The sequence below is a fragment of the Hordeum vulgare genome, chromosome 3H, assembly GCF_904849725.1.
Source record: "Hordeum vulgare subsp. vulgare chromosome 3H, MorexV3_pseudomolecules_assembly, whole genome shotgun sequence".
Classification (NCBI taxonomy): Eukaryota; Viridiplantae; Streptophyta; class Magnoliopsida; order Poales; family Poaceae; genus Hordeum; species Hordeum vulgare.
In genome coordinates this window covers 570822115-570893740 of record NC_058520.1, presented here as the reverse complement: position 1 = coordinate 570893740, position 71626 = coordinate 570822115, and the positions used below count along the sequence as shown (strand labels likewise).

At 42.8% G+C, this 71626-nt stretch overlaps 4 protein-coding genes across 5 annotated transcripts; 1 reads left to right on the top strand and 3 right to left on the bottom strand.

The window, feature by feature from the left end:
• Positions 1 to 28690: 28690 nt before the first annotated feature.
• On the top strand, positions 28691 to 50840 carry LOC123445203 (THO complex subunit 2-like). Of its 2 annotated transcripts, XM_045122160.1 has the most exons (34): positions 28691 to 28975; positions 29059 to 29184; positions 30792 to 30833; positions 30974 to 31033; positions 31149 to 31211; positions 31449 to 31529; positions 32526 to 32600; positions 32690 to 32737; positions 32834 to 32902; positions 33010 to 33143; positions 33805 to 33880; positions 35709 to 35899; positions 36072 to 36152; positions 36423 to 36624; positions 36952 to 37140; positions 37217 to 37297; positions 37391 to 37510; positions 38537 to 38596; positions 38737 to 38864; positions 39656 to 39752; positions 39830 to 39958; positions 40041 to 40144; positions 40518 to 40695; positions 40802 to 40953; positions 41742 to 42348; positions 42451 to 42555; positions 45743 to 45898; positions 45967 to 46047; positions 46152 to 46227; positions 46312 to 46574; positions 47024 to 47257; positions 47369 to 48091; positions 48533 to 48822; positions 50139 to 50840. In XM_045122160.1, exons 1-34 carry the CDS (start codon positions 28832 to 28834, stop codon positions 50206 to 50208), a joined length of 5235 nt encoding a protein of 1744 aa, XP_044978095.1. In that variant the 5' UTR covers positions 28691 to 28831; the 3' UTR covers positions 50209 to 50840. The 2 variants fall into 2 exon arrangements, with proteins under 2 accessions (XP_044978095.1, XP_044978094.1); XM_045122159.1 differs by having other exon boundaries at positions 47024 to 48091.
• A 310-nt stretch (positions 50841 to 51150) lies between these two features.
• Positions 51151 to 52273, bottom strand: LOC123445206 (proline-rich protein 7-like). Its single transcript, XM_045122162.1, has 2 exons — positions 51617 to 52273; positions 51151 to 51507 (listed from the first exon to the last, which is right to left on the bottom strand). The coding sequence occupies exons 1-2, from the start codon at positions 52014 to 52016 to the stop codon at positions 51473 to 51475; spliced, it is 435 nt and encodes a 144-aa protein (XP_044978097.1). The 5' UTR covers positions 52017 to 52273; the 3' UTR covers positions 51151 to 51472.
• Positions 52274 to 53706: 1433 nt separating this feature from the next.
• On the bottom strand, positions 53707 to 55650 carry LOC123445204 (glycine-rich RNA-binding protein 4, mitochondrial-like). Its single transcript, XM_045122161.1, has 5 exons — positions 55583 to 55650; positions 54902 to 55063; positions 54752 to 54820; positions 54413 to 54519; positions 53707 to 54194 (listed from the first exon to the last, which is right to left on the bottom strand). Exons 2-5 carry the CDS (start codon positions 55047 to 55049, stop codon positions 54012 to 54014), a joined length of 507 nt encoding a protein of 168 aa, XP_044978096.1. The 5' UTR covers positions 55050 to 55063; positions 55583 to 55650; the 3' UTR covers positions 53707 to 54011.
• A 5724-nt stretch (positions 55651 to 61374) lies between these two features.
• On the bottom strand, positions 61375 to 62308 carry LOC123442063 (putative peptidyl-tRNA hydrolase PTRHD1). The gene is made up of 4 exons (XM_045118178.1): positions 62217 to 62308; positions 62009 to 62167; positions 61891 to 61912; positions 61375 to 61672 (listed from the first exon to the last, which is right to left on the bottom strand). Exons 1-4 carry the CDS (start codon positions 62306 to 62308, stop codon positions 61490 to 61492), a joined length of 456 nt encoding a protein of 151 aa, XP_044974113.1. The 3' UTR covers positions 61375 to 61489.
• Between the last annotated feature and the right edge of the window lie 9318 nt (positions 62309 to 71626).

Below are 71626 nucleotides of genomic sequence, written 5' to 3'. Positions count from 1 at the left end.
GAGCCGTCCCACGAACCGTCCGATGATCTAGTGCCGAACGGACGGCACCTCCGCGTTCAGCACATGTACAGCTCGACAATGATCTCGGCCTTCTTGATCCAGCAAGAGATACGGAGAGGTAGATGATTTCTCCGGCAGCGTGACGGCGCTCCGGAGGTTGGTGGTGATATAATCTCAACAGGGCTCTGCCCGAGCTCCGCAGAAATGCGATCTAGAGGTAAAACCGTGGAGGTATGTGGTCGGGCCGCCTTGAAAAAGTTGTCTCAAATCAGCCCTAATAGCTCCATATATATAGGAGGAGGGAGGGGAGGCTTGCCTTGAGACTCAAGGAGCCCCAAGGGCTGCGCACCAAGGGGAGGAGTCCTCCTCCTCCAATCCTAGTCCAACTAGGATTGGAAGGTGGAGTCCTTCTCTCCCTTCCCACCTCCTTTTTTTTCTCTTTTCTCTTTGATTTTCTATCTATGGCGCATAGGGCCTTCTTGGGCTGTCCCACCAGCCCACCAAGGGCTGGTGCGCCACCCCCAAGGCCTATGGGCTTCCCCGGGGTGGGCTGCCCCCCCCCCCCCCGGTGAACACCCGGAACCCATTCGTCATTCCCGGTAATTCTGAAAACCTTCCGGTAATCAAATGAGGTCATCCTATATATCAATCTTCGTTTTCGGACCATTCCGGAAACCCTCGTGACGTCCGTGATCTCATCCGGGACTCCGAACAACATTCGGTAACCAACCATATAACTCAAATACGCATAAAACAACGTCGAACCTTAAGTGTGCAGACCCTGCGGGTTCGAGAACTATGTAGACATGACCTGTGTGACTCCTCGGTCAATATCCAATAACGGGACCTGGATGCCCATATTGGATCCCACATATTCTACGAAGATCTTATCGTTTGAACCTCAATGCCAGGGATTCATATAATCCCGTATGTCATTCCCTTTGTCCTTCGGTATGTTACTTGCCCGAGATTCGATCGTCAGTATCCGCATACCTATTTCAATCTCGTTTACCGGCAAGTCTCTTTACTCGTTCCGTAATACAAGATCCCGCAACTTACACTAAGTTACATTGCTTGCAAGGCTTGTGTGTGATGTTGTATTACCGAGTGGGCCCCAAGATACCTCTCCGTCACACGGAGTGACAAATCCCAGTCTCGATCCATACTAACTTAACGAACACCTTCGGAGATACCTGTAGAGCATCTTTATAGTCACCCAGTTACGTTGCGATGTTTGACACACACAAAGCATTCCTCCGGTGTCAGTGAGTTATATGATCTCATGGTCATAGGAACAAATACTTGACACGCAGAAAACAGTAGCAACAAAATAACACGATCAACATGCTACGTCTATTAGTTTGGGTCTAGTCCATCACGTGATTCTCCTAATGACGTGATCCAGTTATCAAGCAACAACACCTTGTACATAGTCATAAGACCCTGACTATCTTTGATCAACTGGCTAGCCAACTAGAGGCTTGCTAGGGACAGTGTTTTGTCTATGTATCCACACATGTATATAAGTCTTCATTCAATACAATTATAACACGGATAATAAATGATTACCTTGATACAGGAATTATAATAATAACTATATTTATTATTGCCTCTAGGGCATAATTCCAACAGTCTCCCACTTGCACTAGAGTCAATAATCTAGCCCTCACATCACCATGTGAATTACATTGTAATAAATCTAACACCCATACAGTTCTGGTGTTGATCATGCTTTGCCCGTGGAAGAGGTTTAGTCAGCGGGTCTGCTACATTCAGATCCGTGTGCATTTTTCATATATTTACGTCCTCCCCTTCGACGTAGTCGCGGATGAGGTTGAAGCGTCGTTTGATGTGTCTGGTCTTCTTGTGAAACCGTGGTTCCTTTGCTAAGGCAATGGCACCCGTGTTGTCACAGAACAAGGTTATTGGATTCAGTGCGCTTGGCACCACTCCAAGATCCGCCATGAACTGCTTCATCCAGACACCCTCCTTAGCCGCCTCCGAGGCAGCCATGTACTCCGCTTCACATGTAGAATCAGCTATGACGCTTTGCTTGGAACTGCACCAGCTTACCGCACCCCCATAAAGAATAAATATGTATCCGATCTGCGACTTAGAGTCGTTCGGATCTGTGTCAAAGCTTGCATCGACGTAACCCTTTACGGCGAGTTCTTCGTCACCTCCACACACGAGAAACATCTCCTTAGTCCTTTTCAGGTACTTCAGGATATTCTTGACCGCCGTCCAGTGATCCACTCCTGGATTACTCTGGAGCCTGCCTGCCATAATTATGGCCAGGCTAACGTCCGGTCTAGTGCACAACATTGCATACATGATAGATCCTATGGCTGAAGCATAGGGGACGGTGCTCATATGCTCTCTATCTTTATCAGTTGCTGGGCACTGAGTCTTACTCAATCTCGTACCTTGTAAAACTGGCAAGAACCCTTTCTTGGACTGTTCCATTTTGAACCTCTTCAAAACTTTATCAAGGTATGTGCTTTGTGAAAGTCCTATCAGGCGTTTCGATCTATCCCTGTAGATCTTAATGCCTAGAATGTAAGCAGCTTCTCCTAGGTCCTTCATAGAGAAACTTTTATTCAAGTAATCCTTTACGCTCTCCAAAAACTCTACGTTGTTTCCAATCAGCAATATGTCATCCACATATAATATTAGAAACGCCACAGAGCTCCCACTCACTTTCTTGTAAATACAAGATTCTCCAACCACTTGTATAAACCCAAATGCTTTGATCACCTCATCAAAGCGTTTATTCCAACTCCGAGATGCTTGCACCAGTCCATAAATGGATCGCTGGAGCTTGCATACCTTGTTAGCATTTTTAGGATCGACAAAACCTTCGGGTTGTATCATATACAACTCTTCCTTAAGGAAACCGTTAAGGAACGCCGTTTTGACATCCATCTGCCAGATTTCATAATCGAAAAATGTAGCTATTGCTAACATGATTCTGACGGACTTAAGCATCGCTACGGGTGAGAATGTCTCATCATAGTCAACTCCTTGAACTTGTGAAAAACCCTTTGCCACAAGTCGAGCTTTATAAACGGTCATATTGCCGTCAACGTCCGTCTTCTTCTTAAAGATCCATTTGTTCTGAATAGCCTTGCGGCCCTCAGGTAGTACTTCCAAAGTCCACACTTTGTTTTCATACATGGATCCTATCTCGGACTTCATGGCCTCCAGCCATTTGTTGGAATCTGGGCCCGCCATTGCTTCTTCATAATTTGCAGGTTCATTGTTGTCTAACAACATGATTGACAAAATGGGATTACCGTACCACTCTGGAGCAGCACGTGGTCTCGTCGACCTGCGTGGTTCGATAGGAACTTGAACCGGAGTTTCATGATCATCATCATTAACTTCCTCCTCAACCGGTGTCGCAACAACAGGGGTTTCCCCTTGCCCTGCGCCACCATCCAGAGGGATGAGAGGTTCGACAACCTCATCAAGTTCTATCTTCCTCCCACTCAATTCTCGAGAGAGAAACTCCTTCTCGAGAAAAGCTCCGTTTTTAGCAACAAACACTTTTGCCCTCGGATTTGAGATAGAAGGTGTACCCAACTGTCTCTTTTGGGTAACCTATGAAGATGCACTTTTCCGCTTTGGGTTCCAGCTTTTCAGGCTGAAGCTTTTCGACATAAGCATCACATCCCCAAACTTTAAGAAACGACAACTTTGGCCTTTTGCCATACCACAGTTCGTATCGTGTCGTCTCAAAGGATTTTGATGGTGCCCTATTTAAAGTGAATGCAGCTATGTCTAATGCATAACCCCAAAATGATAACGGCAAATCGGTAAGAGACATCATAGATCGCACCATCTCTAATAAAGTACGATTACGACGTTCGGACACACCATTACACTGTGGTGTTCCAGGCGGTGTCAACTGTGAAACAATTCCACATTGTCTTAAGTGAGCACCAAACTCGAAACTCAGATATTCACCCCCACGATCAGACCGTAGGAACTTGATCTTCTTGTTACGATGATTTTCAACTTCACTCTGAAATTGCTTGAACTTTTCAAATGTTTCAGACTTGTGCTTCATTAAGTAGACATAACCATATCTACTCAAATCGTCAGTGAAGGTGAGAAAATAACAATATCCGCCGCGTGCCTCCACGCTCATCGGACCGCACACATCGGTATGTATGATTTCCAACAAGTCACTGGCACGCTCCATTGTTCCGGAGAACGGAGTTTTAGTCATCTTGCCCATGAGGCATGGTTCGCACGTGTCAAGTGAATCGAAGTCAAGTGACTCCAAAAGTCCATCGGTATGGAGTTTCTTCATGCGCTTTACACCAATATGACCTAAGCGGCAGTGCCGCAAAAACATGGCGCTATCATTGTTAACTCTAACTCTTTTGGTCTCAATGTTATGTATATGTGTATTATCACTATCAAGATTCAATATGAACAATCCTCTTACATTGGGTGCATGACCATAAAAGATGTTACTCATAGAAATAGAACAACCATTATTCTCTGACTTAAAAAGAGTAACCATCTCACAATAAACAAGATCCAGATATAATGTTCATGCTCAATGCATGCACTAAATAACAATTATTCAAGTTCATAACTAATCCTGATGGTAACTGAAGTGAAACTGTGCCGACGGCGATTGCATCAACCTTGGAAGCATTTCCTACGCGCATTGTCACTTCATCTTTCGCCAGCCTTCGCCTATTCCGCAGTTCCTGTTTTGAGTTGCAAATATGAGCAACAGAACCGGTATCGAATACCCAGGCACTACTACGAGAGCCAGTTAAGTACACATCAATAACATGTATATCAAATATACCTGATTTTTCTTTGCCCGCCTTCTTATCAGCCAGATACTTGGGGCAGTTGCGCTTCTAGTGACCCATACCCTTGCAATAGTAGCACTCTGTTTTAGGCTTAGATCCAGCTTTGGGTTTCTTCGTCGGATTGGCAACAGGCTTGCCGCTCTTCTTTGAATTACCCTTCTTCCCTTTGCCGTTTCTCTTGAAACTAGTGGTCTTATTCACCATCAACACTTGATGCTCTTTACGGAGTTCAAACTCTGCGACTTTCAGCATCGCAAACAACTCGCCGGGTGACTTGTTCATCCCTTGCATGTTGTAGTTCAACACAAAGCCCTTATAGCTTGGCGGCAGTGATTGAAGAATTCTGTCAGTGATAGCCTCTTGCAGGAGTTCAATCCCCAGCTCAGCTAGACGGTTTGAGTACCCAGACATTTTGAGCACATGTTCACTGACAGACGAATTCTCCTCCATCTTGCAAGCATAGAATTTATCGGAGGTCTCATACCTCTCGATCCGGGCGTTCTTCTGAAAGATAAACTTCAACTCCTGGAACATCTCATATGCTCCATGACGCTCAAAGCGACGTTGAAGTCCTGGCTCTAAGCCATACAAGACTGCACATTGAACTACTGAGTAGTCCTCCTTACGTGTTAACCAAGCGTTCTTAACATCTTGGTCAGCCGTAGCGGGTGGTTCATCTCCTAGCGTAGCATTAAGGACATAATCCTTCTTCCCAGCTTGTAGGATCAACTTAAGATTACGAGCCCAGTCTACAAAGTTGCTTCCATCATCTTTCAACTTAGCTTTCTCTAGGAACGTATTAAAATTCAGGGTGACTGTCGCGTGAGCCATGATCTACAACACAAATATATTCAAAGTGGACTTAGACTATGTTCAAGATAATTAGAGTTTAACTTAATCAAATTACTTGCTAAACTCCCACTCAAAAAATACATCTCTCTAGCCATTTGAGTGGTTCATGACCCACTTACACTAGCTCAAGTCTGATCATCACGTGAGTTGAGTATAGTTTCAGTGGTAAGCATCCCTATGCTAATCATATCAACTATATGATTCATGATCGACCTTTCGGTCTCATGTGTTCCGAGGCCATGTCTGCACATGCTAGGCTCGTCAAGCTTAACCCGAGTGTTCCGCGTGTGTAACTGTTTTGCACCCATTGTATATGAACGTTGAGTCTATCACACCCGATCATCACGTGGTGTCTCGAAACGACGAACTGTAGCAACGGTGCACAGTCGGGGAGAACACAATTTCGTCTTGAAATTTTAGTGAGAGATCACCTCGTAATGCTACTGTGGTTCTAAGCAAAATAAGGTGCATAAAAGGATTAACATCACATGCAATTCATAAGTGACATGATATGGCCATCATCACGTGCTTCTTGATCTCCATCACCAAAGCACTGGCATGATCTTCTTTGTCACCGGCGCCACACCATGATCTCCATCAACGTGTCGCCATCGGGGTTGTCGTGCTACTCATGCTATTACTACTAAAGCTACATCCTAGCAATATAGTAAACGCATCTGCAAGCACAAACGTTAGTTTAAAGACAACCCTATGGCTCCTGCCGGTTGCCGTACCATCGACGTGCAATTCGATATTATCTATTACAACATGATCATCTCATACATCCAATATATCACATCACATCGTTGGCCATATCACATCACAAGCATACCCTGCAAAAACAAGTTAGACGTCCTCTAATTTGTTGTTGCATGTTTTACGTGGTGACCATGGGTATCTAGTAGTATCACATCTTACTTACGCAAACACCACAACGGAGATATATGAATTGCTATTTAACCTTATCCAAGGACCTCCTCGGTCAAATCCGATTCAACTAAAGTTGGAGAAACCGACACTTGCGAGTCATCTTTGAGCAACAGAGTTATTCGTAGCGATGAAACCAGTCTCTCGTAAGCGTACGAGTAATGTCGGTCCAAGCCGCTTCAATCCAACAATACCGCGGAATCAAGAAAAGACTAAGGAGGGCAGCAAGACGCACATCACCGCCCCCAAAAACTTTTGTGTTCTACTCGAGATTACATCTACACATGAACCTAGCTCTGATACCACTGTTGGGGAACGTCGCATGGGAAACAAAAAATTTCCTACGTGCACGAAGACCTATCATGGTGATGTCCATCTACGAGAGGGGATTTCCGATCTACGTACCCTTGTAGATCGCATAGCAGAAGCGTTAGTGAACGCGGTTGATGTAGTGGAACGTCCTCACGTCCCTCGATCCGCCCCGCGAACCGTCCCGCGATCCGTCCCACGATCTAGTGCCGAACGGACGGCACCTCTGCGTTCAGCACACGTACAGCTCGACGATGATCTCGGCCTTCTTGATCCAGCAAGAGATACGGAGAGGTAGATGAGTTCTCTGGCAGCGTGACGGCGCTCCGGAGGTTGGTGGTGATCTAATCTCAACAGGGCTCCGCCCGAGCTCCGCAGAAACGCGATCTAGAGGTAAAACCGTGGAGGTATGTGGTCGGGCTGCCTTGAAAAAGTTGTCTCAAATCAGCCCTAATAGCTCCATATATATAGGAGGAGGGAGGGGAGGCTTGCCTTGAGGCTCAAGGAGCCCCAAGGGCTGCGCACCAAGGGGAGGAGGAGTCCTCCTCCAATCCTAGTCCAACTAGGATTGGAAGGTGGAGTCCTTCTCTCCCTTCCCACCTCCTTTTTTTTCTCTTTTATCTTTGATTTTCTATCTATGGCGCATAGGGCCTTCTTGGGCTGTCCCACCAGCCCACCAAGGGCTAGTGCGCCACCCCCAACACCCGGAACCCATTCGTCATTCCCGGTACATTCCCGGTAACTCTGAAAACCTTCCAGTAATCAAATGAGGTCATCCTATATATCAATCTTCATTTCCGGACCATTCCAGAAACCCTCGTGACGTCCGTGATCTCATCCGGGACTACGAACAACATTCGGTAACCAACCATATAACTCAAATACGCATAAAACAACGTCGAACCTTAAGTGTGCAGACCCTGCGGGTTCGAGAACTATGTAGACATGACCTGAGTGACTCCTCGGTCAATATCCAATAGCGAGACCTGGATGCCCATATTGGATCCCACATATTCTATGAAGATCTTATCGTTTGAACCTCAGTGCCAGGGATTCATACAATCCCGTATGTCATTCCCTTTGTCCTTCGGTATGTTACTTGCCCGAGATTCGATCGTCAATATCCGCATACCTATTTCAATCTCGTTTACCGGCAAGTCTCTTTACTCATTCCGTAATACAAGATCCCGCAACTTACACTAAGTTACATTGCTTGCAAGGCTTGTGTGTGATGTTGTATTACCGAGTGGGCCCCAAGATACCTCTCCGTCACATGGAGTGACAAATCCCAGTCTCGATCCATACTAACTTAACGAACACCTTCGGAGATACCTGTAGAGCATCTTTATAGTCACCCAGTTACGTTGCGACGTTTGATACACAAAAAGCATTCCTCCGGTGTCAGTGAGTTATATGATCTCATGGTCATAGGAACAAATACTTGACACGCAGAAAACAGTAGCAACAAAATGACACGATCAACATGCTACGTCTATTAGTTTGGGTCTAGTCCATCACGTGATTCTCCTAATGACGTGATCCAGTTATCAAGCAACAACACCTTGTACATAGTCAGAAGACCCTGACTATCTTTGATCAACTGGCTAGCCAACTAGAGGCTTGCTAGGGACAGTGTTTTGTCTATGTATCCACACATGTATATAAGTCTTCATTCAATACAATTATAGCACGGATAATAAACGATTATCTTGATACAGGAATTATAATAATAACTATATTTATTATTGCCTCTAGGGCATAATCCAACACTTACCATGAATAAATTCAAGCTAACCTAGGGGCTAATGTCGGGGATATACCCCGCGGTGTAACCCGGCTTGAAATATGACCCAGTCGAGCTTGGCTACTCACTGGTGACCCGACCGAGCTTGGTGACTCACTAGTGGCCCGGTAGGCAGGTCAGACGAATGACAAGACTGAAGGCCCAAGGCCCGACGTGCACCCCGGCATAAGGCGGCTCATAGAGAGGCCGGGAGGGCCGGCTCACAAGAGAAGTCCCAAGAAGAGGAAAGAATCCTTCACAAAAGAAACAAGACCTGGATTAGAATTCAAGAGAGACTAGTTCTAGTCCTACTCCTAGTAGGACTCTACATGTAAACCTACCCCTTCCACCTATATAAGGAGGGGTAAGGCGCCCCCAGAGGGACAAGTTAGGTTGAGCCATGACAATTTCAAGTCATTAGAGATAGACAAATTAGACATCCTCGAGATTAGAGGTAGCGATTTCGCAACCTTGTAATCGAGATCATCGTATTCATCAATGAAACACAAGCAGGACGTAGGCTTTTACCTCCATCGGAGGGGCCGAATGATGACCCGCAAGTGTAGGGGATCTATCATAGTCCTTTCTATAAGTAAGAGTGTCGAACCCAATGAGGAGCAGAAGGAAATGACAAGCGGTTTTCAGTAAGGTATTCTCTGCAAGCATTGAAATTATCGGTGACAGATAGTTTTGTGATAAGGTAATTCGTAATGGGTAGCAAATAACAAATGTAACAATGGTTCAGTAAGGTGGCCCAATCCTTTCTGTAGCAAAGGACAAACCACAAACTCTTATATAAATAAAAGCACTCCCGAGGACACATGGGAATTTATGTCAAACTAGTTTCATCATGCTCATATGATTCACGTTCGTTACTTTGATAATTTGATATGTGAGTGGACCGGTGCTTGGGTGCTGACCTTACTTGGACAAACATCCCACTTATGATTAACCTCTCTCGCAAGGATCCACAACTACGGAAGAAGAATTAAGATAAATCTAACCATAGCATGAAACATATGGATCCAAATCAGCCCCTCACGAAGCAACACATAAACTAGGGTTTAAGCTTCTGTCACTCTGGCAACCCATCATCTACTTATTACTTTCCAATGCCTTCCTCTAGGCCCAAATAATGGTGAAGTGTCATGTAGTCGACGTTCAAATGACACCACTAGAAGAGAGACAACATATATTTTATCAAAATATCGAACGAATACCAAATTCACATGATTACTTATAACAAGACTTATCCCATGTCCTCAAGAACAAATGTAACTACTCACAAAGCATATTCACGTTCATAATTAGAGGAGTATTAATAATAATTAAGGATCTGAACATATAATCTTTCACCAAATAAACCAACTAGCATCAACTACAAGGAGTAATCAACACTACTAGCAACCCACAGGTACCAATCTGAGGTTTTGAGGCAAAGATCGGATACAAGATATGAACTAGGGTTTGGAGAGGAGATGGTGCTGATGAAGATGTTGATGGAGATTGACCCCCTCTCGATGAGAGGAACGTTTGTGATGACGATGGCTTCAATTTCCCCCTCTAGGAGGGAAGTTTCCCCAGCGAAATAGCTCTACCGGAGCTCTAGATTGGTTCTGTTGAAGTTCCGCCTCGATACGGCGGCGTTGCTCCCAAAAGCTCTGATCTAAATTTTTTTTCCAGATCAAAACTCTTCATATAGTAGAAGATGGGCACGGGAGGCCTGTCAGGGGGCCCACAAGCCTGCAGGGCGCGGTCAGGGGGTAGGTCGCACCCCCTGGCTTGTGACCTCCTCATGGGTCCCCTCCAGTATTTCTTTGGCCCATTATTTTTTATATATTCCAAAACAATTCTGCATAACTTTTCAGGACTTTTGGAGTTGTACAAAATAGGTCTGTCAAATTTGCTCCTTTTCCAGTCCAGAATTCCAGCTCTCGGCATTCTCCCTCTTCACGTAAATCTTGTAAAATAAAAGAGTAAAGGCAGAAGTATTGTACCATAATGTGTATTAAGAGCCCATAATGCAATAAATATTGATATAAAAGCATGATGCAAAATGGACGTATCAACTCCCCAAGCTTAGACCTCGCTTGTCCTCAAGCGAAAGCCGAGATCAATAAATGAGCCCACATGTTTAGAGATAGAGGTGTCGATAAAATAAAATACGGAAATGAAGGCATCATGGTTATCTTTAGAACAACAATACATATTGACATAGAATATCTTATACTAGAGTAACAATTCATTCACAAGGAAAAATATGAATCAAGAACTCTGTTGATAACTAACAAACTATGATTTCAGTAATTGAAGCAATTCCAATTTATCGCAACGTAGGAAAGAGTCAATGTAAGAGCTTGTAAGGCAAATCCACATACTCAATCATCTTATGGTCTTTCATAATTGCTAACACTCACACGGTACCTATGAGGTCAAAGCTTCAATCGGACATACAGAAATATAGGGGCTTATAGTTTTGCCTCCCAACTATTTACCTCAAGGGTAATGTCAACAATAATAACTCATGATCACCCACATCCGAGTGGATATATTTGTCTAGATCATTCCCCAACACAGGACGCTTGCCAAAAGATAAAGGCTAAATAAAGGAATTGGTAAAGATCACCACGACTCTTACAAAAAGGTAAGCACTAGAAAGTAAAGGTAACAGATAGGTCCTTCCAAGAGGGAAGCAGAGGTTGTCATGCACTTTTATAGTTGGATGCACAATCCCTTAATGCAAAAGAACGCCACTTTATATTGCCCCTTGTGATAAAGAACTTTATTATGCAGTCTGTCGCTTTTATTTCTTCTATGTCACAAGTCCGTATAAAGTTTATTTTACTCGCACTAATAAACCACACATATTTAAAGAGCAATTTTTATTGCTTGCACCGATGACAACTTACTTGAAGGATCTTATTCAATCCATAGGTAGGTATGGTGCACTCTCAAGGCAAAACTGGGTTAAAGGTTTTTGGATACATGCATGAGTTTCTGGCTAATATGAGGTGGAAGCAAGCGACACATGTGGAAGAATCTACAACAATATAACTTCTATTCGGAAATAAGCAAACATAACTCATTATATTGTCTTCCTTGTCCAACATCAACCTTTTTGCATATGATATTTTAATGAGTGCTTACAATCACAAAAGATGTCTAAGATAATATAATTATATGTGAACCTCTCTTTCTTTATTACTTCCTTCTAATTGCAACAATGACCAATAGCTTTGTTTGTCAACTCACAATAAATTTCAATCGACATACTTTTTATATGTGAAGCCATTAATCCCCATAAGATCATTATGTATGATTTTTTTGCTTTTATTATCTACTTCTTTCTATTTCTTTTTCTCAATATCATAGCAAGCAAGCAAAGCCCTCGACTCAAAACTATTCTTTATTATATAACTCTCAGACTTGCTTACATAGGGGGGCATAAAGAAAAACTCAAAACTAGATCACACTAAAACTTTATTCTACTAGATCAAGATATAACTAAAAGTATCGAACGAAGAAAACAAAAAAGTAAAAAGGTGTGATGGTGATACGATACCGGGGCACCTCCCCCAAGCTTGGCACAAGCCAAGGGGAGTGCCCATACCCATGTGTTCAGTTGTCTTTCTTCGAAGGTGGTGATGTTGGACATGTGGGTGAGGTTGGAAGTTTTTCCTCTGTCTTCTAAGGCATGGGCTCACCATTATGAAAAGATGAACTAGTCTCCGGAATCCTCAAGCCTGCAGCCAAACTCATTTTCTTAAATTTGTATTCATACTCACAATTTTGGTTTTGCAGGTCATAGATCTGGGCTTGGAGGTGCTCGATTTCTCGTAAATCTTGAAGACGTGATCCCAGAGGTTCTTGGCGTCCATCTTGTGCTTATGGGTAAACTCCGCGATTATCAGGTGATTGGCATTAAGTCCTTGTTCCACCATCCCCTGTCACTTGAAGACTTGTTGCTCCATTACTTCGAGCCTTGCCTCCACGCTTCTGGTCTTCTTTGGTCCCTCAACATCACGGATGTGCGGCACCCCCTCATGCATCTCAATGGTTTGAGGGTGTTGCAACACCTCCCCAAGGTAGGGGTTGATGACCCTCTCAAAGAACTTGTCCTTCGGAGTACTTGAAGACGTCATGTTGATCTAAATCTGTTACAGAAACAACTCAAAACGAAAACAGGAGATATTGTCATGATACGAAGGTCAAAACCTTCGGGAGATTATATAATGATTTTTTGCCGACCCAAGGGAGTATTCCACAATAAACGGAGTTCGAAGGGTGCACGGGTGGCCACAAGCCTGCAGGGCGCGCCCAGGGGGTAGGTCGCACCCTCCTGGCTTGTTGCCTCCTCGTGCACACTTCGGACTGCTTTAAATTTTGCTAATTTTATAAATATTCCAAAACTGGTAAAAATTGCCATTGAAAACGTTTTGGAGTCGGTTTGCTTACCGTAGCACATACCTATTCCTTTTCGGGGTCTGAGACGTTCTGATAGGTCTTCCTAATGTACTCTTCTAGAGTTATGGTATTGATAATATTAGTTTCAACATTTATGGGAGTACCTTAGATATAATGTTTGATTCTTTGCCCATTTACCACCTTCGGATTTGTGTCTTCGGTGTTCTTGTCTTGATGGCACCAGAACAATATACTTCCTCGATAATGTAAGGACCTTCCCATTTAGAGAGAAGTTTTCCTACAAAAAATCTTAAACGAGAGTTGTATAGCAAGACATGATCACCTACATTGAATTCACACTTTTGTATCCTTCTATCATGCCATCTCTTAACCTTTTCTTTAAACAACTTGGCATTCTCATAGGCCTTGGTTCTCCATTCATCAAGTGAGCTAATGTCAAATAATCTCTCTTCACCAGCAAGTTTGAAATCATAGTTAAGCTCTTTAATTGCCCAATAAGCTTTATGTTCTAGCTCTAGAGGTAAGTGACATGCTTTACCATAGACCATTTTATACGGAGACGTGCCCATAGGGTTTTTGTAAGCGGTTCTATAAGCCCATAATGCATCATCAAGTTTCCTAGACCAATTCTTTCTAGATCTATTAACGGTCTTTTGCAAGATCAACTTAATTTCTCTATTGCTCAATTCTACTTGCCCACTAGACCGAGGATGATAAGAAGATGCAACTCTATGATTAACATCATACTTAGCAAGCAATTTACAAAAGCACCATGAATAAAGTGTGAACCACCATCAGTCATTAAATATCTAGGGACTCCAAATCTAGGGAAAATAACCTCTTTCAACATTTTAATAGAAGTGTTATGATCAACACTACTAGTTGGAATAACTTCTACCCACTTAGTAACATAATCAACAACAACTAGAATATGAGTATACCCATTGGACTTTGGAAAAGGTCCCATATAATAAAAAACCCAAACATCAAATGGTTCAATAACTAGAGAGTAGTTCATGGGCATTTCCTGACGTCTACTAATATTACCAATTCTTTGACATTCATCACAAGACAAGACAAACTTACGAGCATCCTTGAAGAGAGTAGGCCAATAAAAACCAGATTGTAATACCTTGTGTGCAGTTTTATCTCTAGCGTGATGTCCTTCGTAGGCCTCGGAGTGACACTTGTATAGGATATGTCCATGTTCATGCTCAGGTACACAACGTCTAATAATACCATATACTCCTTCTTTATAAAGGTGTGGATCGTCCCAAAAGTAATGTCTTAAATCATAAAATAACTTTTTATTTTGTTGGTATGTGAAACTAGGCGGTATAAATTTAGCAGCTATGTAGTTAGCATAGTCAGCATACCAAGGAGCATTGCGTGAAGCATTTATGACAACTAATTGTTCATGAGGGAAGCTATCATCAATATGTAGTGGGTCATCAAGAACATTCTCTAATCTAGACAAGTTATCTGCTACGGGGTTATCAACGCCCTTTCTATAAATAATATGCAAATAAAATTCTTGTAGCAGAAGAACCCATCTAATAAGTATAGGTTTAGCATCTTTCTTTTCCATAAGGTACTTAATAGCAACGTGATCAGTGTGAATAGTTACTTTGGAATCAACAATATAAGGACTAAACTTATCACAAGCAAACACAACTGCTAAAAATTCCTTTTCAGTGGTAGCGTAGTTTCTTTGAGCACTGTCTAGAGTTTTGCTATCGTAATGGATGACATTTAATTTCTTATCAACTCTTTGTCCTAGAACAGCACCAACAACATAATCACTAGCATCACACATAATTTCAAAGGGTATGTTCCAATCAGGTGGTTGAACAACACGTGCGGTGATCAAGGCTCTCTTAAGAATTTCAAATGCTTCTACACAATCATCATCAAAAACGAATGGAACATCCTTTTGCAAAAGATTAGTGAGAGGCTTAGAAATCTTAGAGAAGTCTTTAATAAATCTCCTATAGAAACCAACATGACCAAGGAAACTTCTTATACCTTTGATATCTGTTGGGCACAACATTTTTTCAATAGCATCAACTTTAGCTTTATCAACTTCAATACCTCTTTCGGAGATTTTGTGTCCCAAGACAATGCCTTCATTAACCATAAAGTGGCACTTCTCCCAATTCAAGACAAGATTAGTTTCTTCACATCTCTACAAAACTCAATCAAGGTTTCTCAAGCAATCATCAAAATAAGTTCCGTAAACGGAAAAATCATCCATGAAAACCTCAACAATCTTTTCACAAAAGTCAGAGAATATAGCCATCATACATCTTTGAAAGGTAGCGGGTGCATTGCATAAACCGAAAGGCATACGTCTATAATCAAAGGTACCGAAAGGGCAAGTAAAAGTAGTCTTCTCTTGATCCTCTTTTGATACAGGTATTTGAGAGAAGCCAGAATAACCATCTAGAAAGCAAAAAAATGTGTATGTTTGGATAGTCTTTTAGCATTTGATCAACAAAAGGTAGCGGATAATGATCTTTCCTAGTAGCCTTATTTAATTTCCTGAAATCAATTACCATTCTATATCATGTAACTATTCTTTGCGAGATCAATTCATCTTTATCATTAGGAACAATAGTAATACCTCCACTTTAAGGGACACAATGAACGGGACTAACCCATCTACTATCAGCAATTGGATAAATTACACCTGCCTCCGGAAGCTTTAGTATTTCATTTCTTACCACTTCCTTCATTTTAGGATTTAATTATCGTTGGTGATCAACAACTAGTTTAGCATCACGCTCCATATTGATTTTGTGCTGACATAGAGTGGTACTAATGCCCTTAAGATCATCAAGAGTATATCCAATAGCGGCACGGTGCTTCCTCGGAGTTTTCAATAATCTCTTTTCTTCATGCTCTGAAAGGTTAGCACTAATAATAACATGAGAGTATGAGGTAATTGTTTAAGCTCAAACACGGGATCACCCTTAGGTGGAGGAGGATCCCCAAGTATTTCAACATGCAGGTTGTGTTTCAAAATAGGTTGTTGATCAAAGAAAATCTTATCTATTTCACCCTTTCATTCATATGCATATCATTTTTATGGTCTAACAAATATTGTTCTAAGGGATAGGTAGGAGGCATCGCGATAGAAGTGAGACCAATAATTTCATCTTTACTGGGCAATTCTTTGTCATGGAGTTGTCTGCGAAATTTAGAGAAATTAAACTCATGAGATGCATCCCCAAAACTTACAGTAACCGTTTCTTTTTCACAATCAATCTTAGCATTAACAATATTCAAGAAGGGTCTACCAAATATGATGGGACAAAAATCATCTTGTGGGGAACCAAGAACAAGAAAATCAGTATGATACTTTATTTTCCGTCACAAGACTTCAACATCTCTTACAATCACAATTGGTGAAATAGTATCTCTATTAGCAAGCTTGATGGTAACATCAATTTCCTCTAATTTGGCTTGTGCAATATCATTCATAATTTCTTGGTATAAGGTAAAGGGAATTGCACTCACACTAGCACCCACATCACATAAGCCATGATAACAATGATCTCCTATTTTAACAGAAACAACAGGCACACCAACAATAGGTCTATGTTTACCCTTAGTATACGGTCTAGCAATTCTAGCGGCTTCATCACAGAAGTGAATGACATGCCCATCAATATAATCAACCAAGATATCTTTAATCATAGCAATATTAGGTTCAACTTTAATTTGTTCAGGAGATATAGGTGTTCTAGTACAACTCTTACGAACCATAGTTGAAGCTTTACCATGTTCCTTTATCCTAACACGAAAGGGTGGTTTCTCAATATAAGTAGTAGGAATAATAGGATCAGTATTACAAATAGTAGTTCCTTCTTTAGCTTTAATAGGTTCTACCACTTTAACTTCAATGAGGGATGATATTTAAACCACTTCTCCTTGGGGAGATCAACATGAGTAGCAAAAGGTTCACAAAATGAAGCTACTACCTCAGAGTCAAGTCCATATTTAGTGCTAAAATCACGAAAAGCATTAGTGTCTATAAAGGATTTAACACAATCAAACTTAAGGCTTATACCTAACTCATTACCTTCGTCGAGTTCCCAATCTTCAAAGTTGCGTTTAATTCTTTCCAATAAGTTCCATTTGCATTCAATATCTTACTTCATAAAGGAACCAACACAAGAAGTGTCGAGCATGGATTGATCATTACGAGAGAGCCGAGCATAAAAATTCTGCATAATAATTTCTCATGGGAGCTCATGATTGGGGCATGAATATAACATTGACTTAAGCCTCCCTCAAGCTTGAGCAATTCTTTCTCCTTCACGAGACCAAAAATTATAAATATAATTCCGTTCACGATGAACCAGATGCATAGGATAAAACTTCTCATGAAATTCCAATTTCAATCAGTTGTAGTTCCATGATACAATATCATCACATAGCCTATACCATGTCAACGCCTTTTCCTTCAAAGATAAAGGAAATACCTTCTTCTTGACATCATCCTCGGGCAGACCTGCAAGCTTAAATAATCCACAAACTTCATCCACATAGATTAGGTGCAAATCAGGATGTAGTGTTCCATCTCCTGCATAAGGATTAGCTAGCAGTTTTTCTATCATACCTAAAGGAATTTCATAATAAATATTTTCAGTAGGTGCAGCAGGTTGAGTAGCATCTCTTTGTGCTTCCCGTCGGGGTGAAGATACCCCGAACAAGCCCCTCAAAGGATTATTTTTCATAGTGACAAGTGACAGTAAATTTCAGCACAGTATATAAATTTTTCCTAACCAAGTTCCACTTACCAAAGGCGCTTCACTCCCCGGCAACGGTGCCAAAAAAGAGTCTTGATGACCCACATGTGTAGGGGATCTATCGTAGTCCTTTCGATAAGTGAGAGTGTGAAACCCAACGAGGAGCAGAAGGAAATGACAAGCGGTTTTCAGTAAGGTATTCTCCGGTATTTCTTTCGCCCATTATTTTTTATATATTCCAAAACAATTCTCCGTAAATTTTCAGGACGTTTGAAGCTGTGCAGAATATGTCTCTCATATTTTCTCCTTTTCCAGTCCAGAGTTCCAGTTGCCGACATTCTCCCTCTTCATGTAAATCTTGTAAAATAAGAGAGGAAGACATAAGTATTGTACCATAATGTGTATTAACAGTCCATAATGCAATAAATATTGATATAAAAGCATGATGAAAAATGGACGTATCAACGAAACTGGGTAAACCCGCGTCTCTCGATTCCGACCAACCCCTCTCAAGCCACCACCTAGTTGCGATGGACTCACACCTAAGTCCTTTCACGAGGACATATGCCGTGACAAAACCACGACACCCTCCATAGTTGATCCCCCCTTCGAAAGGGCTCAGAACAGGGCTACAGATGGGATCATGACAGAGCAAAGACTTGCGGAGGCAGAAAAAGTATTTTGGGTGGCTCTCTGGTGTTTTCCCAACATATTAGGATCTATAGGAGTGGAGGTAGGGCAAGAGGCATCGAGAGGTTGCCCCAAGCCATCAATGCACGACCACCCCCCTCGGCGCGCCCTGTTGGCTTGGCATCACATCGTGTGGTCAGGTCTCCCTTTGAAGCTTTCAGGTCTTATTTTTGTCCAAAAAATCATCAAAAAGTTCCATTGCGTTTGGATTTCATTTGGTACCGATTTGCTAAAAAGCCAAAAACACGTAGAAAACAGCAACTAACACTGTGCACTGGGTTAATAGGTTAGTTCTCAAAAATGATATAAAACAACATATAAATGCATATAAAGCACCCAAGATTGATAATAAAATAGCATGGAACAATAAAAATTATATATACGTTGGATACGTATCAGCATCCTCAAGCTTCATTCATGCTCGTCCTTGAGTAGCTAAATGATAAAAACAGAATTTTTGATGTCACATGCTACCTAACATGTAATATTTTTCATGTATGATCATTGAGAAACGATGAACGAATGAACATCAACATAGTAATATCCATAAACATAAGTAACACAATCATCAACTTTTAAAATATACGATCCCCAAAGAATGTTTAATCCCCATTCATTTTATCATATTGGCATGGCATGGCTCCGTCTTCACCACATAAATATAAATGTCAAGCACCTCAGTGTTAAGCTAGGCAATTGGATCATACTTCTTAACGCGCTTAAACATTTTATACCCCACTCAATACATGAGCGTGAACCATGGACATAGCATATATGTAGAATAGAATATGGTTGTAGGTATCAAAGGAGTAAAAGTGGAGACGAAAGTCCTGCGTCAACTAGGAGGACCAACGGGCTATGGAGCTACCCATCAATCGATATCAATGCGATAAGTAGGGATTGTCATGCAACGAATGAATTAGAGCTATAAGTGTATGAAAACTCAACAGAAGTTAAGTGGGTGTGCATCCAACTTGCTTGCTCATGAAGACCTCGGGCATCTAAGAAATCCCATCATCAGAATATACAAGCCAAGTTCTATATTGAAAAAAATCCCACTAGCATATGAAAATGATAAAACATGAGACTCTCTATATGAAAAACATGGTGCTTTCACTAAGCACGAGTGTGGAAAAAGAGGTATTAGCACTGTCCCTTCTCTCTTTTCTCTCATTTATTTCTTCTTCTTTTCTTTCTCTTTTTTCTCTCTCTTTTTTCTTTCTTTCTTTCTCTTTTCATTTTTCCTTTTTCCTTTTATTTTATTTTTATCTTTTTTTCCCGCTTGGAGTCTCATCCCGACTTGTGGGGAATCATTGTCTCCATCATCCTTTCCTCACTGAGACAGTGCTCTAATAATGATAGACATCACACTTCTATCTACATACAACTTGATATGAAAAACTACTAAACAAGATGACTCTATATGAATGCATCTCGCAGTGTACCAGTATATGCAATGATCTAGCATAACATGTAAACAATGATGAATGGTGACTTTGCTACAAATACTCTCTCAGTTATATGATCATGCAAAGCAATATGATGATGAACACACAAGTCATGTGATGTAACGGTGGAAGTTGCATGTCAATAATCTCGGAACGGCTATGTGAATGCCATCATAGGTAGGTATGGTGGCTGTTTTGAGGAAGATATAAGATGGCTTATGTGCAACAAAGCATATCATGTCATGGGGTTTGGATGCACCGGCCAAGTTTGCACCGATCCTCGAGGTCAAAATAGGCAATGCACAGTACATGAGAGGCTAGCAAATATGAAAAGGTGAGTGTGCGTACATCCATGGATTCACATTATTCATAAAAAACTCATATACTTATTGCAAAGCTTTATTAGCTCTCTCGAAGCGAATTACTACTCGCGTGCCCCTAGGGAGGAGGTTGGTAGGAGTTAACCATCACCCCCCTCCGTCCTGAACAGTACCGGGATTTCAACGAGGAATAAGAATGCTCACACATCATCATCATGCCATAACCAATATTCAGTATTACAGCAGGTTAACACCCTTTAACTATCGATATTTCTAATAACCAACAACCATGCACTCACTCCCTTTCATAGTACCACATCAATATCATTAACCCACAATTTCTCTTTTATGTGCTACATGAAAGTTTTTATTATATCAGCCTTGAATACCTATCCATTTTTACTAGCCTTATAACCCATGCAAGTTACCGTTGCACCATATTAGACTCTCAAACAAATATAAGTGAGGAACGGGAGTGCAAGTATTTCTACAAAATATACATGCCACCACGCTCTAAAAGATATAAGTGAAGTACTAGAGCAACTCCTTAGCTCAAAAGATATAAGTAAAGCACATAGAGTATTTTAACAAATCATGGTGAACATGTGTCTCTCTCAAGTAGGTCAGTCCAAAAAACAATGATTGTGGAAAACTAAAACTAAAGCAAACTATAATACATGACTCTACAAGCAAAAAAAACATATCATGTGATGAATAAAAATGTAGCTCCAAGTGACATACCGATGGGATGGAAACGAAAGAGAGGATGCCTTCCAGGGAATCCCCAAGCTTATACACTCGAGTCTTCCTAAGATATTACCTTGGGGTGCCTTGGGCATACCCAAGCTTAGGGTCTTGTCGCTCCTTATTCCTTCATCAATCGTGATCCCACCCAAAACTTGAAAACTTCAGCACACAAAACTCAATAGAAACCTCATGAGATCCGTTAGTACAATAGGCAAACCATAAAGTTTAGGTACCATTATAAATTGTTTTTATATTTAATTATTCCATAAGGTATTGTATTCTAACTTCTTCATGGCTTATACCCCTGATATAATCCATAGCATCATCAAAACAAGCAAACTATGCAAGCAAAAATAGAATCTATCTAAAACAGAAGAGTCTGTAATGATCAGCACTTAAACCATACTTCTATAACTCCAAAAATTCTGACAAAATAGGACAGCCTTAATAATTTATATACCAATACTATCTAAAAATCCATATCAAAAAACATTCGCATAAAATCACATAAATTTTGCACTATACGTAAAAGTTTCTGTTTTTGCACCATATCATTTTTACTTATCATCCAAATCATCTGAAAGGCTTTAATTGTCACAAACACTGATTACAACATAAAAACACAATCATTACAATACCAATAATCATGTTAACTCATACTAACATAAAGTATTGGGTTATCTCCCAACAAACTCTTTCTTTATAGCCATTAAGATAGGCTTGGGATAGTAATGATGCTCACATAAAAGACAAGAATTGAAGCACAAAGAGAGGATCATATAGTATGTGAAAACACATCTAAGGTCTAACATGCTTCCTATGCATAAGAATTTTATAGATAAACAAATTATCAAGACAAGTAATATCTAGCATATGCAAATAGGAAGAATATTGATGTAATCGCCAGAGACGGAGGGAGGGAGAGAGAGAGAGAGGGATATTTTTTTTTACTGAATTTGATTCATGAAACGTGTCCTTTTATTTGCTGAAGTTGTTCAGACTTTTCTTTGAATGTTTATTTTAGTTGCGTAAAAAGGATTATGAGTAATGCTTTTTTCTTTGAGCTGATTATGAGTAATGTTTGGTTCCATGTAGGACCAAGGAAGGAACAAGAAGAAAATTATAATACTTCAGTTCATGGTCTAGGAGCAGGAAAGCACACATTCACCTTTGTGATATTCTCGTATGCATAATACTAACACTACATACATAATCTCTCAAATGTGTAGATGGGTCATCAGCAATGGTCATTATTTCATACTTCTGCATCACCTTTCAGTTAAAGTATTTTTGCCCAAATGAGCATCAAATTACAGGAAATACTTCATAATACTCTGAGTTAACTTTTTCACATTTTTGTTAGATGTAGGTGTGTGTTAATATCTCAGTACATGGATCAGATTTTTGAGGTCTTACCTCTTAATACTCAGTTCAGTTGGTCACCAACTATGTTGAACCACATTTAAATTATATTTGTTTGTCCAAATGATTCCATATACTGCATTTTGTTTGCATAGTCCATCACTGAGCATGTATTTCTTATATCTAAGCACCGCGACGAATCTAATATAGAGATATTTGCCTCACGAGGGTAAGAAACAATAGAATTACTAACATGGTATTAGCATAATCTAGACATCATTTTATGCTATGTTTTGAAGTAAATGGTGGAAATGTCTGTATATTTCTCTCCCAACATGTTATGGTCATCTTGTCCCCCCCGGTAGGGTTCCCCCCGCCGCCGCCGGCCCCTAGCGCAGTCGTCGCCGTGGCCAGAGCCCGCCGTCGCCGCCAGCTCCCTCCCTACCCTCCCTCTCTCCTTCCCTCCCTGTGTCCCCCCTACGTCGCCCCGAGCGGTGGCCGGGGCGGCGCCGCTCGCCCAGCCGCCGGCTCCCTTCCTCCCTGCCGCCGCCGACGGGGGGCCGCTGGGCAAGGCCCGGGCAGTGTCGGCGGCGGCGGGACCTCCCTTCCCCGCTCGTCCTGGCCTCCCGCTCAGGGGAGCGTCCGGATGACGGTGCGCCTCGGCCGACAGGCGGTCCGGCGTTCTCCGGATGGCCTGTCGTGGTGGAGCTTCCCCTTGGCGGCGCGGTGGTGGCCGCCTGTGTGCTCGTCCGGTGCGTTGCCCCGGCCCAGATCTGGGCCCTTGGGCCCCATCTAGGTTTTAGGTGGGCTGGCTCGGTCCTCTGGCGGTGTTACTTTCGGTCGGATGGAGATGTGCTCCTGCTCGGACGTGGATCGGCGGAGCCTTGACGCGCCTGCTGCATCGCGACAGAAGTGGCTTGACGGGCGGGGCCTGGGTGGGGCCTGGGCGGTCCTCTGAACCCGCGGGACTGGTATGCCCCTGCTGCTGCGTCCGGTCGGCTACTACCTCGATGGTGGTGGAGGTCAGTCGCTCCCACGTGTCTACGATACTTTTGGTCGTGGTTTCCGGCATGTGTGCGCCTCCTTCCTTCAGGCCTCGCGTATTTGCTTCGGGGAGACGGTGTGGGAAGCTTCTAGATCGTGTTGGTGCGAGATGGTGGTCGGTATGGTGGTGGACTTCGGCGCGCCCCAGGTGAATGTTGGGATCAGTAGAAATCCCTGTCGGCCCGGTCGACACCGACGCGGTGGCGCCTAAGGGTGCCGCCAGACCTTCCTGGAGGATGTCGGGGCTAGCCTTTCCTTCTCCTCACCGGGTATCGAGGGAAACCCTTGGCAATAACGTCGTCATTGTCGCGTCCCTTCTTGGAGGTGTTGATTGGTACCGGCGGTTCGGAGTCCGGGAGCTTGGTGGGAGATCGTTGGCGGGCGCAGCAGTCGCGAGGCTTCTTCGCTTTTTGGTTGACCCGCCGCTGTCGGCATTTTTTTCCTTTTGTATTTTCTTTTTAGTTTCTTTTGGGCGTGACTGTGCTGTTTTCGTCCGAGCATCTATCGTTGGTTGTATCGGTGTCGGTTGCTTTGAAATACAAAGCGGGGGAAAACCCTTTTTCATCAAATTACATGCCCAATTTCTTAGCTTAGCAAGTGATGGTTGCTCTCCTATCTAACTGTCTAGCTTGTTTGACCAGGTGCTGTAGATATACAAGAAATCATGTGACCATCTCCCGCTGTTCAATATTATATATTTGGCCATTCTGCTATTTATGGGTGCCTACACCATGCAATATATGGTCCTTTTCCTGTTCATCATGGAAGTGAAATTCTAGCTACGACAAGGTATTGTTTTGAGGCCAGGTTATTTTCTATTTGATGTCTGGTGAATAATTCTTCTTCATGTTTACTGTAGCATTTCACTAATTAGACTCATTTGGACGGTTTAAGCAAAATATCTCATTTTTCAATAGCAAACTGCACTAGGACATCTTGGACCTTATCTCCACACCTTTTAGCTAAGTTGAGTTGGACAAAATGTTATCGGGGGAAACCATTTCTTCCTTTCAATCTGTGGGCTAAATTTTTTACCACCATATGTTTAAAATTCTGTGTCGGACCTAAAATTTTGAGGAATTGTTAGATATATTTGTGAACATTCCAGTGGCGATACACAAGGCAGGGCAAGAGAGCACAAGGGAGAATGACGAAGGGGCAAAATAATGGGTGTTCACCGTAATGCTCATCTGGTCCGCAACTACAACATGGATACCAGACCTCCATCGTCTTTTATGGACATCAGAGCAGAGGAGAAGTAATGATGGACATCGGACCAATGGAGGCATCAAGGATGTGGTCCGCAACTACAACATGGATACCAGACCTTCATCGTCTTCTATGGACATCAGAGCAGAGGAGAAGTGATGATGGACATTGGACCAATGGAGGCATCAAGGATGGGTTCCTAGACAATACTTATCATAACATATACTCGGTATATCAAAAAAATATGCCACATATACATTGTGAATTGCAATTATATTTGATCAATTTATGTATTTGTAAAAATATATTCCTTGGCCACACACGGGCATTCAACTATAACCACAAGGGTGATCTTGTGGTTTAGTATTTATTTAAGCAATTGATGGGCAAAATAACAATCTTGGTGTCTAACCAATTGATCAGTCAATGGGATAAGTCTACAACCAACAATAAATGTCGAGATTAAAAATGGTATGTAAGAACTGCATAAATTAATTCCATGACGGGGGATTAGATTAACATCAGGGGGATCAAAACCCCTAGCCACCGCTGCCAATAGAACCAATCTTTCGACGCCGTTTTCCGACGGCTTTCCTCCACCGGCTACCTCTTGGTCGTCAGTCGTGAGGGGTTTCGCCGGATCCCGCGTGTGCGGATCATTTTTGCTTTAGGCTTAGGTTTTGGATCGTCGGACGTCTTGGCTTTGGCGACGATGACGGCGATGCTGAATAAAGAAGCTCTGGATTTTTCTCCGACGAGGCGATCATCTCTACGGTCAGTGATGGATTTGGGAATCAGTCTGTTCAAGCAGGGATATCGTGGCGGCGGCGACATCCTTCTAATGGACTTGTGTCCTCGAGCTACGCCATTGTGATGATGTCTTCTCCAGCGTCGGTGAGAGCTTGGGATGTAGTCCAGGAGCGGATGCAAATTATGGTATGTATCAACCATATCTGGAAGAGAGAACGTGTGTTGGGTTCGTGGTTGATGGATGACAGGTATGGTTTCCTCCATCGGCGTCTTAGTCGTGGTGGGGTGTCAGATCTGGAATTTGATTACGTGTTCGAGGTGTTGCCCCGGTCTGATTCGTTGAATGACAATGGCTTCATCTTTAGTGAGCCACCTTGGTGGTCCGCAAAGCCGCATATCAGCAATGAAGCCACGTCGAGTTCGGGTGAGAAGGTGATTCTTCAGTCTTTTCTTTGGTGGTTGTTGTGGTGGTGCCGAAGATAGGTGACAGACATTGGTGTCAAATTCAGCGATGTTCTTCTATCTTTTCAGTTTTGTCATGTCGTTTTTTACGTGACTTATAATTTGATTTTTATGATATAAATGAGACATGTATTGCCATGCAAAAAGAAACCAACAGATTATTGTCTTCATAAATTGTTCTTTCCCGAGGCAAGACACGGGTAGCCAACGATCATATTGGCAAAGAGACTAAGCTAAATTCTTGAGTAATTCGACGTACGACTTGCAAATAAAACAAAAATAAAATGTGCAAACCAGAAAGGTGTAGCGGTCATACATCTCTAATAGAAGTGTTAAACTTCACTTCCATTATATTATATCATAGCTGAAGATAGAGTGTGTTATGTACTTGTATATACATGTATTGACCAATACTTACTTCAAAATCTTCCAGAAACATATTAGATATACTGATACCTCTTTGTGGCACATGAAAAACTCTATGTAAGATTGGGGGATCAACTCCTCGGGAGCCAACATTCCTTATAAGAACACCATGCAAGTATACATGGACAGTCCATTTTGATTTGGTATCATTTATGGTCTTTTGAGCCGCCTTGATATTGTCATACTGCATGGGAGAAAACATCTTCATCCCTCTAAAAGGGTGCTTGGATCCAAGAGACTAAAACTAGTCTCTTTAAGAGGCTAAAGTTCCAAGCACCCCTGACTAAAGAGAAGCTAAAACTAGTCTTGAGGCTAAAATCTTTTAGTCAGGGTACCCCTACTAAAATGTGCATTAGTCCCCTCTCTCCTCATTTAACTTCTCATGCAAGTTCTGGATTGGAGGGTTTGAAGGATAATAAATGCTCATTAACTTGATTTTAGTCTCTTTAGTACTTGGATCCAAGCATGGATGAGAGGGTGCTTGGATACGTTTTAGTCCCATGTCTAAAAGTAATGAGACTAAAACTTGCTAGCCTCACCCATGCTTGGATCCAAGTACTAAAGAGACTAAAATCAACTTAATGAGCATTTATTATCCTCCAAACCTTCCAATCCAGAACTTGCATGAGGAGTTAAATGAAGAGAGAGAGGGCTAATGCACATTTTAGTAGGGGTACCCCTGACTAAAAGATTTTAGCCTCAAGACTAGTTTTAGCCTCTCTTTAGTCAAGGGTGCTTGGAACTTTAGCCTCTTAAAGAGACTAGTTTTAGTCAGACTAGTTTTAGTCCCTTGCATCCAAGCACCCTCTGAGGCTAGCAAGTTTTAGTCTCATTACTTTTAGTCATGAGACTAAAACGTATCCAAACACCCTCTAAGACCTAAGACGTTGTAGTTGGAAGAGTTCAAAAACCCATCAAGTATATACAAGTTACACTTTAAATAAAATGCATTTTTATTAATTGTAGAATTTTATGTCACCGTCCATTTATGCACGTCAAACTCATCCAGTGTGCTTATATATGGGACAAGAAAACATATATTAGAAGGACCGATATTTATAGCAATACAATCATAAATCGCGTACAACACCCATGTGATGAATACTATCTCTCTGTAAAAAAATTGTTTGGCCCGTGGCAACGCACGGTCATCTTCTATTCTTAAATAGTTGTAATCTATTACCTATTTTTTCTTGTCATGGAATCATGCCACATCATCAAGTCATGCATTTAGTCACAGTACTTATTTTTCCTCATGTAATCATGCCACATCATCAAGTCATGCATGTGGTCATAAGTTATGATGTGTGTGCATTAATCTACACATTGTTTCACTAATTTTGTTATGGGCATAAGCGGTATCTATTTTAGAGCAAACATATGTAGATCATGTTACATTTTTTTAGGCATCTTTTGTTACATGCTTTATATGAGTTATTGTTTTTAAAATACAAAACGAGAGCAATCCTAATATTTTTTAGCAACAGTTTTTTGTTTTTCAGAATGCAATTTAGTACTTAGACCCTGTTTGGTTCCAATAAGTCAGGTGACTTATAAGTCAGGTGACTTAAAACCAGTGACTTATAAGTCATCCTTGTTTGGTTGTCACCTGACTTATAAGTCACCTGACCACACCGGCGACCTCGTCACTGTACAGACCTCGCCGCGCTCTGGACGCCGCCCGGCACGACGGCGCTGTGGTCGTCGTCGACCTCGCCGAAGAACGGCTCGCCGGAGTAGCGGAGCATGCAGGCGTCGAGCCAGACGACGGCGTCCTTCTTGAACGAGCAGAGGCGGTGCTGCAGCCGGCGGGACGGGACGGGGCGCGGCGCGGCGGCCGGCGGGCGGGGCGGGGCGAGGCGCTGCGGCCGGCGGGCGGGGCGGGGCGCGACGGCCGGCGGGGCGGGCGCTGCGGCCGGCGGGGCGAGGCGCTGCGGCCGGCGGGTGGGGCGCGGCGGGCGGCGGGCGGCGGGCGGGGCGAGGCGCGGCGCGGCGGCCGGCGGGCGGGGCGCTGCAGCCGCGGGGCAGACGGGACGGTGGGAAAAAGTGGTGGGACCCACTCAAAAGTAGGTGACTTATAAGTTTTAAGTTGGGGTGGAGCAACTTATGACTTATAAGTTGGGGTGACTTATAAGTTGAACCTGTTTGGCAAAATAAGTCACTTTTTGCACTTTTTAACTTATAAGTTGGTGACTTATTTGGAACCAAACAGGGCCTTACTCCGTATGTTCGAAACCGAGCAGGCGAAAACCAAGGAAAACCGAACCCGAGCAGGCGAAAACCTAGGAAACCGACCGGTGATAAACCGGACAAAACCGAACGCCCAAACCACGCAGCGTATCACATTCGCACACCCTCCCCGTCCGCCTCCCTCGCCGTCTCTCATCCCCGTCTAGCACCGCCGCCACCGCCTCCTCCTTCCTCAGGCCTCGCCACCTCCCATGAAACCCTAGTTCCCTCCAAAACCAACACCGCGCCCGCTGCCATGTCGCCTCCGCTCCAGGCGCCGGACTTCAAGTACGTCACCGAGGAGTGTCTCCGCGAATGGAAGGGCCAGTCCGCCGCCGCCTTCCGCCTCCCCGATCCGGTCCCCATGCCGCGCTTCCTCTACGAGCTGTGCTGGGCGACGGTGAGCTCCCCGACACTCTGTGCTCGGCTCGCTGGACCTGTCCTTGCCGTCTTCTCGCTGATTGCGTGGGTTGGATTGCGCAGGTGCTCGGGGACCTGCCGCCGCACAAGTGCCGGGCGGCGCTGGATTCGGTGGTGTTCGTGGAGGAGGCTTGGCAGGAGGACTCCGACTCGGTACTCGCTGACATCGTCGCCCACCTAGGGCAGGATGTGAGTATTCTCCTCCCCTTTTTCTTTCGCTGCTGTGTGGTCCTCACTGCTTGGTCGGTTTCCAGTGGGCACTGGCTCGATGGAATGTGTCTGATTATTAGTCAATTCGCTATTGAGTGGTCGTAGGGAGTAACACAGTATGCAGTACTTAGCTGGATTGGCCAAAACAAATTTGACTGGGAGAATCAGCCAGTTTGTAGTCTATGTTACTTGTTGTGCCAGCTGAAGTGGCAGACCAGGTTTCAGTGATGAACAATTATCGCACTGGAAGTCATAGCGTGTGGTAGCTCTGGACAAGTTCTAAAGGCTATGTTTGGAAAAAGTATTCTGCTGAAACTGTAGCAGAAAAGAAGGTTTGAATTATGCTCTTACTGATCAACATAGAACTACCATCTTTGGGAATGACAGTAGCAAACCTTATAACGGCCGAGAGCACAAACCTATTCATTGTTATTCGAATTGTAGGGCAGGAGTGTTCAGATTTGCGTGCTTATGAACACGAATATCTCTCTGCAGTGAAGTGCAAGACAATCTTACAGATAAGCGAGGTGATTTATGTACAAAAGCTCATGATGTCCCTTTCCAGTTTCTGGTGAACCAATACAAAGGTCTACCCTGCATGGCTTTAGTTCTCCTGTTCAGTGAAACTGGTCTAAAATTGAACTATTCTGCATCTATACAACAAAACAGTTACCAAGAGCATTGTTGTCTAGGAGTTATCGAGTTGTCGAGTGTCACCTGATCACGGACGCAGGTGACAGGGAGTGTCACACAGAGATTTCTGGTTTGGCTAACGAATCTAGTGGGCCCGGCAGGTTTGGTGGCTTTGAGCTCAAGGACCGAGTGGGGTCCCCAACTCGGGCTAGGAAACAGTGATCCTCCACCTCCTGGCTTCTGTCATAGCTTCTGTTTCCCCATTTACTCGCTGCTGTGGTGAACTGGGTTTATGAGGTGAGGATGAGTGTAGCAGTAGAGGGAAAAGGGCAGTTTGTGTACTCTGCTGCTGTGGTTAGGCAAGACAGGCTATGTGGTGGCTGTAGTGAGGAAAGGGCTCTGGGGACTTAAATTAGGCCAGCAAGTGGCAGATGGCTCACAAATCAAGACATAAATGGTCCTTTTGGCTGTAGAAAAGTTGTAATAACCGTCTGGAACTCCCTTACCATTGGAATTGCACCCATGGGCATTCTCCATGTCATTTAAGTTATAAGTGCCAATTTGGCCAACATGTTGACATTGTCATCCTGAAGCCCGGTTGTTGCTGTGAGCCTGCGAATTTCGCTGGGATGCCATGACAGCCTTTACCTATAGATGCCGCTACGATGTTATTGTTGTTTTCCCAACAACCAGGGTCAATAGAAATGTAAAAACGAAAATATCTTGACACCTTTGTGTCTTGCTTACTCATTATCATAGGACTTCAATCAATAACCTTTTATTTCCCACCTATCAGTGTGGTTCTGCTTTTGATCCAGGGTCGATGCCTAAGTCCAAGGTGCATTTACTTGAATCGTGTAACTTAGATTTACCAGTCCGTTGCTTGTGCTGCCATTTTGTCATAATCATTGAATGCTGCGTTATTTGTCGATCTGACCTGAAGTTATGCACAGATTACAATTTCTGGTGAACATCGCAACTGTCTTGTGAAAATGGTAAAATATCTTTTTGACACTTCAACACCTGTTCATAATTTTAGTATGCAAATAGGTTATCTATCTTCTTGGCCCCTACTTTTTTCTGGTGGGGGATTTAGGCCTCACTTATTTCCTTTAAATACTACTCCTGGCTGCAGACTAAGTCATTTGTGGAGTCTTCACTGATTGCGCCTAGGCTTCTTCAAGAGCGATGTGAAGTGAGTATTCGTTGTTCGTCATACTAGGGCATCACATCTTTGTTGAAACCACCTTTTATGATTCAAGGCAGCTGACATCATGTCATCTCTGTTTCCTGTATGTGCACATTTAAAGGAAGAATTCCTATGGGAGGTTGAACAGAGTAAGTCAAAGGGCCAGGATTTAAAAGCCAAGGAGGTATGTGTCACATACTAATACCATGCACATTGTTAGGACTTAGGATATCATGTAGTGATCATTGATTCCTGATATTTGTGTGTGCTCACATGAATTACAATATACCATGTCACATTGGCGCATATATCTTTTAAACATGGTTTCTGTGCAACAACATTCTCCTTATTTTGCACATCTTATTTTTTACCTGTTTATTGCATCATTTTTTTAACGGCTGCTTGTAATAATTGGCAACAGGTCAGAGTCAACACACGGCTTCTTTATCAGCAAACTAAATTCAACTTGCTAAGAGAGGAAAGTGAGGGCTACGCCAAGTTAGTATGTATATCTGCCTGTGAAACTTCCATCCTTTGTTCTTGTTATATGGTTGTACATTGGTTCATCCATATTTTTAAGAAAATTTTAAGTAATCATTGTTAGTCCCTCCTATCCAAAATAAGTGTCACAGCTTTGAACTAAAGTTGAACTAATAACCTCACTTCAAAGCTGTGACACTTATTTTGGATCGGAGGAAGTATTTCTTTGTGCTATATGGATTGAGTAGCATAACATATCTTTATGTGCTTCTACTTTCGGTATTGATGCTTTGTTGAGTGGTACTGCCCTAAATTACTGCAAACTTATTTGATCCTTATTACTAACGGGATACCTATAGTGCAAGGGGAGTCTATAAAACAGTCAACTAATTATTGATCCTAAAATAACAGAATTGGACACTTGTACTGTAAAATAGTGGAAGCCAAATAACCTGTTTTTCTCAAAGTATTTATTTGAAAAGATGCTATAGAACACTTGTCTTGATTAGCATCTGCCCAGACACCACAAACCCATGTTGTTACCCGAACACACTATGAAGTTGTAGTCATTTGCTGGACACTTTTGCTGCCTGAAAACTCTAGAATAACTGAATAACCATGCTCGTTTGCCATTACACACTTTGGTGTCTAGTAGCAAATGGATATAACTTTATGATGTGTCTAAGTGTCTGGGCTGTGACACAATCAGGTAATGTCAATCAAGTTTAGTTTCCTACAGCCAATTTTGCCTTCCCCCTACCAAATCCAGAGAGCAAACTCAATAATCTAGATACTTCTAGAAACAATTGTAATTGTGGTTGCAGATGTATATATCCACACACGTGTTCAAACTTCTTATACTTCCAGTTTGAAATATATTTGAGAGTAAATTGCAATCGTGTGGGATCCTCAGCTAAGTTCCATTATCATCTTAGTTATCAAGTGATGCGTCTGAAATGGTGTACTGGAGCTTGCTGTATTTCTTTAACCTAGTTGCCTTTGTTTGTCTATGATTCAGGTAACCCTACTGTGTCAAGTCGGTTCAGATTTGGCTTGCCAAAATACTTCTTCAGCTACTATCAGCATTATAAAGGTTGGGTGTTGGAATTTTCTTTCTTACTCCTATGTTATGATTTGGCCATGTAAACAGTATTGTGTAATGACATAATGTTCTTGTGACAGTCATTAATTGGACATTTTGACCTGGACCCAAATCGTGTATTTGACATTGTGAGTTTTCGTTTTTTATCCTCGTATTACCATCTAATGTTGTAAAAGTATGTCATTGCTACAATGTAATTACATTTTTCCTTGTTTGCCTGCTAGGTGTTGGAATGTTTTGAACTCTATCCAGATAACAGTATCTTTTATCAGCTTATACCTCTTTTTCCAAAGGTATTATATTAGTTTTGAATAAGATACTTAGACTGCCTGTAAAGATTATTACCATACTTCACGTAGTACTTTCATTCAGCCCATCTTATGACTTCTGTTTGTTACAGTCCCATGCTGCTAAAATTTTGGGGTTCAAATTCCAATACTATCAACAATTGGATGTAAACATCCCTGTTCCATCTGGTATTTTCCGAATAGCAGCCCTGTTAGTCAAATCTGGTCTTATTGACCTTGATAACCTGTAAGTTTTCTAGTTGTCCTTGTGTTTCCCTTACACTTCTTGAACTCAAACTGTTATTTCGGACGTCCTCCTACAAAATATTTGTTCTAAAAAATTATCTGCAGTAAAAAAAACTTTTGTAAGGCTCACATACATGTTAAATTGGCACTTTTAACATCACATTCCTTTGGCGATGCCCACTTCAATTTCTGCTCTTATTTTGATGGTCATTTCTTGTAACTACATGATGACTTTTATAAGCAGTACTAGATTGTTAGGTCATTTTGCTCAGAAGGTACTGCAATACCGAGAAAAAGTAATCCTATTCGGTATGAATATTATTAATTACTACCTCTGTACTCTAAGATAAGACGTTTTTGCAGTTGCAAACAAGGACTTGCGACAAAGGTTATGGTTAGTTGGTTTGAGTGAAATACTCCCTCTGTACACTAATGTAAGAATTGAACTGGAAAAACGTCTTACATTAGTGTACAGAGGGAGTATTTCACTCAACCAACCAACCATAACCTTTGTCTCAAGTCCTTGTTTGCTTTTATTTTCAGAGTCGTTTATGTGTCAATATGATTTTTTTTTGTGCCGTATCAATTTGTGTAGGAATATCCTTTTCAACTACACCTCAGATGCTTCATAAATCATGACCTGTTTATGCCTTCTGTTTCAGCTATGCTCATTTACTTCCAAATGATGATGAGGCATTTGAGCATTTTGGCTCCTTTGTTTCAAGGAAAATTGACGAGGTTAGTATGTAGTTTTCCAGTTGAATTCATTCTGTTCTAAAAAAAGTTTTGCTGTATTTTGTATGGTTATAATGAGAATTATATGCATGTCGCTGCAATGCACCCAAATAATAAAAATCCCACCACAGATTTTCAATAACCTTGTATTGTATGCTTCGACTCTTAGATGTAACAGAAGACTACCATTTGAAAAAGGAAACAACACCGTGTAAAGTTCTTTTAAGCAATTACCATGATAATTCTTATTGGAACCACATCATGAGGAATAATAGTCAGTTGCCACACTTCGATATTTTTTCATGAATCCATAACTATCACGCTAATCATTCATGCAACTCCCAAACCCCTTGTTTGATGGCAAAACTAACACGTTAGTCATGACGTGATTATTTTGCCAGCGTGACTTTGCCAATGTGGACCGACTGAACTCTTCTTCCGCCCCTGAATCTATATCACCTGCTCCACCGCTGTGCCATCTTCTCATGAATTATCTGTCCTTTGCCGCAGTTAAGCTCACAACAAATTCCCTGACTTCACCGCTGGACTACTCCAGTGTCGTCCTTTGGTCGATGTCCTTGGCTTTGTACTTGGTGCCGGCCCTGAGCAGTGGGAATGCTGCCCTCGGCAGTGGCCAGTCTCAACAGGATGTCCACTGGCTGGATGCTCTGGTTCAGCATTGCTTCCATCTTTCTCCTAGTTGTTCTCCATCATGAGCATCCCCATGTATTTGAGTTACAGCACAGATTGAACTCAGTCACTGTCAGATGTAAGCGCCTAGTAATGGAGATTCAGATCTAATTTAACCACTGGATACATCCCTGCCCTATCCTGCTTGCCATCGATGCCAGCACCCTCGCTATCCTCGCGGCTGAACTTGAATAAGCCCCTCAGGCCCAGCCGCAGACGGTGATTAACGGAGACACGGCGGCCATGAAGCGGGTGGTGTCACCCTCTTGTTTGTTCCCATTGATCCCATCCTGAATCTCTGTAGCAGTACTGTGCAGTGATTGCAAGCTCCAGCGCATCACGCGTATCTCACCCAATGGCTCGGGGCTCGCTGCACTGTCATTTTCATTATCAGTGGCTGCCTTCAACATCTTATCTCTCTTGTTCAGGCTCTCCTCCATCTCTTTGTAAGTCATTGGGAATGATGCTCCCTCTCCCCACTTTACTCAGACAAACTATCACCACTATTGACTCCATCTCGAATTTTGCTTACTCAACATGGTAGTGCAGCTACGGTGTGGCTTTGGATAGTTGCGTCTCCTATCAGCTTGGTTGCAGCTAACGGTGGGTCATTCCTCCGCTCAAACTCCAACTTGGCCAGGAGGCATGCCCTTTTTTTCTGTGAAGGGTGGTCGATGGTTCCAGAACATGGCGGAGGCAGCTCTTGGCTACTGTTCACTGTGAATGCGCCACTACTCTCAACTGTTAGATTTAGGGGCCCACTGGTTAGGATTGATGCTCTGATCTGATTCAAAATTGGTATTACTATATAGTATTATATATATAGAAATTGGAACTAGAGTGGCAAAAATGTAATTCTTTTGATTGTCATCTTGTAGTTTAGGCTTTGAAGGAGTGTCATATTTACAGTTACCTATAACTATAAGAACCTCTCTGTCAACAGTAGAGACACACTAATACAGCCGCACCACTGGTTGTAGGATGGTATAACTGTGTTTTAAGTTACTGGAAATATTTTGAACTGTGCATGTAGATCTGGTCTTACACTTATGCTATGTCTGCATTAATCTTCAGTATACTTCAATAATTATTGACACAGAGGATTCAACTTGGAGTTTACTCATCTCTTTCTTGATCACAGGCTACTAAAATAGGCAAAATAAATCTTGCTGCTACTGGAAAGGATCTTATGGATGACGAGAAGCAAGAAATAATGATCGATTTATACACAGCATTGGAGATGGAAAATGATATAGTTGAGGAGCGAGCCCCTGAGATAGAAAAGAACCAGAAGCTGGGGCTTCTTCTTGGTTTCCTCTCAGTTCATGATTGGTATACCTTGCGTGCCATTGTTCTTGGATGTTTTATTATAATACTGTAAAGTTTCTTTTAATAACGATTCATTGTTATAGTCACCTGGTACAGTTTCACTCCTGCAGTAAACACATCCGTCTTCTTTGACATGTTATTATTTCACTGATGGACTTCTGCTTTTATTTGCCAGGGACCATGCACAGCTACTATTTGAACGCCTTGCACAGCTAAATCCTGTTGAGCACATTGAAATATGTGATGGTTTATTTAGGTTTGTCGACTTCCTCTGTATATTCTACATATTTTATCAGCAGATGTATGCTGTTATGATATTATCTGCACTAATAAGAAATACTCCCTCCGTTCCAAAATAACTGTCTCAACTTTGTACTAGCTCTAGTACAAAATTGTACTAAGCTTAAGACACTTATTTTGGGACGGAGGGAGTATGACGTATTATGGCGTGCCCGAGTATGTCTCATGTAATGCAATGGTTGAGTTTCCCGATTTATGTTGTTCAATTCTACTTCCATTTGTGCAGAATTATTGAGAAGACTATTTCTTCAGCCTACAGTGCATATTGTCAAACGCATCACAAAATCTCCCGTAACACCGACACACACATGATAGATGCATCATCTGTCTCTTTACCAAGTTATTTGGTTCATCCGCCGAAGGTGTTTTTCCAAATGCTTGCTGTTTGTGGACCATACCTTCATCGTGACACACAATTATTTCAGAAGGTACCATTAGATCTTTTAGTGTTGAATTCTTCTCTTATTTGATCTGCTTGATGTCCTGCTGCTCTACTGGATATGACTTGTTCTAGGGATGGGTGCACACAGCACCTGTTCCATATATACTTAGTGTGCTTGATACCAAAGTATACCTTTTTTCATATGGCAAGAAAAGTTTTACTATACTGCATTTGTTTCAAAGCATTTGGAAAGGTCCTATGACTATGGACACCTTTGCTTGCAATTATGCAGTTCCTCCTGGAGTATCTAGTTGCAAAAATTGTTGGATTTTGATTATTTAATGGCGAATGGTGCATTTGTTTTCATTGTCAGGTTTGCAGAGTGCTAAAGGCGTACCATGCCTCCTCGAAAGAATCAGCCCGAACAGCAGGTGTAATGTCTCCAGAATCTCATATTGAAGAAGCACTTGGGTCATGCTTGCTTCCTTCACTGCAACTTATACCTGCCAATCCTGCTGTTGATATGGAGATATGGGGAGTTCTTTCCCTTCTTCCTTATGAGGTTTGCCATGCTTCATGACTGTTGCTTGTTATATTGAACTAAACTTTTTAACCAATCCGGCACTGTTCATGTTTAGGTACGCTATCGTTTGTATGGTGAGTGGGAGAAGGACGCTGAACAAAACCCAGTTGTCCTTGCTGCAAGGCAAACAGCAAAGGTTGTCTGCTTATTCCATGCCTGGGTTTTCTTTCTTTCACCTATCATTTTAGCTTGAGCTTTAGATCACCAGCATGCTTAATTTTTCAATTAGCTGGATACCAGAAGGCTCCTAAAACGGCTGGCCAAGGAAAATCTGAAGCAGCTTGGCCGCATGGTGGCTAAACTTGCTCATGCAAATCCAATGACCGTACTTCGGACAATTGTCCAACAGGTATTTTGAACCAACTATGCGCATACAATTTATTCAAAGCAATACTAGATACTGCAGTCCTGTCTGAAACATGCAGCCCTGCTTCCATTTGGACTAGCAGCTGTGGTATTTGTGGCCTTCTGCAATTAAATTTTTTGGCAAGCTCTTTTTGCGAATAGCTTATTTCCCTTTGTTCTGTTTTAATTCTCTTATGTTGGAGATTACCAATCATTGTTACATCTGTTTTAATTCTCTTATGTTGGCTGTATTTGGCTCTTTTATCTTCTCTGGATCCAGTGGAATGTCTTTGTACCAACCTGGCAGTGTCCAAATCCGTTATACTCCCTCTGTCCGGAATTACTTGTCGCAAAAATGAATAAAATTGGATGTATCTAGAACTAAATACATCTAGATACATCTATCTCCATGACAAGTATTTCCAGACGGAGGGAGTATGTTTTTATCCTAGATGCTGAACTTACTGAGTGCTTGCTATTCTAGTTTACCCTGGCTACATCAGCTCTTTGTGCACTAGATCTGCCATTGGGTATGATCCATGGTGTCCTTATCAACTAAACTGGCAGCAGACCCTTGAATGTTGGTCTGCTGTTTCTACATCCTCTGATGTTATCCCTTCAAGGATCCAGTTGTGGTTAACAGACATAGAGGTTGAGAGTAGTCAAATTGGAACTAATCAATGTTAAGGGGAATGCTAATCTCATATTCTCATTACTGTTAAATTTGTTAATTAATCATAATGGTGCTGACAAAAAAAATTGGGGGACCAAAAGGTAGCAGAGCCTCCAAAGTCCTACTGCTCTATATATTAGTAATATAATGGAATGTGTACATGTGGAAGGAGGATGCTCCTTAGGGCTACACAGCACTTGATGAAACAACAGAGGGGGTCTGGGCAATGATTTCTGAATATATTGTTTATATTGGGTTAATTATGATAATTCGTTGATTCTGGAAATTCACCTTTATAATTGCAATCCTTTGACCTGTTTCAATTATTTACCCCTACAGTACATTCACAATTTTCAGGTCGAAGCATACAGGGACATGATAAATCCAGTTGTGGATGCTTTTAAATACTTGACTCAGGTATTAGCTGTGTATATGATGCATGTTTTATACAGATGCCCATACCCTTTTTAGAGCTGGTTGTAATTGTTTTGCTTGTGTCTTTGAATTATTTTTATAAGTTGAATTTACAGTGTTTTCTAAGTATGCTTCTTTTACAGCTGGAGTATGATATCTTGCAATATATTGTAATAGAACGGTTGGCCCAAGGTGGTCGTGAGAGAGTAAAAGATGACGGTCTTAATCTGTCAGACTGGCTTCAGTGCCTTGCATCATTCTGGGGACACCTGTATGTAGTTTTGACTCCTATCTGTTATTACATTATTTGCACAACACATGATGTGATGTACTGATTAATTTTTAGTTAAACCTGATGATCCAACGATATTTAGTGATTTATGTTCTTGCTTATTGGGCCCTTGTAAGTGCTTTTATCATATGGCTCAAACAATGATCTCCTGCCATTCAAAATTTGCATTGAACGGTTCATATTTTTTTCTATCGTAGTGGGTAGCAGCATACTAACTGAAATGAATACTTGCGTAGAATGCAGTTTTAATACATATCACATTCTTCTCTACTCGTATTCGTACGTGGTAAGCTAAGCATACTACACATTATGTCAAACATGCATGCCTATGATATTAGTATGCTAATGCAACATAAGGTAATTGATTTATAACCTAAATATTTAGAGGTTTACCTTTCGCTTTACAGCTAGGATCTTTGGCTGTTATCTTGTCTAGAATCTTGAGTTGCCCTCTCCCCATTTGTTTGCTCATTCTAGCATCGTGTCTGTAGAAGTTTTGTAGAACGAAGATATCGCCGATTTGCCAAGACTCCAAATTCTTGTTATTGTTTGTTTATCACGTTTGATCCTGAATTTTGATCGATGAATAATTACTGTGTCCAACTCTCAGAATAAGTCTTTAATCTTTATGCTTTTAAAAAAGCAAGCAATACATCTACTAGTGTTGTATATCTCTCTAATATCTGGGGTGCTTGTGTTTCCCTTCCAAGTATTGTTATTATCTTTATAATCTTTATATGCTCCTACTCTGAACCAAGAAATTTTAACAGATGCAAGAAGCATTTTTCCATGGAGCTAAAATGCCTTTTCCAATACATAGTTAATCAACTGAAGAAAGGATTGGGCACTGAGCTTGTTGTACTTGAGGTTTGTTGGCTATGTCGAAACTTTCTTGCTACCTTGGTTTTGTATGAATCTGAAGTTTAAAATTATGTAACATGCAGGAACTCATTCAGCAAATGGCAAATGTACAGTACACTGAGAACATGACTGATGAACAGGTTGATGGTATGGCAGGGAGCGAAACATTGCGGCTTCAATCTTCACTGTTTGGCTCAACACGGAACTATAAGGTTTTATGAGGAACCACCAAGCCTCTTTTCTTTATTTCCTGGTAAGTTCAAAAAACAGTTTTACCAAATCATTCTTTTGTAGGTCCTGAATAAGTCTACTAACAAGCTGCGGGATTCTCTGCTGCCAAAAGATGAACCTAAACTTGCAATTCCCCTACTACTGCTTATTGCCCAGCACAGATCCAAGTAAGATTTTGTCTGAACTGGCAAAATCCTCTCGCTCCCCCCCCCCCCCCCCCCCCCCGGTCCTAATTTTGGCCTGCTCCCTCTGCTTAGTGGACTTTAGTCTTACTGTAGTTATGTAATATGATATTTGTAATATAGATGGCACACTGACGGTTAGCATAGATGTATCCTAATGAATGAAATTCTTGACTATATTTCTGGAATTCTGCATTTATTTATTTACATAATATATGCCAAAGCAAATACTCAGAAGCATTAGCTAAAGCCTTATTATCTGCATTTTGGGGCTCATGTTTTATCTTAGAAGCCTGTGATATTCAGTTTTTTACATTTGCACGTCTATTAAAGTTGATAATGTTGGCATTATTCTCAGGATTATAATAAATGCAGATGCCACATATATCAAGATGGTCAGCGAGCAGTTTGATAGATGCCATGGAATACTACTTCAGTATGCCGAGTTTCTTTCAAGTGCTGTAACTCCATCAACATATGTTCAACTAGTACCTCCGTTGGAAGATCTGGTTTATAAATATCATATCGAGCCAGACGTAATACACTCATACCTTGCACACTATTTTTTTTAATGTGTGGGGGATTTCATTGTGTAATCATGCCTCAGTGAGTTAACATCTTAGCAATTTTACTTCATTCTAGGTTGCTTTTCTTATATACCGTCCTGTAATGAGACTTTTCAAAAGCGCTAGTAGTGGTGAAGCCTGTTGGCCTCTGGATGGCAATGAAGAAGGGGAGTCTGTATCATGTGATGATATGATCTTGCATGGTGATTCATCCCAGAAGTTAATCATGTAAGTCTTCTATGAACATCTGCCATAAGTCTCCCAATCAACTATTCAGTGGTATGGGTCATCACCGGCAACTCCTAGTTGAGCCTGGGCTCCTGGGCTCACCTACACCTGTCTAACGAAATCCACATTGCAAATTATCCTGGAAACATAAATCATGTGTAAATATGGCAACACACACTTGCAGATTTTCGTGCAAACATACGCGTTGTTCATTGCAAAAAAAGGGGGGTTACAAATAGTAGCTAGTTTAGCCCCCACCCTCATCTTTTTTGTGCAGACAACAAACAGACATATTTTTTCATATGACGTAGTCTGATTTCTTTTTGATTTTTATCAGAACTTCAAAACACACTTTTTGTTTTTTGTTCTTAAAAAATGGTACAAATGTTTCCGCGAGCTGGAAATCTGCCTTGGGATTATCACGTCTTGGTTATTCCACTTTTATCTTTTGATTCATGTTGAAATAAATTGAAAAGTAAATTGCAAAGGAAGGTGAGAGAAAATATGCACCGTCAGATCATCTGGTTACAACAATGAGAAATTTGATCCTCTCCTTGTTTGCCACTAGAAGATCAGCAAAGATCTTGTGTCCTTGGAAGCTGGTAGGGTAGCTAGCAACTAATACCTTTGATAATGGCTGCATTCAGAAATTTATAATTAAACTGTTTAAGCCTCGTTTAACTGTGGTTCAAAATTTCTGTTTCTAAATGATATTGGAACTTCATTGACATCTCCATGATATTTTAGGTTTGATTCATGTGCAATTGTCTGTATTCTTTTTTTAACAGGTGGTCAGATCTTCTTAACACAATCCGAACAATTTTGCCAACAAAAGCCTGGAACGGTCTTTCACCTGAATTATATGCTACTTTCTGGGGTTTAACACTCTATGATCTCCATTTCCCAAAAGATCGTTATGATGCAGAAATCAAGAAGTTGCATGACAATCTCAAGCAACTCGAAGATAACTCAGATAACTCTAGCATTGCAATATCACGACGTAAGAAGGACAAGGAGAGAGTCCAAGATTTAGTTGACAAATTGAACAACGAATCTGACAAGCATCAACAACATGTTGCATCAGTTCTCCAAAGGCTAGCCCGTGAAAAGGATAAATGGCTGAGTTCCAGTCCGGACGCACTGAAGATCAACATGGAATTTCTCCAGCATTGTATATATCCACGTTGCGTTTTTAGCATGCAGGATGCTGTGTATTGTGCTACATTTGTCCAGACGATTCATTCACTTGGGACTCCATTTTTTAACACGGTGAATCATATAGATGTTTTCATCTGCAAGACACTACAGCCAATGATCTGTTGTTGTACAGAATATGAAGCTGGCAGGCTTGGACGGTTTCTTAATGAGACACTGAAGATGGCCTACTATTGGAAGGTAGTTTCTTGATTCATGTGCTAGACACTTTTCATCACAACTTTCCTGATGGTTATTACATTGTTTTAATGCTTCTGAGTTTGCATATACAATTTTTTGCAGAGTGAGGAAGCAATATATGAGCGTGAATGTGGAAATAAGCCAGGATTTGCTTTATACTTCAGATTTCCAAACAGTCAGCGTGTACCTTATGCTCAGTTCGTTAAAGTATGCTTTACACACTCCTTGAAGTTATGTGTCGCATAATTAAGTTCTGTATGCTTATCATTTCCTTAAGTGCAGCTTAGACCTCAAATTTTAGAAATAGCGGTCAAAACATAGGTAGCCTGTGTTTTTTTTTTTTTTTTTTGCTTTGATCGCTATTTCTAAAATTTAGGACTAAGAGCATCTCCAGCCGTTCGGCCCCCCAAGGGCCTGAAATAGCGCCGCCTGGGGGTGTGCCGGCGCAAAAAAGGCGTTGGGGGGGGGGGGGGGGCTCGGGCTCCCAGACGCCCACCCAAGGGCGCCCCCCAGCCGCCACTTTCGGGCGCAAAATTGACCCATATTCGGCATACTTCGGCGCAAATTGAACAACAATAGTTTTTTTTATCACATGGTTCATCATAGAAATCAATACAAATCAAAAGGTAGTTTAGCAAGTCAATACAAAACAAAAAATAGTTTAACAAGTCAATACAAATAAAAAATCGAGCTAGGCGTTGCCCTTGAGCCTCCATAGATGCTCCACCAAATCGTGCTGCAGTTGTTGATGCACTTGTGGGTCTCGAATCTCCTGACGCATGATGAGGAAGGCAGTCCAGGTTGCCTGTAGCTGGTGGTTGCCGGTAGCTGGTGATCAACTTGGGCAAGAGGACCTTGCCTGTAATATGGTTCAGTGTCAAATATTGGCTCGTCCTGCTCGCTCTCAATGATCATGTTGTGCAAGACAACACAACAAGTCATGACTTCCCACATTTGATCATTCGACCAGGTCTGAGCGGGGTACCGGACAACAGCAAAACGAGATTGAAGCACACCAAATGCCCGCTCGACATCCTTCCTGCAAGCTTCTTGACGCTTGGCAAAATAGGAGTGCTTGCCTCCAGGTGCAGGATTTGAGATAGTCTTCACAAATGTGGACCATCTCGGATAGATGCCATCTGCTAGGTAGTATCCCTTGTTGTAGTGGTGCCCATTGACCTCGTAGTTAACTGGAGGAGCATGACCTTCAACAAGCTTCGCAAAGACATTCGAGCACTGCAGTACGTTGATGTCATTGTGAGTTCCTGGCATACCAAAGGAGTGCCATATCCAGAGATCATGTGTGGCCAATGCCTTAAGTACCACACTGCTGTTAGGAAAGCAACTTATCTGTATTGAAGGCCCAAGGGGCATATATATATTACACATGACTTGAGGTGCAAGGAAAGTAAACATAGACTAATAAGGACTCCTAGACTAATACTAATAGACTAATAAGGACTCCTAGACTAATACTAATACTTTCTAACAACTGCAACCTCCTTTGGCGCCTTTGTACATCCCTTGCCAAGCAAATGGACAGTTTTTCCATTTTCAATGCATGCAGTCGATACTTCCAAGCATCCCAGGAAATCCTCTTTCTGTATTCTGTGCTAGGATCCGAGCAGTGTCTTCAACATTGGGTGATCGCAGATATTGAGGTCCAAAAACTGCCACCACTGCCATGCAGAACTTGTAGAAACACTCAATGGTGGTGGACTCGGCTATGTGTCCACAATCTTTCAAAATATCACCGGGAGCTCCGTACGCAAGCATCCTCATAGTTGTCGTGCACTTCTGGAGCGAGGTGAATCCAAGTGTGCTGGTGCAATCCTTTTTGCACTTGAAGTAGCTGTCGAATTCCCTGATGGAATTCACACAATCCTGAGGAAGAGCTTCCGGCTCATACGATAACGGCGCCGGAATACTTTATCGCCGTGCAGAGGAGCGTCAGCGAAGTAGTCGGCGTAGAGCAAGCAATAGCCTTCTAGTCGATGCCTTTGCTTTGCCTTCAGTCGGCCCGACGCCGAGCCACCTCGCCGCGGCTTTGCATTGCTCGCGAACAGGCCAGCCAGACCGGCGAGGACCATGAGATGCTCTTCGTCCTGGACGTCGCCATCGGCTTCCTCCTCCCGTAGCGCCGCGAGCGCCTCCTTGTCATCGGAGTCCATCGGCCAGGCAAATCGCCGAACACCTGGCGGGCGTGGCGGGGCGCGCAGCTGCGTACGTGCCTGGTGCGCTGGGAAAGCTTGCCAAGAAGCAGGGGCGGGGGAGGGGGCGAAGCCGCGGCGAACCCTACACCCGTCGATTGGGAGATGGCCTTTGTAGCGGCAGCAGGCAGGTGTGCGGCGTCGGAATCGGCACGGTGGCGAAAAGGTGTGGCGCGCGAGGGGCGGATCCGGAGAAGAAAAAGTCTTTTTTTGCCTGACGGGGGGGCCGACGCGGCGTTTTTTCTTCCGCCGGCGTCCCCTGGCGCCCCCCAGCGCGCTGGGACCGCCGGGGCCAAATTCGGCCCTAACCGGCGAAAAACCAGCTCCTGGGGGTGCGACTGGACCGTTTTTTCCGTCGCCGGCGGAAAAAAATGGCCTGGGGAGGGCCTGTTGGGGGCGCGGCTGGAGATGCTCTAAGTCGACAATTCATAGGAGTTCCTAGGGGTGATCTGTAGTATGAAAGCACAATCTTGTGCACAAGTAAACTTCTTTTAGGCATGGAATCAGCACAGAAAATAAGTCTGTTATGTAGTTTATGTGTAATGTCACCTTCTAAAATTACTTCAAACATAAATCTTTTGCACTAGTATTGTTTGCCAACAGAGGCCCCATAGATGTGCATAAAAACAGTAAGTTCCGTTCTATCTCTGTTCAGAAGTTAATCATGTGAAGAATACTAATACACAAAACCATGTTTAGGTGCCAACTCTAACTCTTTAGTGTGAGCTGTTGGCACACCAGATTTTGATGGACTAGTTTAAGGGAATTACAGTTTTGCAAATGAACTAGTTTACAAATTCGCAAACTATGTTAAGAGGAACCCAGACTCATTCATCTAAATCTGGTGTCTCCAATGCCCCACACAACGGCACATTTTGTGTTGGCATGCTAGTTCCAAGTTATTGATACTTCACCTTAATTCCACAGAAAGAGGACATGAGGCATAAAATATTTGTACTCTGCTTGCTGAGAATGAGTTATTTTGCCACATTTTTGCGAAGGAAAGCTCATTCTTAGTAAGTAGGCCCCATTTGTTATTGTCATTTGCTGCTTTTTCGGTAGATTTTGTTCACGTCACCTGAATTAACAAAAAAGACATGTGAATTCTAGTATCCAAAAAATTATGTTGTCCTGCTATATTCTTCACATGTGTTTTTAACATCTATTTTCTGTGCTTTTGAAAGGTTCATTATAAGTGGAGTACAAGAATTACCAAGGTGCTTAATCAATGTATGGAATCAAAAGAATACATGGAAATCAGAAACGCACTTATTGTGCTCACAAAGATAACTAGTATTTTTCCTGTGATTCGAAAAAGCGGTATCAACATTGAGAAAAGGGTAAGTACATCAGTAGTCACCATTTGTGATATTGCTGTTGGGCTATTACTCACATATATGTCTACCAGGTTGCGAAGCTAAAGGCGGATGCGAGGGAAGATCTGAAAGTACTGGCCACTGGTGTAGCTGCTGCTCTGGCAGCTCGCAAGGTAAGTGTTACATCTTCACTGGTGCCTTTTTTCCTCCCTATCAGGAGACAACCACCTGTGTATGATTATGAGATGTATGTGTGGAATGCCCAATTATTATGCAGAGTTCATGGCTATCTGAAGAAGAGTTTGGTATGGGTCACCTTGATCCGAAGCCAGTGCCTGGCAAACCTATTCCTGGTAAATGAAAGATACAGAAGGCCTTATTTTTTGTTGGACCACTATGATTCGCTGGAGCATAACTGTTCCTTGGATTTCCTACAGGAAATCAGTCTGCAGATCCCTTAACGGCAAAAGATCGCAGCATTCGTGCAAAGTCTACAGAAGGTAGGCATGAAAGGTCAGAAAATGCAATGAGGCCTGATGCTCAACATAAGAAGAATGCCTCGACTGCAAATGGATCTGATAGTCAAATGCCATCTTCCTCTGCACGAAAAGTTTCAGGGCCTGCACGCGGTGCAGATGAACCTCTAAAACTTTTGTCTGATGAGGGAGTTAAAGTTTTGAAGCCGGATGCAGAATCTGAGGTACCTCTCAGTTTATCATGTGAAAAGTAACAATAGCTCGTTTTAATTTATCTTATTTCCTAAAAGGTTGCATATGGCAATAGTATGTGCACCTGTACATCTTTGTGCAAAAATTAGCATTTTTGGTTAAAAAATAACGTCTATCTTAATCTTTCATCCTTGTCTTTTTTTCTCCAGACGACAAATAAATGTACTTCACAAATATTTGCAAGTAGATAAGTGTATTTCCACGTGTAAATTTTTTGTTTTCTTTTTAAATTAACGCCTCTTTTTTTTCCTTCTTTCTTTCTTTCGACACAACGGATTCAGGTGTTTCTTGTTAGAACACAATCCAAGTCTTCAGTTTGTAGTCCTTAATTATTTCATGGTGCATAGCAGTGACCAGTGAACAATTTTGTGCTAGATAGTTTGCAACTTTGCATTGTTTCTAATAGTTTCTGTGACAACAGACAAGAGCACCACAAAAGCGTGATGCACACAATGCTGCAAAGGTTTCTAAGCATGATTTGATGAAGGAAGATGCAAAACCTGGGAAACCTGCCAGCAGGGTTCTTAATCAAGAAGCCTCTACTATTCCTGCTGGCAGAGAAGTATTGTCTCAGCCAGCTGATGGTGGGCTGGATACTAATCCCACTAGTTTGTTGGTTGGCACCAACGGTAATGTACATCCCGCGCCACAGAAGGTACCGGCATCCTCCCAAAGATCAACGGTGTTGGCTGCACATAGTGATGCAACAGCTAATTCCATCGGTGAAGGTGAATCAACTGACTTGGTTGATTCTACCGTGAAACAGCAAAAAAGATCTGTTCCCGTTGAACAACAAGAGAGGACAGGTAAACGAAGGAAAGGAGAAATTGAAGGGCGGAATGATGACTTAACAGAACATCATACGGACAAAGAGAAAAAGATGGACTTGCAATCAGTAGATAAATTCCACTCTGTGGATCATGAGAGAGGTAATAATGAGGAACAAAACCTAATTCGGACAGATAAATTAAAAGAAAGGGTCAATGAAAAATACGACAGAGATCATAGAGAGAAAACAGATCGGACTGATAGGCGCCGTGGAGAAGACGTGGTTGAGAGACCAACAGACAGATTATTGGAAAGGAGAGAACATTCTATTGAAAGGATGCAATACAGAGGGACGGACAGGGTTCCTGAAAAAGGAAGAGAAGACAGGACTAAGGAGAGAAGCAAAGTTAAGCATGCTGAACCCTCCATAGACCAGGCACATACTTCTGATGAACGGTTCCGAGGGCAAAGCTTGCCACCACCTCCACCTCTTCCAACTAGTTTTGTACCCCAATCAGTCGCTGCTAACCGAAGAGATGAAGATAGTGACCAAAGGGGTGGAAGCACCAGGCATACTCAGCGGTTGTCTCCCAGGCATGATGAGAAAGAAAGGTGGCACGTGGAGGAGAATGCTTCGCTGCCGCGGAATGATGGAAAGCACAGAAGAGAGGAAGATCTCCGGGATAGAAAGCGTGAAGATAGGGATGTTTCATCAAGCAAGGTAAATATGCCTTCACTCCCTAATACTCTTCTGTGATTTATGATCAATTTTTGCTCACTAGTTCAGTTATATCGATATATGTCTTCCCTCCCTAATACTCCCTCCGTCCGGAAATACTTGTCCTAGAAATGTACAAAATGGATGTATCTATAACTAAAATAAGTCTAGATACATCTATTTCTAGGACAAGTATTTCCGGACGGAGGGAGTACTCTTCTGTGATTTGTGATCATTTTTTGCTCACTAGTTCAGTTATATCAATATATGTCTTCACTCTCGAATACTCTCTCTGATTTTGATCATTTTTTGCTCACTAGTTCAGTTATATCGACAAAAGTCATGCGTGTCTTGTGCTCAGACTTGGCATGCAATACTCTTGGGATCTTGCATTATGTAACCGAACATTCTTGCTTGATCTCTAATGCTTTGTTATTTTTATAGGTAGATGACATGGATAGGGACAAGGGTAATACTGTGAAGGAAGATAGTGACCCTAATAGTGCATCCAAACGGCGAAAAAATAAGAAAGATCAGTCTGCTTTAGAAGCTGGGGAATATGCACCTTCTGCTCCACAGCCTCCGAGCCTTGGAGCTGGTAACTCGCAATTTGAAATACGAGAGAGAGAAAGAAAGGGTGCTATTTCACAGCATCGGCCATCACATGCTGATGACCTCCCTAGGATGCATGCCAAGGATTCAACAAGCAAGACAAGTCGTAGAGAGGCTGACCAGTAAGTTTGGAAATGATGATCTCATTGAACTAAGCATGCACACTTTCCTACAATTTATAACATTTTTCACTTTGCAATGTGGTCTACTTCAGCTGTCATCTGGAACACACAATCTCTTTTACAGCAACGATCAATATCTTGTGCAAATTGTAGCCCATTTTTTCCTTGACCTCTTTTAGCATGCACCTGACCCGCCTCTTTCTAAATTGAAGAAATATTTAGTCAAATAAAATAATGATCCCATTTTTTCCTTGACCTCTTTTAGCATGCACCTGACCCGCCTCTTTCTAAATTGAAGAAATATTTAGTCAAATAAAATAATGATTGTATTCCCAGGTTACTAGTCATTATGCAGGTAAAGAATGTTGAAAATTCACCATCTCACCTTCCTAAATTGTACTTCCTCCGTCCCAAAATTCTTGTCTTAGATTTGTTTAGAAATGAGTGTATCTAAATACTAAAATGTGACTAGATACATTCATATCTAGACAAATCTAAGACAATAATTTTGGGACGGAGGGAGTAGATAAGATGGTGTCATGCACTTAAGGCATGTTATGGCTGGCAACTGACCACTTAAGCTAGTGATATTGCATAAGCTGCTTGAAGATGGTTAAACAATTGAAAAGTATAAATACTCGTGTACAATAATGAATTATAGAGAAACACGCAACTAAAACTGTCGTTTTATTAGACTATACCAGTAGCTACATGACACATACATTTTGATGGAGTAATGTATTACCAAGAATGGATATTATCCAAATTATTTGTTTCCATTGGTTGAGAATTATGATATTTATCACCTATAGTCGTCATGGGTGACACTGTTAAATCCTAGGTACCAAAACCAAGATCAATGGATGGTGTATGCAAAATTGTCATCACTCTTTTTTTTCTTCCTCGCGTGTAAGAGTGACTTAAAAGAAGTGAGCACTGAAAGCTTACACATGTAAAATGCAATATACTCTTGCATCACTTTGTTGTCTTGAAGCATATTTTAACAGCATGAATTCTCATTTGCATTTAAAATTGTGTTTATCCTTGTATTGGGTTAATATGAGCTTTAGACTTTAATGAATTTCTGAGTTACATGTACAAAAGAGATTAATCGCATTGCTATGAGTAGGTTTAATGTCGAAATATGTAGCAGAGGTATGTTAGAAATAAATCTGCAGAAAGATGATTACTTTGATGATTTTCTTTCCGGTTGTGCACAAAAGTTATGTAATGAAGCATCTGCTTGAGCCGTGATTTTTGGTATAAACCTTTTTAAAATATAAGTCATGTTTCTCTAACAAATCTTTAAACTGCAGAACGCATGATAGAGAACGGGAAGAGGAAAAGCGGCCAAGAACTGAAGCAAGAAGAAAGCATCGGAAATAGGTTCTTGCAAGACTTTTGATCGCTGCCACATGACATGATTTCACCTCGAGGATGTGCGTGATCACCTGTGAACAAGAGTGCTTTCGTATAGCAAGAAGATCTATTTGGACATATTTTAACCATTCAGCCTGTATGTCTCAATCCTTCATCTGTATCCTCTTCGGCCGTACTTCATCGATGCTACAAAGTCGTTGTCCAGATGCACTGTTATGAAGAATGTCATTGTGCAAGGAGATGCACTGTTATGAAGAATGTCATTGTGCAAGGAACAGGCATCTGGGCCATATGGTCGGTCGATTATACAAGCTGTTATAAACATTTTAACGGAGGATGCCGAGGAACAAAGCTATGGGCCATACTAACCTAGACGAATATGCTGTAAACAAGGATGAGGAGATGTGTTCAACCTACAGTGGAAGAAAAGGATGAGGAGAAAGTTTTGTATCAAAGTACTTTATGGTATATTTTGGAAAGGTTTGATTGTCAATTTCATGTGCGCAACATATGTGCAATTGTTCAGCATTATTAGCTATAGCTATAGCTAGACAGGCCCCGGCTGCAAATATTTTGTGTGTGTTCAGCCAAAGACAAATGTAGGCGATATCTAGATATAATATATTCTTTCCACTAAATTGTGAGGCACAAAGCAATTCATTCTGGCTCCAGAGTCGTCTCGCCCCCGCCCCTAGTTGCTTGTGTGATTTCATCTACTTGAGCAGTTTCAAATAGGTGCCAGTTTGCGTTACAAAATTTCGGAAGGCGTCTTGCTAACCCCCAACCATTTATTTCGTTTGTTGCAGGAGCAACGGTGAGGCGCAGTGCTTGACCATTGACAAGAAAGAACTTGTTTTGTCGACGCTCTTATATTTCTTTACTGAGGCGAGTAATAGCGTGCCTGCTTGAATAGTCTTAACGCGGTAAACCAAGAAAACAAACGTGCTGTTACACGCAGAAATACTGTTTCCCTTTATGATGATTATCGGATATGGAATTCCGTTTGGGTGTCTTAAAAGGCAAGACCAAAGCTCCCTCTTTCGAAACAAAAGTTCTCAACACAGAGCATCGAGCATACTGTGAACGGTGCCCGCTGAACAAGATGTACTTTGAACACTGCCATGCCATCCCCTCTCGCAAAATGCCTTCTCTCCTACAGTTATAAAGATCGAAGTATCATGTATATAAGCTCCGGTAAGCCGGGTGCCTGTCCGGTCTCCGTCTCCACCACCGTCGTCTGCGCCGCGAGTCTCCCGAACGGCCGGCGCTCCTATTTGTTCCGGTTCTTCTTCTGCTGCTGCTTGGCTGCAGGCAGAACCAACAGAGTTGGCAGACACACAAGTCACACCGAGGCATCGAACACGCATCACCGATTGGGGAGAAAACTAGCGAGAGAGAACAAGGCGACTTTTACCCAGCCTCCTCTTGGCGTCGGCCTTGGCGAAGAACTCGGCCCACTCCTCCGTCAGGACGAACACCGGCTCCTCCTCCTCATCCCCCCACTCCTCCTCCTGCCCGACGAGGTAAACTTCCTCCCCTCGCTCCGCCCGCGGCGCCGGAACCTCCGCGTCCCCCGCCGCCTCTCCCTGCGGCACGGCGAGGGGTCCTTCCGCCGCGGTCGGCGGGCGGGGGAGCGGGTGGGGAGGAGGAACCGATGTGTGCTGGTGGTGGTGGTGGGCACATGGGGCGGCGGCGGGGAGGAGGTGGGCGGCGTGGTGGCGGAGGTGGATGTGGATGTGGATGCGGTGGTGGTGGCCGCGGTCGAGGCGGAGGTGGAGCCGGTGGTGGTGGTGTGGTGGTTGCGGCGGATCCATGGCGCCTGCTCTGTTTCTCGAGCCCCGCTCTGTTTGCGACGGCAGCGCTCCTGCCGTGTGTATATATATATAATATATATGTGTAGGGTTTACCGCCTCGTCAGTGCAAATCGCATTGCCACGGAATCGCCTATTAAACGTCCGTCGGTGCACACGCGTCCACCACCACCGTTACATTCAGAGAAAATCACCGTCAGCTCGCCAATGGCCAAAACGGCCTCGTGTTTTTTTTATCCCGGGAGATGAACAGGCGTGTGTTTATTATACTGGCCACTTCAACTTCGCAATGTTCGATTGGATTTTTTCCTTTAATAGCGTTATTATGTGTCGAGACGAACGACACTTATTACCCAACGGGTCCCAGTTGTTTAGTGCTAACAAGCTTTGATGGCAGACTGACAAATAGTGCTCCTAGTTATGAAGCCTCGGTTCTTCTTTGACTAAAAAGGGCCACCGAAATATGGAAGGACAGAATTATTATTACTATTGCTTCCTCCATCTCAATTTATAAGTTACGTGTATTTAGGTCGTTAATTTGATCAACTTAATAATAAATATATATTTATTAAAAATATTACATGTTTTATTTTCTAATAATATAATTTTTATATTAAGCAATCGATTTTATATAAGTCAAATTAATAATCTACGTATACGTGTCTTTTAAACTGTGACGAAGGTAGTATAATTTTTATCAACGAGAACAATAAGATAAATATATATACGCCTAGTTGACTGATTGACTTAAAAGTTGAACAATAAAGATGCATGGCAAGTGCCAAATCGATTTGGTCGGGCCATACAAGAAAAATGAAGATACTCCCGAAAGTTCTTATGAAGGGCATATATATACACGTATTTACAGTGTAGGCTCACTTATTTTACTTCATACATATTTTTTATTAAAATCTTAGAAAAACATAGAAACCAGGCAGTAGATGCCAAGTGCGAGGTCGATTTGATCAGGACGATGCCTCAGCAAAATATAAAGGTTTATTGTAATGGAAAGTATCATATACTAGCATTATACATATGATAATAATGTATGATCTTACATCCTTAATGCATAGTATTATATACTAGTATTATACTTCCTTCGTCACGATTTAAAAGGCGTGTATAAAATTTTCTAGAACCTAGGTGGATATTAATTGGTTATAAAATGAGTTAAAAAATAACATTCACGCTATGCGCATATAAAAGTAGACGATTTAAAAGGCGTGTATAAAATTCTCTACAACCTAGGTGGTTATTAATTGGTTATAAAATAAGTTAAAAAATAACATTCACGCTACGTGCATATAGAAGTAGTACTCCCTCCGTCGCGGTTGAGAGGCATAGTTAAATTTACCTGCATTTCCATACTCCCTCCTTGAGTTCCACACCATATTTAATTCATAGAGTTTAGAGAAAGGAGATGAGTGACTATGCATGTATCGTTTTTAGGACACCAGTGACTAGATATGAATACAAATTTAAAGAATTTTGGGACAGAAGGAGTACTACTTATGATAGTAGCATGACGGACCAGCCTAATAGAGCTTCTACTAATCCTAATCCATAAGTTGGCTAGAATCTGCAGCTCCAGTTAGCAAAATCTATTTCACGGTTTTGAACCCAAAAACTGGGTATTGCGTTTTTGTAACTTCAGGCAGGATACATTACAAGCTTGGAACAGGACGAGGAAGCATAATACTAAGAATTTATGATCACACGTTAATCTGCAACCATTACTACAAGTACACAATGCAACATACGGCAAAATGCATGAACTTCCTAGAGAATCATCCGAGTCTCGAAGCAGCAAGCACGATTTTACTGTTGTATCATCCAAGACAAGAAACAAACCAAAAACAAAAATACCATAGAACCAGATCTCTGCCCCTATTGAGTTCAACGATCACAGATGATAAGACAGACATAACGTAGGTTCCACATAATCAAGACACTGTCCTAAAAGCTCGTTATTTCAAATTCTGATAGTCGGTGCCGTTCTTAGAAGGAATCACGTCCTCCACCACCACCATAATCACGTCCTCCACCACCACCATAGCCGCCACCACCGCCATAGCCGCCGCCACCACCTCCATAGCCACCGCCACCACCAGCACGGAAGCCACCGCCACCAGAAGGTCTCTCATTGGCAAAGTTCACACGGACGTTCCTTCCCCCAAGCTCCTGCAAGTATTGGAAGGGCATTAGATCCAGTAGAAGGCAGTGAAGCATAAGCATAGATATCAGATGTAGGCAATTGGCTGAAGGCAGGCACTGAACATTGAAGCAATAATTAACATGGTGAACCCTATCAAACCCTAATCAGCATCTAATTGGTAGAGAAGTAAACTATATTCTGAAGTAGAAGAGCCCAAGTGTCTGGGAATCTGGTTTTGACTCACCTGACCGTCCATGCCTTTGGCGGCATTTCCTGCATCCTCTTCACTCGCAAAGCTCACAAAACCAAACCCTCTAGACCTTCCAGTCTCTCTGTCAGTGATGACACGTGCTGCGAGACGAAAGACAATGATTATGAAGCTGTAAATACGTACAAGATAACCTGAAAAGCATTATTATAACCAGCAGTCAAGCAGATTCTATTCACTGCTGAACATTTAGATCTTGAAACAGTAAGTACAACATTAACCTGAACCATACCAGAACAAGCAGCTAATACCATGTAGTACTATTGTACAGATAGCAGAAAAAATGTCTTGTGCGGGTTAAGGATATAAACTGACCTTCGGTGACCTCTCCGAAGCTTTGAAACGCCTCCTTGAGCGAGTGATCATCAGTACCCCAGGCGAGACCTGATAAATAAAACTAAATCCTGGTTCTATATACAAGGTTATGAACATACAGTACAAGCAAAGCGAGGCAAGAAAGCTCACCACCGACGAAAAGCTTGGAGCTAGGACCAGACTGGCCGGCGCACATGAAACGGGCAGCGTTGAACAGGGCAGGAGCCGAGCCTGTCGATGCGCTGCTCGCGAAAGCACTCTGCCTAAGAAGGCTTCCGAGCTTGATGAGGGCCGCCATGGAATAAGACTAACCTGCACCGAACAAGATAAATCATCAGCAAAGGAGAAAGAACCGAGGGGACAAACAGGTCATACAAGGCAACTACGCGTGGCACAAATTTGTACTCGTAGAAGGAAAAAATAGTAAGTTTTTACTGGACCAGACTTCGTGGAAACACGATATATGCATCATATAACAGGTTAATCTAACAGATCAGAACACCCCGCCTAATTCAGGCGGAGATCCCAGCTAACCATGGAACCCCGCAGTTCCCCTCCGAAGCCTGCAACCCGTAGCACCATGACGACGAGCCCCGAAATAATCCAACAAAAGACGAAGGAAATCGAACGCAGCAGCTAATCTCTAACACCTAGACCCACAAGATTCAGAGATCGGAGAACAGGCAGCGAAAAATTCCCCGTTCCTCCACCGATGAACACCAAGTGACGAACAATCTAGCGGAAGAGGGCGACGGATCGCGGGCAGATCCGCCGGGCAGCGGCGAGATCGGGCGGAGAGGGACGGGGGAGAGAGGGTGGCGGCGCGCGTACCTCGGGAGGGACGAGCTTGGGGCGAGACGAGACGGCGGGGGAGGGGGGAATGGGAGAGGGGGAGGGGGGGCTGGGGTTTAAGAGGAGAGGGGGCGGAGGCGGCTAGGGTTTTGTGGTGCGGCGCACCAGGCTTCCAAAATATCTCAGGGTTTGGGAGGAAAATATCTGGTGGGCTCGTGGTGGGCTGGACGGGTTGGTTACTGGATGGGAATGAGCCAGCGGGTGATCGCGGTCGCTACGGGCATGCCGATTTTATTTATTTTTACTTCTTGCCCTGCTCTCCAAGAAAACATTTCTTTCTTTCTTTATTTTTTGCGCCGGAAGAAAACATTTCTCATTATGAATGTTTTGCATTCACTTGAGGGCTTAACTTTTTTTTTACATGGTAATATGTGTCTCATTCATATCAGAAAGATTAAATTACACTCCATGTAATGACCGCCATGACAAAACTGAAAAGATAGCACAACATTGCTAAGCTTGACACCAACGCCCACCTGTCTCCGGCACCACCATAGCCGCCATCAAAAAATATATTACGGATCGCCTCCTCATCTGAGTTTGATGTGGCTCCATCGATGATATGCAGCTTTGCGGACCTCCAAAGTGGCTCACCAAAGACGAACCATTGTCGTTGAACGAATCAGAACGAGCAACATGCCGCACATGCCATCAACCACGAACCTAACACATGTTCCGTCTTTCAAATGTCGTATATGCAGATCACAATGTGCATCCGCTCCTGGATTACATCCTAAGCTTCACGGTGATGTTGGAGCACACGTTGTGGCAACAGTAAAGCCCAATGACACAAGTCCATCACAAGGATGTCGTCACTGCCAGGATATCCGAGCTTGAACAGATTGGCTCCCAAATCCATCACGGTCATAGAGATGATCGCCTTGCTGGAGAAGAATATGGAGCTTCTTTATCCAGCATCGTCGTCGTCGAAGCCATGACGTCGGACGGTCCAAAAACCTAAGCTACTAGGGGCCTAAAACCTAAAGCAAAAAACGATCCGCACGCGTGAGGTTTGGTAACTCCCCTCACACTGACGACCAAGAGGTCGTCGGCGGAGGAGAGCCGCCGGAAAGTTGGCTCTCTTGATGGTGGCGGCTAGGGTTTCTGGCCGCTAGCCAAACTCGCCCCGCATCAATACCTTTTTTCTCTTTTTCTACTATGTTGCAATGGGATATACTCTGCTCCGTCTTATAATATAAGAACGTTATTATGGGACGAAGGGAGTAAATCGGAGCAAAACATCATAGTACACCCTTGAAAAATAATCAAGAACTACATTATTAGTTTTTCACACATAAAAGTGGTATGTGAACCTCTTTGGCAACAGAAAATAATGTTAGCACCCACTACTAGAAAAAACCTTATACACAGAACATCAGCACTAGCGCTGGATAAAAGAGGACGCTACTACTACATATCAATAGTGCGTGTCTACTATAGTCGCTACTGATAAATACTTAGCAGTAGCGTTGTTTGAAGAAACACTCTACTACTAATATTGCCCCACCATTTCCCACATGCTAGATTTAGTAGTAGCGCCCCACACACCAGCGCTATTGCTAAATGAATAGTAGTAGCGCGCCCGAGATACCGGGGCTACTGCTAAAAAATAGCAGTAGCGCGTTTGTCCGACCCGCGCTACTGCTAAGTGAGGCGTGCACTTATCATCTTTGTCGCCCATGCACGCCCCTCTCTCTCACTCTCTCCCTCTCCACACTCTGCGCCGCCGCCGCCGCCCCTCATTCCCTTCCTCTCCACTCTGCGCCGTCGCCCCGCCCCTTACTCCCTCCCTCTTCCCCTCCTCACTCTCTCCCTCTCCACTCTGCGCCGCCGCCCCGCCCCTTACTCCCTCCCTCTTCGCCTCCTCACTCTCTCCCTCTCCACTCTGCGTCGTCGCCCCGCCCCTCACTCCCTACCTTTCCCCCTCCTCACTCTCTTCCCTTCACTCTGCGTTGCCGCCGTCGCGGGTCCTCCTCGGCGACCTCGCCCCCGGCCCCAAACCCGACCTCGACCTCGACCCCGGCCGCGACACCAACCGCAACCTCGACCCCGGCGACCTTGACCCCTGCCCCGACCCCGACACCGACCCCAACCCTGTGGTGAGACATCCCCATGCCTAGGCTTCTTGCTAGGATTCTTGCTAGGTACTAGCTGCTGCCCCGAACATTGTTGTGGAAATATTTGCAAAATATATATATTGTGTTTTATTATTGTATATTTGGTGTCATACCTGCATGTTGAGAAAAATAGGTAGTGGGCGCTAGCTAAATTCAAATGAGATGATTGTTGTACAAATGATAACTAGAAACTAAAACATTAAACAATAAGAACATTTTCTCAAAGGAATTTGTCTCGACGTTGATGATGCCCGGCCCGCATCCTCGTCGTCGAGTGGTCGGCGAGAGCCTGCTTGATAGGTGCCATGTCCGAGACTGGGCTCCGTTGGGCTGACACTGGGAGGTGCTACCTTCCGAGGCGCGCACCTTGGTGAGGAATTTGGGTCTCGTTGTTGACCCGGATATTCTTTGGTGGCGGTCGCGTGGGCCACTATCAATGTCGAGGGAGCCGGTCCCAACGAAGGTGGTACATCGCCGTGTCACGGAGGAGGACGAGCACGTCCGTCACTACATGACTGTGTAGGATGCCAGGTTCTCCAATACCTGAGAGGTTCTTAAAGGATATCACCCGAGCTATGATCCGGTGTTGGTTCCTTATCTTTGGGTTGCCATCGCCTGCGCCGTGAGACGTCAATTGGATTTGTATTAGTGACATTATATGATAATATTCGATATGTATTAGTGATAATATCGGTTATCTTTCGGTTTGTCGTTGCTCCTTGTATGACTTTCATGTGTGTTCTTGATTAAGGAATCCCGACTGTCGTCGTGGGGGCGCTTCCTCCTTCTTCTCTTCTTCCGATATACACCTTGGTATAATGCGCAAGGAGAGGATAGGAGAAGCGCCCATCATTGACGGTCGAACTATTAGTGTGAGAAAGTGTCCACCAAGATATATATATATATACATCATGAGATATGAGAGTTATTTAAGGAAAGCCTCGACTAACCGAAAGATAACCGATATTGAATTAAGTCTATTTGGACATGTGTGTATGTTATTAAATGAGTAAGATGATGATGAGTTATATGTCATATATTTGATTAAAGTGGATGCATGCAAGTGACCAAGTTGAATTAGAGGAAAATATGATGTTGCGATTGGAGATGTGTGTATGTGCTCCAACCAATATCCTTTCCTTTGTACAAGTACCATCATTGGCTTAGTAACGAACACAAACTCAATTGCTTGAATCACACGACCAAGGTTATACTAAATTTGTATATGCTTAAGTACTTAACTAAATATATGTAAGGGTTCTAGGTTTCTAGGGTTCATCCATCTATATTTGTTTCTTGAATTGAGTTTGAGAGAGCATGAGATTTGTGTAGATTTTCTTGAAGTGTCAAACACTAGGAGATGCAAATTTGAAGTGGTCATGTTACATGCAAATTCCTCAACTGTGTTTGCTCATGTTTATCTACTTTTGTAGTTGCTCATGTACATATTCTTAAGTGGTCGTGTTATATGCAACATTGAAGTGGTTCGATTGTGCCCAAGTGGCCTTTTGTTTTTTCCAGGGAATGAAGCCGAGTGGCCTATGTTTTGCCGGAATGTTGATTCATTTCCGTTCCGACAAATTTCAGGTGCTCGATTTGTCCACTTTCTAGCAAAGGTCATGCCGAAATTTTCCGTGAATATCGGCATGACTTGTGCTACAAACTAGGACATATCGAGTGTCCGGGATTTGCCGCACCGGGAATGAATCAACGTTCCTGCAAAACATAGGCCTTTTTATGTCATTATTCATTTTATTAGGTCTAGAATTAATTGACAAGATTTAATCGTAGGAAACATGGCTAGCAATGATGAAGGACAGGTTTTTGGTGATTGCAATGCCTATTTGAACCTTCTCGGTGAGCAATGGTTGTTGGAGGGCTGTAGGATCGAAAGTATGTCTAGAGGGGGGTGATTAGACTACTTGACAAGATAATTTTCCCTTTTCCCAATTTTACTTGAGAGGCAACTACGACAGTTATAACAGGTCAAGTACACCCTACACATGCAATTCTAATAGTATAGCAGCGGAAAATAAACACATGCAAGTGTAAAGTAGAGGAGTAAGGTAGGGAGATCAAACGCATGACGTTTACACGACAAATTTTGGCATGGTTCCGATAGGTGGCGCTGTACGTCCATGTTAATGAAGATTTCAACCCATGGAGGGTAATGACTGCGAGAGTCCATGGGGGGCTCTACCCACGGAGGGTCCACAAAGAAGCGGTGTTGTCTATTCCACCACGGCTTCCGTCCACGAAGGACTAGCCTTATTCACGGTAGATCTTCACGAAGTAGGCGATCTCCTTGCCCTTACAAACATCTTGGTTCAACTCCACGACACGAAGTAGGAGGCTCCCAAGTGACACCTAACCAATCTAGGAGGCACCACCCTCCAAAAGGTAATAGATGTGGTAGATCAATGAACTCCTTGCTCTTGTGCTTCTAAAGATAGTCTCCTCAACACAAATCACTCTCTCACAGAATATGCATGGGTAGGATAGGTTGATTTGGTGGAAAGCAGATTGGGGAGGCTAGATATCAAGTTTCATATGATAGGATTGGAATATCTTGGTCTCAACACTTGAGTAGGTGGTTCTCTCTCACGAAATGGATCTGGCAATGAAGTGTGTGTTGTTGGAATTATGCCCTAGAGGCAATAATAAATATAGTTATTATTATAATTCCTGTATCAAGATAATCGTTTATTATCCATGCTATAATTGTATTGAATGAAGACTTATATACATGTGTGGATACATAGACAAAACACTGTCCCTAGCAAGCCTCTAGTTGGCTAGCCAGTTGATCAAAGATAGGGGCGCCGGGCCAGACTAGCAGGTTCTCCAGCGAGGTTCTCCGGGGTTCTTCTCCATGCTTTCACCACGGCGGCTCTTCTCGCCGCGGAGGGATTCGCCCAAGCATCATTAAGGATGGTCCACTTTGTAACTTGTATGATTGTTCAAATATTCGCATGAAATGCTCCTAGGTGCTGTTGTTTCTGCAGGTGTATACATATGTCTGAAGAGGTATATATACAGTAGTGTATAGTAGTACAATAGGGCATTGATGTACATAGAAACTAAAAAGGGCGCTTTTACTTTCCTTCTGTATTTTTGTTTACTCACTACAAATGTGTTTGTAAGTGGAGTGGATTTTTAGAAAATTGTAAGGTTTGGAATGTAATCCTTTATCTGTTGAATGAACATAAAGTTTGAGGTTTGGAATGTAATCCTTTATGTGTTGAATGAACATAAATTTTGAGGTTTCGAATATTTTCTGCTCACTTTGGTCAACATAAGTTTTAATGCTCCCTCTCTAACTTATCCTATAGTATATGAGTGCATTTACTTACCAAAATACCTGCATTGATACCTTTGAGCATTCAACACTCAAGACAGTAGAGGAGGTTACCTCCATACTGGCTCCTCATAAAAAAAACATGCTGGCTAAAAATGTCACCAGATCATCAAAGACTGAAGACGTAAATTCTGACTGATCACTATATCCAACCAATTATACTTATTGCTGGAACAGAAGCAATCAGTACGGTGCCAAGCAGTGGATCCAACACAAAACTTATGGATTATCTATTATTTGTCATACCAATACGAGTACATCCTTTCTTAAACAGGAACAATCAGTTGATGAAAGACTGAAACAGGTATCACCAATAACATGGGACCAAAATGTGTGACTTCAATGCACCAAAGCTACTAATCTCATACCACGACAACAAGACCAGCATCCTGGATAGGTACTATTCTAAAATCATTTGCAAAGTTTTAGCTTCCTGAAGAACGAAGCAACCTGTGACTTTGGGCAGGGTGCTGTGGCTATGCAAGTCGGGATGTTCTCGGGCTGCTCTATCCACAGCTTGTGCCCGACACCAGCTGCTTCTAGTTTCTCAGCCAAGTTCTTCAGCTGTATCTCCCCTTTCACCTCCAATGTTACCTAATTGCAAAAAGTTCCCAGATCAAAACAAGGATTAATGAACATGAAACCAGTCAGGCCGTAGCAAGAAGCATGGAATGCAGGGTAGAAGTACTGAATTTGAAAACTCTGCTCAATTCCTTTGTGCAGGAATATCTAAGCTAAACAAAATTAAGCGCCAGCGTAACAGAGAGTTCCACCTGGGGTTTCCAATTTTATTTTGTGGGCCGGACGTAGACCATCTGGCGACATCGCAGGCATCTTCTCAGATACAGAAATCGTACCAGGATTCAGAGGACTTTCCAACTTTCAAATTTCAATCCTTTCATGGCTTTCTAGTTTCTATGTTCAAGTCACAGGAAGCGGTCCGGATGGTCGCGGTGCGCCCAGACGGCGGCCACGGCGGCGTGGCACCCCTGCGCCACCACGCTCCCCGCCGTGGTGAAAGCATGGAGAAGAACCCCGCAGAACCTCGCTGGCGAACCAGCTCGTCTGGCCCGGCGCCCCTTCTCAGGACTGCCACCTCGCGAGCATGTCAACGGACGAGATGAACGACGACGCCCACGCTGTCGCCTGCGAGAGCTGCAGCACCGTGCACTCCATGCTCCCTTCCGCCTCCGCGGACTTCTTCCAGTACGCGCCGGCGGAGGTCACCATCACTCAGCCGTCAAAGATGGCCAAGCTCATTGCTGGAGAGCCGGACTGCAGCTGGCTCTACGACGGTCCAGGCGCTGCCTCGAGCCGCACTACAGCTGGCTCTACGACGGTCCAGGCGCTGCCTCCACCCACGAGCCGTATTACCTGACGGCGTTCTCCGGCGGCACAGACTTTCCGGACCGGAGCCCGTGGAGCCACGGGGCAGCGACGCGAGGAGCTTCCTCGGCGCGCACGCCGCAAGGACCCCGACGGCCACCTCGCTCACCGGGTTGTTCCGGTCAGTGACGTGCTCATCAAGACATGGAATGACTCCGAGCTGTACGCTACGGAGCGGCATGCATGCATGTGTGTTGACTGCCTGGAGCTATATTAGTTAGTGTTAAACGCAGGGGGCTATGTGCAAAACGATCAGAGCTGACCCACCTGTCCACTTGGCACGCTGTGATTGGGCTGAGGACTAAAAGTGCACAAGAGGTGCAAGTTCTGGGATGAAATAGGTGCACTTTGCTAGTTTTAGGATCAAACTATCACATTGTGTGCAAGTTCTAGGATCCCAGTGCTATTACCTCATTGTCTTTTGACTAATAAACCAAAAATATTTTTGTGGTCTGAAATACATCTCTATGCTAGCCTGACACCATCTGATCAATACGTGAACATGCCCTCGCAACTTTTTCATGTAGCCATGCATTTGTACTCTCCGACCACTCGACCTATATTACTAACATTTTACTACTTTCTACTACTCTCTCCGTTCCTAAATATAAGTTTTTTAAGATATTTCACTAGAAGTTTACATACGGAGCAAAATGAGTGAATCTACACTCTAAAGTATGTCTATATACATCCGTATGTAATTCACTAATGAAACCTCTTTAAAGACTTACATTTAGGAACGGAGGGAGTAAATGATTGGTATCTTTTGAATAAATGTTTTATTTTAAAATCTTTTTATATATGTAAATTCCTAAAAACAAGATCTTTAAAACGAGACCAATATTCAATATATTTTAGCGTAGTTTGAATTTTACCGTTTCATTCGGTTTGGCATTTAAAAAAATGGATTTAACATATTTCAAAAAACTCATTTCGTTTGCTTAAAAAACGGATTTCACAATAAAGAAAACAAATTTGAGTCATTCGAAAATACATTAACACATTCTAAAATAGATTTAACTCATTTTGGAAAACAAATTTTATTCATTTTAAAACACTGATTTCACTCGTATCAAAACACATATTTGAGTCATTTCAAAGAACTGGTTTCGCTCATTTCGAAAAGGTGATTTCACTCATTTCAAAAAATTAAATTCGCTCCTTTTTGAAACATTTGTCTCACTTATTTCAAATAACATATTTCACACATCTACAGAAACAATTTCACTCATGTCAGAAAACAGATTGCGCTCGTGTGAAAAGCAAATTTAACTCAATTTATACACTGGTTTCACATATTTGAAAACACATATTTCATTGGTTTGAAAGAACTAGCTACACTAATTTCGTAAATTTGATTTCACTCATTCCACTATGTTAAAAAATGATTTCATTCATCTAAAAAAATAATGTCAGTCATTTTAGAAAAATAATTTGACAAAGTTGAGAAAACAGAAGTCATTCGTTTTCGTATTTCAGTTCAAAATGGATTTGAATCAGTGCGAAAAACTGATTTCACTCATTTAAAAATTGATTTCACTCAAAGAAAAAAACTGATTTAAAATATTTCAAAACACTAATTTAACTCAATTCAAAAAACAATTCCACTTCTCTTGTCATTTCACTAATTAAAAAAAAGGTTTGAAACAATTAGTTTTGTATGTTTTACATGACTATTTTTAAAAATCTGGAATAACAAGTTTCAGGTATTTCACACCCGGAAATGTGTCATGTGTATGAAAAACAAGTAGGTTCCACCCAATTCAGAGATCATATTTCACTATATTTAGAAAGCCGGTTTCGCTCATTTCAAACGTTGAAATTTAAACATATTTGAGTGTATTCAAGATTGATCTTGTTCGAACGGTATTGGCTCCAGGAGTTCAAGTGTATACAAAGTTTTGAAAACGGAATTTTTGCTTTAAAGATATGAACAACCTAAATAGTGAAAAGGAAACAAAAAGTGATGGATTTAGAGATAGAGAGAGCAGAGATAATCTGCATGTCATAGTCTTTTGCGTGTGTCCTTTGCGTGTGCATGGTGGGCCCGGCCAGATGAAATACGAAGATTTAAATAGAAAAGAATGGGAATACAAATGTACACCTTTTGAGCTGGCAGCATGCTATTGGTGAGAGAATCACCGGTAAAAACTCTTTGCGTACATGAGCGCCACAGGTATGTATAGATACATGGCGGGCAGGCCGTCCACTCAACGTCCGGACAAGAAAAATCGATCTAGATGGACATTCTAAATGGGCCTCAATTGCCCGGACTAACCGGCAACCTTCGTATTCAGCCCAAATATGGGGTAGATATGGAGGAGCCGGACGTGTCCGGGTACGCCGTCATGTTAGCTCGGCCCACCACACACCCTACAAATACCATAGTCCAGAAACCCTAGACATCCGGTATTTCACTCTTCGTCCACTTCACTTCCATTCCCTCACCCTCTGACACGATGGCCGGCAACGAAAGCAGCTTTGACGGATCGAACAACGATGTGGGGGAGGTGGCCCTCCGCATCGCGTTGCGTCGGTCACTGCAGGACCAAGGAGGCGGCCGTGGATCTTCTTCCTTTGGGCCCGTCGCCCTTCGACGGACGGCGATGATGTCGCCAGCCCTTCCCGCCGGGCATGCACCTTGAGCCGCTCATTCTCTGGCCGATGCGCTCCAGGTCAGGTACGCCGCCCACCTCCACCACCTTCTGCTCCGGAAGCGGTGCGTAGCCATCGTTGGTCCTCATGTCCGTGCCGGGGACGGGGCACACGAGGACGCCGGAGTCTGAGGTGCGTACAACCCACCACGAGCAGCATCGAGCGAGTGAGAGGTGGGAGGCATTGGCCACGTGGCGTTCGACCGCGAGCGCGCCGGTCGACCTCGAGGGCGTGCTCCTCGCAGACGTCCTTTGCCGCCCACTAATGACGAGGGAGATGGATGTGTGCTGCCTCCGTCGCAAGAATGTCGATGCGCTCTGACTGGCCATCCAGTTCTCAGAGTGCGAGGTAGCGAAAGAGGGTGCGACAAAGGCGAAAGTGGTCCGCCACGCGAAGGAGCAGGACCACCTGCTCCGTAGGCTGTTCGGCATGCGATGTAGCTCCGACGAGGACGACAACGACGCCTCCACCTCCGGCCCCGATGACGACGATGACGATGCACCACTGCATGCCAGTGCCTACATGGAGCAGGGGCACAACCACGTGGACGATCGAAAGGGGAAGGGGCGGGGAGGAAATTGTGATTTCCTCTGCTCATCCTAGTTTTGTTTATATTTTAAGTAGTTTATAGTTTGGATTTGCCGATGAACTCTCATGAATTATGCTTCTTATGTTCGGTGATGCAATCCGATCCGATTAACTATATTGATCTACTTTCTTTACGTAGTGTTGCATGGGTTGTATGGATATGAGGGTTCGAATATGAGGGACGTGGATGTGAAAGGCAACAAATGAGGCGCACCCAGTTAGTGCACGTGGACGCGCCCAGGCGCGTCCACGGGGTGACCGGGCATGTCTCAAATAAACGCTACTACACGAGACATATCATACTAGATTCTCAAATCCATAAAAAAACATGCAAACATAAAAACCTACGTAGTGCATACAAACTAACTACTCCTCGTTAGAGATTCCGACGATCTACATGCCCTTCGGTGGATAAATATGCAACAGTTGTAGCTTCGCCCCTTCCGACGCCTCTGACTACTCCGTTTCGGCTTCCTCCACCTCTATATCTGTGTCGAGCTTGTTGAAGAGGGCGTGGACCTCTGCCTGCCTCTGTCGGATGAGCTGGTGGTCTGCCTCATCCTCGTCCTCATCCCGGATAGAATCCAGGATGGCCTGCTGCTCCACCATCTCCTTGGCTTGGGCGATGGCGAACTCCGCCTCCGCCTCCACCATGTTCAATACCAGAGCATGGATGTCCACCTCGTCCTCCTCTGACTCATCCTCATCCATCGCCTCCACACAATCCTCCTCCAACTACTTCTCCTCCTCCTCTGGCTCCAGCGAGTCTCGAGTCAGACTTGTAGTGATGCGGGCGGCGCGTCGAGCATGGATCTCCGCCTCGATCTGCATCTGGCGCTCCGATGTGAGCATAGCGTACGTGATGATCCTACGATGGACCATACTCATACCAGAGAGCGGGGGAGAGGAGGAGGACGGGCTAGGATGTCAGTGAAGGGAGGTATGAGGTGGATGTGCTAGGGCTAGGGATGTCGTCCGGCTTAAATAGTCATCTATGGCCTTCGGCGGCAAGCCGGAGCGGAACCACGTGACATTCACACCGTGGCAATGGCCGGGGTGCCCGTCGGACTGTCGGCTTTCCGAACGAGTCCGTGGGGGGGGGGTCTCGGTGTCAGCCCGATGCAGCAGGCCTCCTCGGGCACACCCAGGCTCCCCCATATCCACACCGTATTTGGGCTGGATATGAGGGGTGCCGGTCAGCCCAGGCATTTGAGGCCCTGCTACCTCTTGAGTTTGCGTTGGTTTTTCCCTCGAAGAGGAAAGGATGATGCAGCACAGTAGCAGTAAGTATTTCCCTTAGTTTGAGAACCAAGGTATCAATCCAGTAGGAGTATCAAGGCAAGTCTTCAAAGTACCTGCGCAAAAACAACAAACTTACACCCAACACTACAAAGGGGTTGCCAATCCCTTCACGATTGATTGCAAGGTGAGATCTGAAGGTGGAAAGTGCAACAAAGTAAAAGTGTAGAGCTGAAAATATGATGTGAAGTAGACCCGGGGGCCATAGTGTTCACTAGAGGCTTCTCTCATGATAGCAAATATTACGGTGGGTGAACGAATTACTGTCGAGCAATTGATAAAACCGCGCAAAGTCATGACGATATCTAAGGCAATGATCATACATATAGGCATCACGTCCGAGACAAGTAGGCCGATACTTTCTGCATCTACTACTATTGCTCCACACATCGACCGCTATCCAGCATGCATCTAGTGTATTGAGTTCATAACAAACAGAGTAACGCCTTAAACAAGATGACATGATGTAGAGGGATAAATTCATGCAATAGATATATACCCCACCTTTTTACCCTTGATGGCAACAACACGATGCGTGCCTCGCTACCCCTTCTGTCACTGGGTGAGGTCACCGCACGTTATAAACCCAAAACCAAGCACTTATCCCATTGCAAGAATTATAGATCAAGTGGGCCAAACGAAACCCACAACTCGAAGAGAATTACAAGGATATGAAATCATGCATATAAAGAGACCAGAGGAAACTCAAATAAGATTCATAGATAATCTGGTCATAAATCCACAATTCATCGGATCTCGACAAACACACCACAAAAGAAGATTACATCAGATAGATCTCCATCAAGATCATGGAGAACTTTGTATTGAGATCCAAGAGAGAGAAGAAGCCATCTAGCTACTAGCTATGGACCCGAAGGTCTGTGGTGAACTACTCACGCATCATCGGAGAGGCAATGGTGTTGATGAAGAAGCCCTCCGTGTCAGAATCCCCCTCCGGCAGCGCACCAGAACGTGCCCCAGATGGGATCTTGCGGAGACAGAAGCTTGCGGCGACGGAAAAGTATTTTCATGGCTCTCTCCCATGGTTTCAGATTTTTCGGGAATTTATAGGAAGTAGAGGTAGGGAAAAGGAGCAACGGGGGGCCCACAAGCCTGCTAGGCGCCCCCAGGCCGCGGCTAGGGGGCTTGTGGCCTCCCCCGGAGCCCTTTGCTTTGGTTCTCAAGTTCCGTGCGTATCTTCTGTTCCGGAAAAAATATTTCCAGAGGTTTTATTACGTTTGGACTCCGTTTAATATTCTCCTATGAAAAAGCTCAAAAACACGGAAAAAACAGGAACTGGCACTTGGCACTGAGTTAATAGGTTATTCCAAAAAAAGATATAAAAATGCATACAAAGCATCCAAAGTTGACAAGATAATAGCACGGAACCATCAAAAATTATAGATACGTTGGAGACGTATCAAGCATCCCCAAGCTTAACTCCTGCTCGTCCTCGAGCAGGGAAGTGATGAAGACTGAATTTTTTATGTGGAATGCTACCTAACATATTTGTCCTTTGCAACTTATTTCACGTGACATGAATGTTCAGATCCGTAAGATTCAAAACAATAGTTTGCTATTGACATGAAAATAATAATACTTCAAGCAAACTAGTAAGGTAATCATGAACTTTTGAAATAAGAAGGCCGAAGAAAGTTATCCCTACAAAATGATATAGTCTGGCTATACTCCATCATCCCCACACTACGAATTTAAATCATGCATAACCCCGGTATTGGCGAAGTAATTGTTTTTCGCACTCTTACTTTCTCAAACCTTTTTCAACTCTCATGCAATGTATGAGCGTGAGCCATGGATATAGTACTATAGGTGGAATAGAGTGTGGTGGAGGTTATGAGGCAAAAAAGAGGAGATAGTCACATTGACTCGGCGTATCAACGGGCTATGGAGATGCCCATCAATAGATATCAATGTGAATGAGTAGGGATTACCATGCAACGGATGCACTTAGAGCTATAAGTGTGTGAAAGCTCAAAAGGAGAACTAGTGGGTGTGCATCCAACTTGCTTGCTCACGAAGACCTAGGGCAATTTTGAGGAAGCCCATCATTGGAATATACAAGCCAAGTTATATAATGAAGATTCCCACTAGTATATGGTGGTGACAAAACAAGAGACTCTCTATCATGAAGAAAATGGTGCTATGGTGAAGCACAAGTGTGGAAAAGATAGTAGCATTGTCCCTTCTCTCTTTTTCTCTCTTTTCTTCATTTGGGCTCTTTGGCCTCTTTTCATTTTTTTGGGTGGGCATCTTTGGCCTCTTTTTTTTATATTTCCTCACATGGGACAATGCTCTAATAATGAGGATCATCACACTTATATTTACTCACAACTCAATACTTAGAGCAATGATGACTCTATAGGAACTGCCTCCGGCAGTGTACCTGGATGTGCAACGATCTAGCTTAGCGTATGACATTGAAACATCTCACTAGCTATCTTACGATCATGCAATGGCAATATGAAAGTGACGGCACAAGTCATGAGACAGAACGGTGGGAGCTGTATGGCAATATACCTCGGAATGGCTATGAAAAGGCCATAATAGGTAGGTATGGTGGCTGTTTTGAGGAAGGTATATGGTGGTTTTGTGCACCGACGAAAGTTATGCGGCACTAGAGAGGCTAGCAATGGTGGAAGGTGAAAGTGCATCTATACCATGGACTCACATTAGTCATGAAGAACTCATATACTTATTGCGAAAGTTTTATTAGTAATCGAAACAAAGTGCTAAACGCATACTCCTGGGGGAAGGGTTGGTAGGTGTTAACCATCGCGCGTTCCCGACCGCCACACAAAGGATGACAATCAATAAATCAATTATGCTCCGACTTCCTAACATAGCGGTTCACCATACGTGCATGTTACGGGAATCACTAACTTCAACAAAAATATTTTTACATTCACAACACCCTACTAACATAACTCTAATATTACCATATCCATGTCTCAAAACTAATTGAGAGGAATCAAACTTCTCTTTACTAATCAATGCACATGAATATGGAAGTTTTATTATATCCTCTTTGGATGCCTATCATCTTTAGGACTACTTTCATAGCACAAGCCAACTACCAAGTTACTTAGAGAGAGCACTCTCAAAAAGATATAAGTGAAGATCGAGAGTTCTTATTTCTCCAAAATATGACACCGTCGTGCTCTAAAAATATCTAAGTGAAGTGCTGGAGCAAAGTTATCTAGCTCAAAAGATATAAGTGAAGCACATGCGAGCTAAATTGCCTAACTCAAAAGATATAAGTGAAGCTCAATGAGTATTCTAGCAAATTCACGATGTGTGCATGTATCTCTCAAAAAGTTGTGCAGCAAGGATGATTGTGACACAACAAAAAGAAAAGACTCCTATAATACACGCCGCTCCAAGCAAAACACATATCATATGGTGAATAAAAATATAGCTCCAAGTAATGTTACCGATGGATTGAAGACGAAAGAGGGGATGCCTTCCCGGGGCATCCCCAAGCTTAGGATTTTTGTTTTCCTTGGATTGGCTTGGGATGCCTTGGGAATCCCCAAGCTTGAGCTCTTTCCACTCTTTATCCCATTGTCCATGAGAACATTACCCAAAACATGAAAACTTCACAACACAAAACTTAAACAGAAACTCGTGATATCTTTAGTATAAGAAAACAAACTACCAACTCTTTAGGTACTGTAGAAAACATGATTTCTATTTATATTGGTGTTATATTACTGTATTCTCACTTTCCCATGGCTAGTAACCCCCGATACTATCCATAGTTTCATCAATATAAGCAATCAACACAACAAAAACAGAATCTGTGAAAAACAGACCAGTCTGTAGCAGTCTGTATACTTCGTATACTTATGGTATCTAAAAAATTCTGAAAAATTATGAAAATTTGGGAAATTTTCATATCAACCCGCAGAAAAAATAGTCAACTCTAAATCTCTTCCTCGATAGGAATGAAAAATAATTTCGTGAGCGTAAAGTTTCTATCTTTTTCAGCAAGATCAAACAACCATCACCAAAACTAGTCATAAAGGTTTTACTTGGCTCAAACACAAAAAGAAACACAAAAAACACAATCATAACAGAATTATGATGGTGTGGACACAACAAAACAGAAAGCAAAAAGCAAAGATAAGTTCATTTGGTTGCCTCCCAACAAGCGCTATTGTTTAACGCCCTTAGCTAGGCATAAGGCGATAGAATCACGTATCGTCGTCTTTCATGCTCAAACCATATGTAGCCCTCATCATGGATTCATAAGGCAATCTTATTTTATTTCTTGGAAAATGTTCCATGCCCTTCTTTAATGGAAATTGAAATCTAATATTCCCTTCCTTCATATCGATGACAGCACCAACAGTCTTTAGGAAAGGTCTACCAAGAATGATAGGACACGTCGGATTGCAATCAATATCAAGCACAATGAAATCCATGGGTATATAGTTCCTATTTGCAATAATAAGAACATCATTGATCCTTCCCATGGGTTTCTTAACAATAGAGTCCGCAAGATGCAAATTAAGAGAGCACTCATCAATCTCGTTGAAGCCTAGAACATCACATAAAGACTTTGGAATAGCGGAAACACTAGCACCCAAATCACACAAA

What these genes read in the sequence shown, in the direction of transcription:
- LOC123445203 (XM_045122159.1), top strand. Translation starts at nt 28,832, where the DNA reads ATGTCGCCTCCGCTCCAGGCGCCGGACTTCAAGTACGTCACCGAGGAG. An exon ending in AGGATTTAAAAGCCAAGGAG is followed by an intron (nt 31,212 to 31,448) that starts GTATGTGTCACA and finishes AATTGGCAACAG; the next exon opens with GTCAGAGTCAACACACGGCT. An exon ending in GTGAGGGCTACGCCAAGTTA is followed by an intron (nt 31,530 to 32,525) that starts GTATGTATATCT and finishes TCTATGATTCAG; the next exon opens with GTAACCCTACTGTGTCAAGT.
- LOC123445206 (XM_045122162.1), bottom strand. Translation starts at nt 52,016, where the DNA reads ATGGATCCGCCGCAACCACCACACCACCACCACCGGCTCCACCTCCGC. An exon ending in CGACGCCAAGAGGAGGCTGG is followed by an intron (nt 51,508 to 51,616) that starts GTAAAAGTCGCC and finishes TTCTGCCTGCAG; the next exon opens with CCAAGCAGCAGCAGAAGAAG.
- LOC123445204 (XM_045122161.1), bottom strand. Translation starts at nt 55,049, where the DNA reads ATGGCGGCCCTCATCAAGCTCGGAAGCCTTCTTAGGCAGAGTGCTTTC. An exon ending in CTCCAAGCTTTTCGTCGGTG is followed by an intron (nt 54,821 to 54,901) that starts GTGAGCTTTCTT and finishes TTTATTTATCAG; the next exon opens with GTCTCGCCTGGGGTACTGAT. An exon ending in CTTCGGAGAGGTCACCGAAG is followed by an intron (nt 54,520 to 54,751) that starts GTCAGTTTATAT and finishes TTCGTCTCGCAG; the next exon opens with CACGTGTCATCACTGACAGA.
- LOC123442063 (XM_045118178.1), bottom strand. Translation starts at nt 62,308, where the DNA reads ATGGTGACCTCCGCCGGCGCGTACTGGAAGAAGTCCGCGGAGGCGGAA. An exon ending in CAGCTCTCGCAGGCGACAGC is followed by an intron (nt 62,168 to 62,216) that starts GTGGGCGTCGTC and finishes GCGAGGTGGCAG; the next exon opens with TCCTGAGAAGGGGCGCCGGG. An exon ending in GACCATCCGGACCGCTTCCT is followed by an intron (nt 61,913 to 62,008) that starts GTGACTTGAACA and finishes GTATCTGAGAAG; the next exon opens with ATGCCTGCGATGTCGCCAGA.